The 72,089-nt window shown below is 37.7% G+C and overlaps 1 long non-coding RNA gene across 1 annotated transcript; it reads left to right on the forward strand.

The window, feature by feature from the left end:
* The first annotated feature begins 28,832 nt into the window (after positions 1-28,832).
* LOC138989205 (uncharacterized) lies at positions 28,833-42,849 on the forward strand. The gene is made up of 3 exons (XR_011465458.1): positions 28,833-28,941; positions 29,171-29,277; positions 42,775-42,849. It is a non-coding gene; the product is annotated as an uncharacterized lncRNA (long non-coding RNA).
* The last annotated feature ends 29,240 nt before the right edge of the window (positions 42,850-72,089 follow it).

Below are 72,089 nucleotides of genomic sequence, written 5' to 3' on the forward strand. Positions count from 1 at the left end.
GCCTTAGCATCATTTCATCCAAAGAAATCCCAGGGCTGATCTCCTTCAGAATGGAATGGTTGGATCTCCTTGCAGTCCAAGGGACTCTCAAGAGTCTTCTCCAACACCACAGTTCAAAAGCATCAATTCTTCGGTGCTCAGCCTTCTTCACAGTCCAACTCTCACACCCATACATGACCACAGGAAAAACCATAGCCTTGACTAGACGAACCTTTGTTGGCAAAGTAATGTCTCTGCTTTTCAATATGCTATCTAGGTTGGTCATAACTTTCCTTCCAAGGAGTAAGTGTCTTTTAATTTCATGGCTGCAGTCACCATCTGCAGTGATTTTGGAGCCCAGAAAAATAAAGTCTGACACTGTTTCCACTGTTTCCCCATCTATTTCCCATGAAGTGATGGGACCAGATGCCATGATCTTCGTTTTCTGAATGTTGAATTTTAAGCCAACTGTTTCACTCTCCTCTTTCACCTTCATCAAGAGGCTTTTGAATTCCTCTTCACTTTCTGCCATAAGGCTGGTGTCATCTGTATATCTGAGGTTATTGATATCTCTCCCGGCAATCTTGATTCCAGCTTGTGCTTCTTCCAGTCCAGCGTTTCTCATGATGTACTCTGCATAGAAGTTAAATAAGCAGAGTGACAACATACAGCCTCCTTTTCCTATTTGGAACCAGTCTGTTGTTCCATGTCCAGTTCTAACTGTTGCTTCCTGACCTGCATACAAATTTCTCAAGAGGCAAGTCAGGTGGTCTGGTATTCCCATCTCTTTCAGAATTTTCCACAGTTTATCTACAGGAAATAAAAAGCCAAGAACTTGAAAGAGGTTTATACTTTATCAAGATAGTCATAACCCTGAAACTACAGAGTTTTAAGAAAGAGTTAAAGGTTACATTTTACTCTAATTGACTGAGATTTTCCTCAAAATATTTTTAAATTTTAAAGGAAACTAATACTGTTAAAAACTTATATACATGAAAAACATTTAAAATATGACTTAATGATGGAGCATATTAGAGTGTTCTGGGCTTATTCAGTTTCCTAAAATAATTTAAAATTCATTAACCTGTTTTACTATGGAGATTTTTTAAAATTAAACCTCTATTTTTTGATTTTTATAAAACATATTTTAGAGGTTAATGTTACTATTTAGTGCTTGTAATTATATTTCAACATTGTGAGTTCTGCCTCTTTGTGAGGTCAACAGTAATATTTTATAATTAATCCTGATGAAAAGTTATTTAATTATATTTCATTTGTTTTGTAAACTAGACTTAGCAACTGAACAACAACAAGCGTTTCCTAGTAGTAAGACAATTTTAATTTATTTAAGTATAAGAAGATATATGTTTGCTAGCATAAAACAGAAGGCCAGTCATACAGGATTCATTTTAAAAACAGTGTGCTCATAGAAGCTATAGAAGAATTAAGGCCAACTAAAGTAATTTTCATTAGTTTTCTTGGTTCATCTGTATTTACACAGTAGCCAAACCAACTTTGTTTGAAGCAGTATTTAAAAAAATTTCTATGGCTCACTATGGGACCTGCTCTTTCAAAGTACCTCAGTAATAATGTAGGAGATTACAGGTTATTTGGGATAAACTCATTTAAACTGCTTATCTTGACAAGGCTACTCTCTTTATGCTGAAAAGCATATCTCTCTACCCATGAATGTCTGAAAATCTGCTCTTTGCAGTTCTATCTATAATGCTCAATGTTGAACATATACATATTCAAATATTATCTTCTCACACCCATCAAAATGACGATCAACAAAAAGAACACAAATAACAAATGCTGGTGAGGATGTAGAGAAAAGACAATTCTTGTTCCCTTGTTCCACTCTTGGTGGGAATGTAAATTGATACATCCACCATGGAAAATAGCATGGAAGTTTCTCAGAAAATTAAAAATAGAATTACCATATGACTCAGCAATTCCACTCCTTTGTATATATCCAAAGAAACCCAAAACAGTAATTTGAAAAGATGCATGCACCCCAAAGTTCACAGCAGCATTATTTACAATTGTCAGGATTTGGAAACAACCTAAGCATCCATCAACAGATGAAGAGATAAAGAAGATGTGGTATATAAAACACAATGGAATACTACTCAGTAACATGCATGGACTTGGGGGGATTTATGCTAAATGAAATAAGTCAGACAGAGAAAGACAAATACTGTGTAATATCACTTATATGTGGAATCTAAAAAATACAGCAAACTAGTGAACAAAGCAAAAAACCAGCAGACTCATAGAGAACAAACTAGTGGTTACCAGTCGGGAGGAGGGAAGCGGGGAGAGGCAATATAGAAGTAAGGGATTAAGAGGTACAAACTATTATGTATAAAATAAGCTACAAGGATATACTGTACAATATTGGGCACATTGCCAACATTTTATAATAACTATAAAAGAGCATAACCTTTAAAAATTGTGAATCACTATATTGTACACCTGTAACATATAATATTGTATATAAACTATACTTTGAAAAAAAAAAAAGATTGTAAAGCTTTCTGAACTGAGGAAAGATAAAACTGACCACTTAGAGTGTTCTGGTTCCATTGCTTAAAATGATGTTGCTGCTGCTGCTAAGTCGCTTCAGTCGTGTTCGACTCTGTGCAACCCCATAGACAGCAGCCCATCAGGCTCTGCTGTCCCTGGGATTCTTCTGCCATTCTAAAATTGTTTGGTGCTGAAATATGTTCAACTTCAGTATACACTCGTTGAATTTTTCTTATATTGGGACACTAGATGAAAAAGGTCAAAGATGGCTAAATTGCTCAGCACGTATCTTTAACGAGATTTGAGCATTGAGTATGAAAAACATAAACTGTCATTCTTGGAAACAGAACTAACTGTAGACTCAGATCAAATCAATAATGACAGCAAAATCTTATTTCAAATTTAGTTTTATTTGCCACTACACTTTTAGATTTAATTCTTATTTGATTTCTGTATTGTTTTTTGGTTTTTCCCTAGTTAATTTAATTATTATGCTTCTTTCTTTGTTGCTTCTTGCAGGGGACTTTTATGAATGATCTAGTTCTGATTTTCAGTGCACACTATGTTCTTTTGAAAGATTGGATTAGTATGTGTTATATTTTCTCCCTTTCCATTTCTTGAAGCTTACTATTTTAAAAGCTTTTGAAGCTAGAGAATCTAATGATTAATCACCTTGTTTATGAGTGAGGTTTAACAAATGTTGGCTGGTAGTAATACCCATTAGTTATTAATGATAAAAAGTCGAGAATTTATATACCAATATCATGAATGCTCACTGAATTGAGAATGATACAGTCCTGAGGTTCTTATAGCTATAGTTATTATTGTGTCAAGTAATAAGGATCCCAGACTGAAAAATATGTTACTTAATTCCATAAGAAATACAAGTTGAAGCAATCAATTTTGTATGGCCTAAAACATCTGTCATTAATAGAGACTATAGTAATTTTTAACTAACTATATTAGTTTTTTAGTTAAACAGAGGTTCTAGAGATTAATTAAAATGACAAAAAGAGACTTACATTGCCAGAAAAAGATATCTTAATTAGTGTCTAATGAAAAGCTTTTGTTTTTAAATGCCAAAATATTTGAGCCAAGATTAAGAGATTTTCAGCCAAGATTAGATTATTTTCCAGTCATAAAATGTGTCAAATTGTAACTCATGTTTATTAGTATAGCTTTCATTTTTTTATAAACCCGAATAAAATCTATGTAGAATTGGCAAGTAATTTTAAAAGCTAAATATAACTCTATAAATTGTAATTTGGAATTTCATTTGGATCTTATTTCTTAAAGCCAAATAAACTCATACTTCATAAGTTTTAGAATTTATGAAATACTGGTTTAAAGTTGGACAGCTTTTTGATTCTCTTTGGAATAATCCAGATCTCAAAGTAATCTATGTGTGAGAAAAAATGGACTATTTGAAACATTATGAAAGCTTTACAAGGTTTAATTTTCCCAGAGGAAGTAAGCAAATTTAACCCTGTATATCTAGTTGGCTGGGTGATATTTAAGATAAATCTCCAGCCTCATAAAGATGTATCACATTAAAAAGTCCAACATTTTTGACAATTAGCTTTTTAAACAGAAATTCTGTCAATTCTATTTGTTTCAATGTTTTGCATGCTGATAAACTTAAAGAAAATCGATATTTGAGAGTAAAGTAAGAAATCTGAAACAAAACCCACATTCTATTACCATAGATACTCTAGTAATATATCATATATAATTTTACTGTTTCCTTTGGCTTATTTTGGCTCCTAGCTTGGTCTTCTGTTTTAGCTTCTATAGGTGAAAGTTTAAATATTGATTTGAGACCTATGTTCTTTTTTAATTTAAGCATTTAATGCTAGAAAATACCTTTTAGATGTTGTATTTTTTTACTCAGTGCAAAATACTTTATAACTTTCTTTATGCTTTCTCCATTGGCCCATAGCTTCTTAAAAGTGTTGCTTAAATTATGAATGTTTGGTGAGTTTCCAGGCAACTTTGTAATACTGATTTCTAGCTTAGTTCCATTGTGATCGTAAAACAAATTTTGTATGACTTAGCTTTTAACACTGTTAATGTTTGTTTGTGTCTCAGTATTTTCAGATGCTCCATGGGCCTGAAAAGTCTATATATTCTTCTGCTTTTATAGGAAATGTGTCAATGTGAATGAGTCAAGTTGGTTTATAGTGCTGTTACTGAGGTAGGAGGTACATGCCTGCATGCCCAGCCCCCCAGGGTAAAACAATTGGAAATTCATTCCCTATGGACTGAAACTCCAAGACAAGAATAGCAGGACAAATAAGGGAGGAGGCTGGGCCCTGCCCAGACCACATATTTCTCATTCCCAAAGTCAGGAGATCTCCTTGACCACAAGTACGCAGAAAGGCTCCTTGGAAGTCAAAGGAAGAGTAATGTCAAGGGATACTTTACCCATAAAATTCATCCTGGCTAAGAGATGTGTGCGTACACATGGAAAGATCCTGAGATATACCAAATATGGACTGTGAACCAGGCAAATCAAAATGATTGACCAAAGAACTGGAAGAAATGCCCCATATAAGTGATTTAAATTACCCCGAGAGTGCAACTCAGGGACTCTCCCTCTGAATCTGCTCATGTGTTTATCCACATGTACTATTCTCTTTTTCCTCTTAATAAATACTTATAAATAAATAAATAATAAATACTTCACTACTTTGCATCTTTGTGGAAATTCTTTTCAGCAAAGCCGAAGGGCCAGGGCCCTTGCCCCTGAGCACTGGTCTAGTGGCTAGAACCTGGTGCTCTCACCGCCACTACCTGGTCTCAATCTCTGGCTGGGAACCCAAGCCCGGCTCCAAGTCATTGCAGACCGAGGTATCTCAAGATCATTCTGATTTTTTTCTTTTTTTTTTTTTAACTCATACATTAAATTTTATTTTCATTTTATTGAATGGTAAGTAAAATTTGTCATTCTTGACTTTAATTATTCACTTTTAAAAAAAATTTTATTTTATTTTCAAACTTCACCATATTGTATTAGTTTTGCCAAATATCGAAACGAATGATTTTCTTTTCTTTTTATTTTTTATTTTATTTTTAAACTTTACATGATTGTATTAGTTTTGCCAAATATCAAAATGAATCTGCTACAGGTATACATGTGTACCCCATCCTGAACCCTCCTCCCTCCTCCCTCCCCATACCATCCCTCTGGGTCATCCCAGTGCACTAGCCCCAAGCATCCAGTATCGTGCATCGAACCTGGACTGGCATCTTGTTTCATACATGATATTTTACACGTTTCAATGCCATTCTCCCAAATCGTCCCACCCACTCCCTCTCCCACAGAGTCCATAAGACTGATCTATACATCAGTGTCTCTTTTGCTGTCTTGTACACAGGGTTATTGTTACCATCTTTCTAAATTCCATATATATGCGTTATTATACTGTATCTTTACTGGTATTCTCTCCACTGGTACTAACAATAATTCAAAGAGAATTTGTTGAACTCTCCAGTGATAATTTTATCTTTCTATTTTTAATTTTATCAATTAAAAATTATTAATTTTATTTAGTTTTGGCTGTGCTGGGCCTTTGTTGCTGGGTGAGGGTTTTCTTTAGTTGTGGCGGGTGAGGGCTGCTCTCTAGCTGCAGTGCGTGGGCTTTTCATTGTGGGGGCTTCTCCTGTTGTGGAGCACACATGGGCTCTAGCGTGCGTGGGCTTCAGGAGTTGCTGCACATGGGGTTAGTAGTTGTGGCTGGCTGGCTCCAGAGTGCAGCTCAGTAGTTATGGCTCATGGGCTTAGTTGCCCCACAGCATATGGGATCTTCCTGGACCAGGGATTGAACCCCCGTCTTCTGCATTGCAAGGCAAAGTGGATTCTTAACCACTGGACCACCAGGGAAGCCCCTTCCTTTTATTTCTAATTTATTTGTGTTTTAGTCAAAGGGATTAAAAAAAAATATTTAACAGCTTTACTGAGGTTTACTTGACTTATAAAAGGAAATGTACATATTTATTGTGTACTCTTTGATGAATTTAAAACTATACAAATGCCCATGATACCATCACACAATCAAGTTATCTAGCACCCCCCAGCATTTCCTACGTCCTTTGTTTTTCCCTTGTTGTTTGTTTTTGAGTAAGAACACAATATAAGAGTTATCCTCATAACAAATTTTGAATTGCACAATGTATTGTAACTATAGGCATGATATTATATAGCAGATATCTAGAAATTATTCATCTAGTATAACTGAAACTTTATACCCATGAAAATCAACTCCCTAGTTCCTTTCAACACTTTACCTCTGGTAAGCAGTATTGTATCCTATGCTTCTATGAGCTTGACTATTTTAGATTCCCGAGTAAGTGGAACCAATGTGTATATATTCAATAGAATATTGAGGAGCTATTGCACTCCCGTATTCACCACAACATTTTTCACAACAGTCAAGACACAAAAATAGCCCAAGCATCCACTAACAGATAAATGGCAAAGAAAATGGAATACTATGCAGCACCCCCCAAAGAAACTGCCATTTGTGACAACATGGATGGAACTGGAGGACTTTAATCAGAAAAACACACCAGTCACAGGCATTGTTTAATACAACAAGTTCCTCAGACCTTCTGATAAACATCAAATTGTGAGATCCACTCTACCTAATTGATGCAAATAAGTCTAAAGGGTTTCTTGTAGGAAACACACTGTTGGCTATTTCTTTTTCATCTAACTTGACAATATCTGCCTTTTAATTGTTTAGACTACTTGTATTTATTACTACTTAGTGATAGAATTACTACTTTAGTGATAGAACTGGTATATAATTACCATCTTGTTTTTTATTTTCTATTGTCCTATCAGCTTGTCTCTTTTGTTCTTCTTTCACTGCTCTTTTTTGGACTGATTTGATAATTTTTTTATAATTTTATTTTATCTACTTTATTGACTTATTTGCCCTATCTCTTTTTTAAGTGGGCTTCCCTCATAGCTCAGTTGGTAAAGAATCCAGTGGTTGGTCTAGAATTTGCCATTACTTCTTAATTAACTATAATTTACCTTCAAATATAGTTTATTTCATTTCCTTCATTTCATCTTTTATGCCATCATGGTCATACATTTTACTTCTCCATATTATAAAAATCCCAAAATATATTGTAACTACTTTTGCATTTGGACAGTCTTTTATATTTTTAAAGTGATTAAGGATGAGGAGAAAAGTCTTTGTATTTACTTTCATCTTATCTTTATTATTTCTAGCACTTTGCCTTTCTTTGTATGAATTTAAATTTCCATCTGGCTTCATGCTCCTGATGAATTAAGACATTCCATTAACAGTTCTTGTAGGGTAGGGCTGTTGGCAATGAATTCATCCTATTTTGTTGGTCAGAGAAATATTTTAAATTTTATCTAAAATTTTAAAAGATTTTGTTTCTTTTTGCTGAGTATACAATTCTAGGAGCCATTTTCTCTATTGATATTTTAAAAATGTCATTCCATTATCTTTTGGTTTGTATAGTCTTTGACGAGAAGTCTGCTATAAATTTTTATCTTTATTCCTCTTTGTAATGTAATGTCTTGTAATGTAATGTAATGTCTTCAAATATTACCTCTATTGTTGTTGTTCAGTTGCTAAGTCATGTCCAACTCTTTGCGACCCCGTGGACTGCAATACACCAGGCTTCCCTGTCCTTCACCATCTCCCAGAGATTACTAAAACTCAAACACACAGAGTAGATGATACCATCCAATCATCTCATCTTCTGTTGCCCCTTTTTCTTCCTGCCCTCAGTCTTTCCCAGCATTAAGGTCTTTTCCAATAAGTCGGCTCTTTGCATCAGGTGGCCAAAGTACTGGAGCTTCAGCTTCAGCATCAGTCCTTCCAATGAATATTCAGAGTTGATTTCCTTTAGGACTGACTGGTTTGATCTCTTTGCTGTCCAAGGGACTTTCAAGAGACTTCTATACCACCACAGTTTGAAAGCATCAATTCCTTGGTGCTTAGCCTTCTTTATGGTCCAACTCTCACATCTGTACATGACTACTGGCAAAACCACAGCTTTGACTAGATGGACCTTTGTCAGCAAAGTAATGCCTCTGCTTTTTAATATACTGTCTAGGTCTGCCATAGCTTTTCTTCCAAGGAGCAAGTGTCTTAATTTCATGGCTACAATCACACTCCAAGGTGATTCTGGAGCCCAGGAAAGTAAAATCTGTCACTGTTTCCATTTTCCCCCCATCTATTTGCCATGAAGTGATGGGACCCAACGCCATGATTTTTTTTTTTTTTTGGAATGTTGAGTTTTAAGCCAACCTTTTCACTCTCCTTTTTCACCTTCATCAGAAGGCTCTTTAGTTCTATACAGTTTTAAATTTCTTTGGGGATACAAATTTTATGTGTATTAGTGCACTTAATATTGTCCTCCACCTCTTGGCTATTCTATCTACTTTCTCTTTTCTTTCCATTTTAGCTTGGATAACTTCTGACTTATCTTCAAGATCTTTTTCCTCATAGCTACGTTCTGTATGTTGATAAACATGTCAAGGTAATTTTTCACCTCTGATATTGTGTTTTAAAATTTATGACATTTCTGACTTTTGTTTTACATTTCAAGAACACTGCTTAAAATTCTTATCTTTTATTGTATATAGTTAATTTTTCCTTAGTGCTGGAATATGATGTATAGAAGAACAGTTGAGACTGAAGCGAAAATTATTTCCTCTCAGAAATCAGCCTATCTCTTCTGGGAGGTTGTTAATATGGAGACTTCTCCAAATCTTCTCAGTACTTGAGCTGGGTTTGGATTTAATTGTTGCTGTGCATGTGGTAAGTCACTTCAGTCATGTCTTACTCTGTGCAACCCTATGGGCAGTAGCCTGCCAGGCTCCTCTGTCCATGGGGTTCTCTGTCATGGGTTGCCATGCCCTCTGCCAGGGATCTTCCTGACCCAGGGATTGAACTCATGTCTCTTACATCACCTGCATTGGCAGGCAGGTTCTTTATCACTAGCACCACCTGGGAAGCCTTAAACCTTTATTGAATTACAGGCTTTATATTTTTTAAGTTATTTTATTTATTTAAAAATTAACTTATTTATATTAATTGGAGGATAGTTATTTACAATATTGTGATGGCTTTTGCCATATGAATTGGCCACAGGTATACATGTTTCCCCCTCCCATTCTGAAACCCCTGCTACCTCCTTCCCCACCTTATCTCTTTGGATTGTCACAGAGCACCAGCTTTGTGTGCCCTGCCTCCTGCATCGAACTTGCACTGGTCATCTATTTTATATATGGTAATATATATGTTTCAATGCTATTCTCTCAAGTCATCCCCGCCTCTCCTTCTCCCACTGAGTCCAAAAGTCTGTTCTTTACATCTGTGTCTCCTTTTCTGCCCTGCCTGTAGGATCATCAGGACTGTCTTTCTAAATTTCATATGGAGAAGGTGTGGAGAAAAGGGAAGCTTCTTACACTTTTGGTGGAAAACAAACTGGTACAGTCACTATGGAGAACAGTGTAGAGATTCCTTAAAAAACTGGGAATAGAACTGCCATATGACCCAGCAATCCCACTGCTGGGCATACACCTTGATGAAACCAGAACTGAAAGAGACACATGTACCCCGATGTTCACTGAAGCACTATTTACAACAGCTAGGACATGGAAGCAACCTGGATGTCCATCAGCAGATGATGGATAAGGGAAATATAGTTCATATACACAATGGAATATTAGCTATAAAAAGGAACACATTTGAGTTAGTTCTAATGGGGTGTATGAACCTGGAGCCTATTAAATACAGTGAAGTAAGTCAGAAAGAGAAAGACAAATACTGTATATAAACACATTATAGGCTTTAAATTTCTATAGCAGTGGGTATGGACCTAACAGAAGCAGAAGATATTAAGAAGAGGTAGCAAGAATACACAGAAGAACTATACAAAAAGGATCTTCATGACCTGGATAACCATGATGGTGTGATCACTCACATAGAGCCAGACACCCTGGAATGTGAAGTCAAGTGGGCCTTAGGAAGCATCACTACAAGCAAAGCTAGTGGAGGTGATGGAATTTCAGTTGAGCTATATCAAATCCTAAAAGATGCTGCTGTGAAAGTGCTGCACTCAATATGCCAGCAAATATGGAAAACTCAGCAGTGGCCACAGGGCTGGAAACAGCCAGTTTTCATTTTAATCCCAAAGAAAAGCAATGCCAAAGAATGTTCAAACTACAGCACAATTCACACATTTCACATGCTAGCGAAGTAATGCTCAAAATTCTCCAAGCCAGCCTTCAACAGTATGTGAACCATGAACTTCCAGATGTTCAAGCTGGATTTATAAAAGGCAGAGGAATCAGAGATCAAACTGCAAATATCTGTTGGATCATAGAAAAAGCAAGAGAGTTCCAGAGAAAATCTTCTTCTGCTTTATTGACTATACTAAAGCCTTTGACTGTGTGGATCACAACAAACTATGGAAAATTTTTAAAGAGATGGGAATACCAGACCACCTTACCTGCCTACTGAGAAATCTGTGTGCAGGTCAAGAAGCAACAGTTAGAACTGGACATGGAACAACAGGCTGGTTCCAAATTAGGAAAGGAGATACGTCAAGGCTGTATATTGTCACCCTGCTTATTTAACTTATATGCAGAATACATCATGCAAAATGCCAGGCTGGATGAAGTACAAGCTGGAATCAAGATTTTGGGGAGAAATATCAATAACCTCAGATATGAAGATGACGCCACCTTTATGGCAGAATATAAAGAGGAACTAAAGAGCCTCTTGATGAAAGTGAAAGAGGAGAGTGAAAAAGTTGGCTTAAAACTCAACATTCAAAAAACTAAGATCATGGCATCTGGTCCCATCACTTCATGGCAAAAAGATAAGGAAACAATGGAAACAGTGAGAGACTTTATTTTCTTGGGCTCCAAAATCACTACAGATAGTGACTTCAGCCATGGAATTAAAAGACACTAGCTCCTTGGAAGAAAAGCTATGACCAACCTAGATAGCATATTAAAAAGCAAAGATATTATTTTGGTGACAAAGGTCCGTCTAGTCAAAGCTATGGTTTTCCCAGTAGTCTTGTATGGATGTGAGATTTGGACTATAAAGAAAATTGAGCACTGAAGAATTGATGTTTTTGAATTTTGGTGTTGGTGAAGACTCTTGAGAGTCCCTTGGACTGCACGGAGATGAAACCAGTCAATCCTAAAGGAATCAGTTCTGAATATTCATTGGAAGGACTGATGCTGGTATTGAAACTCCAATACTTTGGCCACCTGATGCGAAGAACTGTTTCATTGGAAAAGATCGTGGTGCTGGGAAAGATTGAATGCAGGAAGAGAAGGGGCTGACAGAGGATAAGGAGGTTGAATGGCATCACCAACTTGATGGACATGAGTTTGAGCAAGCTCTGGGAGTTGGTGAAGGACATGGAAGCCTGGCATGCTGCAGTCCATGGGGTTGCAAAGAGTCAAACACAACTGAGCGACTGAACTGAACAGTGCTAGCAGTGTTGTCTGCAGTGCTGAAGGGCTTTTCTCAGTATTTTTTTTCCACATTCACTTTTCAGCAGTCCTCCATGCTAACACTACAGAGCGCTCTCTCTCCATTTTTTTACCCTTCCCCAGATTGTTATTGATTGCTGCTCATGTTAGGGGAAGAGGGTGCTCTATTATTCTGGTCTGCTTTCCTGGTGGCTTGGATGGTAACGAATCTGCCTGCAATACAGGAGACCTGGGTTCGATCCCTGGGTTGAGAAGATCCCCTGGAGAAGGGAATGGCTACCCACTCCAGTATTCTTGCCTGTAGAATTTCACGGATAGAGGAACCTGGCAGGCTACAGTCCATGGAGTCGCAAAGAGGAGGACATGACTGAGCAACTAAACATGTTTGTAAGCCTCATTTTTAGGTAGGATCTCTGCTGTGGGCCTTGGAGGTGCAGTTTTCATAGACCAGATTTTCTTATTCCTGCCAACCAAACCCCGCCTTATGTATTTCAAACTGCTTGGATAGGAGAGTGTTTTCTGCTTATTCCCCATTGGTAGCAGACCTCTACTTGGTATGAGTGTAGGATATTGAGTCCAAGACGTTTACCTGCTCCTCTTTCACGAGCGGGAAGATCTTCCTCCTTCTCTTTGCTCACTCCCCAGAAACAGTGGACATGTCAATGTTCTATAGACAGGAGGACTTCTTAACCACCCCCAAGAAGCAAATGGGTTATGCCTCTCCCTGCTCCCCTGCTCCCCCAAAACAGGATTTTTGCCTGGATCCTAAGGGCAGTAGTACTTGCTGCCTTTATTCCAGTAACTTAATGCTTTTACATTTTATAAGAGAAGGACCTGAGAAAACACAGTTTTGTATCTGTTCCCCAAGGGTAGCCCTGCATACTGAGGTTACTGAGGGAAGCTCTCTCCACTTTTCTTTCTTGACCTTCAATTTTCACGAAATTGGCTCATTGGAAAATGTTTGCGCATGAGTGTAAAATATCCTTGTTTCTAGGGATTTCAGTTTTTCCAAATTTATATGCTAGTCCATTCTCAGCCTTTAAGAGTCTGTTAAAGTTTAGTGTGATTTATTCCAACTCACTTCTAAGGTGATATCTCATCCTCTAAGGTGAAAATTAGTGTGTACTGTTTCTCCTCAGAGGGCTTGTCACTTGTTGGAATTCAGAGTATTTGCCTGCCTTGCAAACTCAGCTCTCCTACAGAAATGATTTTGTGGATAATTTGATTTTTTTTCTTGTTGTTAGGATGATAGCAGCATTCTTTTGAGGTTTTCTGAATCCTAAGGAGATTCAGAACCTCCATGAATCTCTATAGTTGTTTTAAAGCAGCCAGTTAGTGGAAGAGATGCATTAACTTAACTAATCTTAAAAGAAAAACAATAAAATATGTTGATAGTACAGTAAGTTTGAGACTTAAAGAATACTAAGCATATCTTTAAAATAATTGCAATATTGAAATATGGTCAATAAAATTATAGAGTTGTACATAAGAAAGCCAGATATTGGTACCTGAAATTGTTAACTGGCATATGGTCCCATCACTTCATGGCAAATAGATGGGGAAACAGTGGAAACAGTGGCTGACTTTATTTTTCTGGGCTCAAAAATCACTGCAGATGGTGACTGCAACCATGAAATTAAAAGACGCTTACTCCTTGGAAGGAAAGTTATAATCAACCTAGACAGCACATTAAAAAGCAAAGATGTTACTTTGCCAACAACGGTCCATCTAGTCAAGGCTATGGTTTTTCCTGTGGTCATGTATGGATGTGAGAGTTGGACTATAAAGAAAGCTGAGTGTCGAAGAATTGATGCTTTTGAACTGTGGTGTTGGAGAAGACTCTTGAGAGTCCCTTGGACTGCAAGGAGATCCAACCAGTCCATTCTGAAGGAGATCAGTCCTGGGATTTCTTTGGAAGGACTGATGCTAAAGCTGAAACTCCAGTACTTTGGCCACCTCATGCGAAGAGCTGACTCATTTAAAAAGACCCTGACACTGGGAAAGATTGAAGGCAGGAGGAGAAGGGGACGACAGAGGATGAGATGGTTGGATGGCATCACTGACATGGGTTTGGGTGGACTCCAGGAGTTGGTGATGGACGGGGAGGCCTGGCGTGCTGCGGTTCATGGGGTTGCAAAGAGTCGGACACGACTGAGTGACTGAACTGAACTGATACTGAATTATGTGGCATTTCCTATATTTCTATGGTTATATTCATAACAAAAATATTAGTTTTATTTTATGTTGATCAGTACTTACCTAAGTTTCTTGGAGGAAATAGAATGTAAATTTTAACTTGAAGTGTATGTGACTTGAATTAGCAAGAAAGAGGGATGAGCAATCCAGGCGAGAACAACGGCAAGTTCAAAGGCATGAGAATAGAAAATGAGAAGTGAGATTATGGTATATTAAAAAACCATAGACATACTAGCCTTGTTTTGTTTATCTGCATCAAAAGTGGCAAAGACAACCATGAGCCACATCCAACCTGCAGCCTGTTTTTGTATGACCAGTGAGGTAAGAATGAAGGTCGCCAAACAAAACCAAACCAAACCAAGTTGCAGGAAAAGAAGGATAGGAAGAGATAAAAGAGGCTGAGAAGGAGGAGGTGACTGAGAGTATATGTGACTTGCAAAGACTAAAATATTTGCTATCTGAACTTTCACAAAAGAAGTTTTCCAATCCCTGATCTGTATAGTTTTCTTATTTTTTGCTATTCTATTACAGAGAAATAGAAATCCCCTTCAAATTTTTAAAATCTGTGCTAAATATATGTGCCAAATTATCAAATTCCTCTTTAATTTGCTTTCAATTGATTTATAGAATTAAACTGCTTATAATTATAATTTGAACTTATATTTTTGCACAATACACATTTTTTTGTGGTTCTAATTCTTTAAATGTGAATTTATAATTTAAGAGATCACATATTTCCAAATAGTTTTTACATTGCCCTTTCCTTTGTTTGTTGGTAAGCCAGATACAACCATAATTTCATTTTTCAAATTGCTATAAATCCATGATATACTTAAGGGGCTTAACAGGACCTGTAAGGAAAAGACAGGACCATGAGATGACTGTAATGTACAACAAATTGGTGAAACAATACATTAACACTGGATTTGTCCCATGAAGATAATTTTGACTTTTTGATTTCTTCCTTGTCTTCCTTGTTTTTTCTATTCTTATTTGCCATGTTCTATCAGATGGTTGAGACAACCACATCAATTAGACAGGGCCAATTATCTAAGCCTTTTTTCTTCTCTCTTTCTATTTGATGGTGGTGATGCCTCTTTACACACTCTCAGAAGATGTGTAGTTACAGGAGAAAAACTAAATCTGATATTCTGATTTTTCTTCAGGTACTGATTTTTAAGAATTAGTTAAACAAAGAGACTGTCATTTGGATGATAACTGTGGGATTTGATTAGAGCATTTCATACTTGTCTCTATCTTAATGAACACCTAATAACAGTAATTAAAAATAAATTATGCTTTCATAAATATTGCTTAAAATTTCACTTTTATGTAGTCAGATCTTCAATAGAAATGTGTTCTTAACTGATAAAATGTATCTTACAGTGTCCTTTTAATTGTTTCACCTGCATCTTCAAATACACCATAGAAAGAACTTCTTCATGGGGAACTTCAGTTTGTGATATGAATTTGTTCCGTGCTTGGCATGCAGAGAGTGCAAACACCAGGAACATTACTTTCTGACCTCTGCTGCTCTCAGCAAACAGATACCAAAGCACAACAGGAAAATATCTGTTCTTTGTTTCAGGTATTTTATAAAGCAGCTATCAGTCCTGAAAGTCAAATCTGATAATTTTCAATCCCCAATGTAAAGATCAAAGGATAAAGTAAAATTCAAAGTAAGATTAAGGACAAAAGGAACATGAATTCAGTTTTATTGGTCTTATTAGTTGATTTAACGAAAGAATTTCATAACATGCTTTTTGCCAGTTCATTGCTGACTCTGTGGCTTTGATGATTCCTGGCACTCCCATAAGCCTAATTGACTTCATGGTGAGGAAAACCGACTCTTGTTGTTAAAATAAAATGTCAGGATAAACTTGGTAGGTTTTTTGTTAAGACAGAGATTTTAACCTTGGATTAAAAACACAGGAGAGGAAAAATAATCACATATTTCGACATTCAACTTTCAGATGTGAAGACCTCAAAATTATTTTAACATCAACCTATTAACTAATGGCCATGGTCTCAAATATTTGGTCTGAAAATTTTCTAAAGCCTTCAGGCTTAGAAAATTACTAACATTTTCTTCTTATCCTTGGGCTCAGCAGTAAAACTGCACATTTTCAGCTTTCATCAGTTTCAGTTGAGAGTTTTATTCATTTATTTTTTACTTGGATAAAGAAGTATTAGTAGAAAATAGTATTCTAAAGATCATTTCTAAGAAACAATTGGTTGACATATTTAAATTGTGTTTTTCTGAAATTTATACATTGAAGTCCTGACCCCTCATGTGACTTATCTATAGATAGAGTCTTTTGCAGATAATTAAAGTTAAATGAGTTAATAAAAAGGATGGGGCCCTAGTTTGATCAGACTGTGGCCTTATAAGAAGAGGAAGATTTCTGTGTGTGTCTCCTGCATGTGAGAACACAATAAGGCAGCCATCTGAAAACTAGGAAGAGAGCTCTTACCAGAAACTGAATCCTGCTGGACCTTGATCTTGGATTTCCCAGGCTCATGAGCTGTGACAAAGCAAATTTCAGTTGCTTAAGCCACTCAGTCTATGGTTTTTTGTTATGGCAGCCTAAGTTCACTAAGATAATTAATTTGCATTCAGTGGCTGTCTTAATTTTTTCCAGGATATATGAAAATAAATACTTAAAATACTTTAAAAGTCTGCCCCCAAAGCAAAAAAAACCCAGCAAACAAAATAAAAGCCTAGGGATGTTGATAAATTGATTCTGTAGCTAAATCACCTTTCAGAAACTATTCATAGCGCAAAATGCAACTGCCTTGTATAGTTAAGAATGAGCATAGCATGGCTTTCCTCCTTCTAACAGACCAGAACTTCTTAGAAACATATTTTACTATACAAAGGTGAAGGCTCTCTTTCAACTTGTGCACTGCAGATACTTAGTTTAATAAAGATTCAGTATTATGTCCAGTAAGTCAAAGATTTGTTTGTTGTTGTTTTTTAGTTGCCAAGATGCTTCTGAATCTTTAACAACCCTATGGGCTATAGCCAAGCAGTCTCCTCTGTATGTTAGGATATAGGCCCTTAACTATCTGAAATTTTCTTTCCTCTTTCTCACTGCCTTTCACTCATGCAATACCTTTCTTTGCTTCAAACAAAGTTTCCAATAGTTTATGTGATCTTTGTTATATTTGTATGATTTGACTTTATGATAATAAGTTCAACTAATATTTTGCTTTCTTTTTTGACTCCAAAAAGCCTTACCAAATTACCTGTGAAATAATAGTTACTCTTTAGCCTCAAATTTGTTCATGTGCAGGGAAGAGAACGTTAGAAGAGATGGAATTTAAGGGCATGAAAAGAAAACAGCATGCTGTTGCTTTAGGCATATCAAACCTTCCTCTAACTCAATCCAAGTTTGTAAGTATATCTGCAAATGGTGAAACAACTTTTAGTTTCTAATTATGAATTATGGAATTAGTGAAGATGGTATATAGTTCATGTCTGAAGTATATGATAGAAACTACCAAGTGAAACTTCTCTGTGTAAATGAACATATGGAAGTTTCAGATTATAGTACAACTTGGGAGAAAAGAAATTTGATACTGTTTAATTACTTTATATCCTGGATGGTGACAGGAAGGATGTCTCCCATGCACATGTTTATCACTCATGATCATGTTCTATGTACCAGAGTGGTGCGATGGTGGGAGTGGAGTGATCTGCCTCTCCTTTTGTTTGTTTGCTCAGTTTAATTTCATTGAACTTTGACTGAACTTAAATGCTTTGACTACCAAGAGGAGCCTGGTGGCGAAAATACCAAATACTCTTAAGAAAACTACAAATACAAATACCTTTTCCTTCAAATACCAACAGGATAGAGGAGTTGTCTTTTGAGAATAGCACTGGCAGAACACAGTCTATCTCCTGTGTTCTGGAGTCCTGGACTCCTACCTAGCTGGGAGACATACTTAAATGCTTATATATCTGTCATGGGTACACTAGGGTTTCCCTGGTGGCTCAGATGGTAAGGAATCTGCCCGCAATGCAGGAGACCTGGGTTCAGTCCCTGTGTTGGGAAGATCTCCTGGAGAAGGGAATGACAACCCACTCCAGTATTCTTGCCTGGAGGATTCCGTGGACAGAGGAGCCTGTTAGGCTGTAATCTGTGGAGTCGCAAACAGATGGATATGACTGAGTGACTAACACAGTGGGTGCACTAGAGTTTTTTATGCCTCTGTTTCATTACATTATTGGATTTTTCCCTTTGCGTTGAGTCCTGGGGTTGAATCATGAACCTGTAATCTGAGAAGGGATGTGAGAGGGAAATTTTGGCAAAGAAGGGTAGGGAACTAAGAGTCCACTGATTTAGTGGACTGAGGGGGAGGAGGGGTATAGGTTTAGCAAGATCAGGTGGCAGAGTTCTTTGCCATGTTCCTCTCCCAATCCCAAGCTTCTCACCCTCAAGATCCATTCTCAGGGTGGGGTAGGAGCTTGTAGGAACATCGAGACAGATATATAAGGTCCTAAGAAGACCAGGCAGAGTGAATTTATTTCTCTAAAAAGACTAGGGAAAGCAGCAGTTCCAAAAGGGAACTCCCAAAAACCAAATCACAGTCACCCACACAAGGAGCAGACCAGAGGAGCCTCACCCCAGAGGAGACCAGGCAGGAGTCCCAGTTCTCTTTCTGCTGCACTGACGCTTACCCTAGACTTTTGTGAGGATGGTACATATATTCTCCCCCAGCCAGATGTCTTCTGGACAGAGAAGGATGAGGTGCCCAAACTCTCAAAGACTTGATCATTCCCTAAAACACTAAGCCATTCAAAGATCCATTTAAATGAAGCCAAATACAGTGCTAACAGCGCTAAACTTCAAATAGTCAAAGTACTTGAACTAAAGGAGACTGAGATTTTGTTAATCAACAGTGACAAGGTTCCTTGTTACTGAGAGGGGTCAGAAAGATTATGTTAGCTCTAGAAATTAAGGCAATCCATTTATTTGCCTATCTGAGTACAACGTGAATAAAGTCACAATTCTGATAACGACTGGAAATTAATAACATTGTGAATGTTGTATGATGGGCATAAGCCCCTTTTCTGGGTCATATTTCACTTATCTTTGTTAAACACATGCTTGACCTAAGTTTGTGTATATATTGGTCTTTGAAACTTTCTGAGGTAAACAAATGTTTGGACTGACTCAATACATTTTTTTTTGTATTTTTTTAACCCCAATTTTAATGTACTTAAACATTTGAGGTGATTTTGAAAAATTTATTTTGTCAGATGTTAAGGAATAATATGGTAGAGAGAACACTGGCCAATGAGACAATGAAGGCATATGTGTTTTACCCTTGACTTTGTCACTTACAGCTGTGAGGACCAAGGCAAGCGCACTACGCTCTCTGATTATCACTGCTTTATCTACACTACAGAAGCAACTGTCTTGCGTAGTCCATTTGTGAGATGATTGTAAGAGTAAGCTGTGTAATGTTTGTGAATGTATTTTGAAAATTGAAATTAACTTTGTCAAGGAAATATAAAAGTATTATTTAATGAAAAACTTTTTGACTCTAATTTAGCTATTTAGTATTTTAAAACTTTTTTTGAAATAATTTCAGATCTATATAAATGTTGCAAACATAGTACAAAGAACTCTTAGAAGCTTCCAATTCAAATCTGCCAATTTTTAATATTTTGCCATATCTGCTTTGTTATCTCTCATGTATATATATATATATATATATATATATATATTATCCATGTATATAGTTTTCTGAAAAAATATTCTAAATAAGCTGAAATTACATTTTATTATGCTACTTTGTCTTTTAAAACTTTAAAGTTCATTTCTTTAGACTAGGGATATTTTCTTATATGACCCTAATATAGACAACAAAATCAGAAATTTAACATTAACACATTAATTTAATCTATAGTCCATATTCCAATTTCATAAATTATCCCCAAAACATCTTTGACAGCAGTATTTCCCAGTCTAGAATCCACCTTTTGTCTTTAGCTGTCATGTCTCTTTAGCTTTATTTAGCTAATAAATTGGAGAAGGCAATGGCACCCCACTCCAGTACTCTTGCCTGGAAAATCCCATGGACGGAGGAGCCTGGTGGGCTGCAGTGCATGGGGTCGCTAGAGTCGGACACGACTGAGCGACTTACTTTCACTTTCCACTTTCATGCATTGGAGAAGGAAATGGCAACCCACTCCAGTGTTCTTGCCTGGAGAATCCCAGGGACGGGGAAGCCTGGTGGGCTGCCGTCTATAGGGTCGCACAGAGTCGGACACGACTGAAGCGACTTAGCAGCAGCAGCAACAGCAGCTAATAAATAAATAGGTTCTCAGCCTTTTTTGGGGAGGTTCTTTCATAAGAATATAGGCCAATTATGTTGTGGCATTTTTCTGTTTGGATTTGTCTTATGTGTACTCATTATTAGATTTAGGTTACAGATTTTTGGCTGGAATGTCACAGAAGTGATGACATGTCCTGCTCAGGATACTGTATCCTAAAGCACATGAATGAATGTTTGCTCCTTACAAGAGATGCTAGTTTGAACCACGTGGCCAAAGTGTTTCCATTTTATCCATTGTATAGTTATGATTTTTCATTTTCTAATTAAGTGATTTATGGAGAGATGTTTTGAGACTATGTAAATATCTTCTTCATATAATTCATTTCTCTCCTCCATTGAGTTTAGCATTCATTGCTGATTTTTGCCTGAACAAATATTTACTCTGATGGTTTCAAAATGGTGATTTTTAAATATAATTATTCCTTCTATATTTATTAGTTAACATTTTATATAAGAAAAACTTTTACTCCTCCTTTATCTATTTATCTACCTATAAATTTATTGTCAACATGGATTCATGATTATTTTATTCAATGAGTTAAATTCATTACTGTCTTTATTTGTTGATGCTCAGATACACCTATTTGATATTTTAATAATTTAAGAGATTAAGATTTTTTTTTATCAGCTGTACAGATTTACATTATTTTTCGTTCCATCAGTCTGGAGGCCTCAAAAAGAATATTCCTATCTATACATTTGTGTGATATTAAGTATTTTCTGAAAATTAGTACATAAAAATTCTTTTCTCCATCCATGTTCTAAACCAATTGAAACAGAAACATCATATTTAGAGAGAATGAAACAATAGTTTTCTCCTTTAAAACTGTTGGGGAACTTAATAAATTTGTTAGTTCAGAGGGCTTTCTCAAATTTCATCCCTTATAACAGTTACCTAGTCATCGGTTAGTTGGGCAATGAGAGGCATTCCTCATGAGGGCCTCTTTAAATTTATGGTATAGAAGAGTAGGTGAATGTTTGATTTTAGTTAGCAGGCAGATACCAAAGAGGGAGAAGAATTAAATGGGATTTGAGAATATGCAGTTCTTTCTACCAAATTTACCATGATATCAACTCCCTTCTTGCTGCGGAGAGGAGCATGTAAGGCTGTAGTAAGAGAGGACAAGAGTGTTACTCTATAAGAGATCTCCCTACAAGAAAGCATCTGGATTAGGGAAGAAGTGTTTTCCCGAATGCTTGGATAAATAACTGTACTTCTCTGAGCCTCAATATTTTCATCTGTAAAAAAATTAATTCTGTTAACCTATTTATTATTTGAAATGTACTATTATAAAAGACAAAGTGAAAGTTGCTCAGGCCTGTCCAAAGACCCCATGAACTGTAGCCTGTGAGTCTCCTCTGTCCATGGAATTCTCCAGGCCAGAATACTGGAGTGGGTAGCTGTTCCCTTCTCCAGGGGATCTTCCCAACCCAGGGATTGAACCCATGTCTCCCACACTGCAGGATGATTCTTTACCAACTGAGCCACCAGGGAAGCCCAAGAATTCTGGAGCGGGTAACCTATCCCTTCTCCAGCGATCTTTCCCACCCAGGAATCGAACTGGGGTCTACCTGCATTGAAGGCAGATTTTTTACCAGCTGAACTACTAGGGAAGCCCATAAAAGACAATCCTTTTTGTGGACTTAAAGAAGAAGAGGACTAAGACCTTGTCTTAACTCCAGCATTGAAAGCCTGGCACAAAAGAATGACTCGTTTATGGAGAGTCTTAAAGGCAGAATAAAGGGAGATGGGAGGAAAACCAGGAGCATGCAGTATTGCAAAAGTTAAAGGAAAAGTTTTTCAAAGAGAATGGTGAACTGTTTTGGCCTTTACTGCTGAAGACTTAAATACAATGAAAACGGAAAAGTCGCTTTTGTGTCTAGCAATATGGCGTACACTGATTGCTGTAGTGAACGTCTGATATGAAGAAATATTGGGAAATAGAACTTAGACTATCGAAAAGTAGGAAAGAAGTGAGGAAAGGGAAGTTGTTAACATAAACCCACATTCCTGGGAAATTTTGCTCTGCAGGGAAACAGGATAGTAGCCAAATGGGAATTGTGGGAAGGTTGTAAAGATGAGAGAGATTTGAGACTGTTTATACTGACGGAAAAATGGGGCACAAAAAGTAAAGTATCAGAGAACCAATTCTAGCACACAGGTTAGGTATTGGTCTTTATAAGAGGAGAGGCATCTTCCTTATTTTTATCAGTAGGCCCAGAGAGATGCAGGTTTATAGATTCCCTGTGGGGAGCTGCAGACCCTATCTCATGGTTTGAACTTCCTTTGCTATGTAGGAGGGATGATAATTTGCTGAAAATTAAATGGGAGACTTAGGATAGATTATGGGGGCATTTGGAGATTTAATTAGAATAGAAGAAATTAGAAATGGTTGTGAATAATTAGCTGACTAGAAAAATAACTTGGCAGACCAAGACAGAGGGCCAGTTATGGCTGTTGATTCATGCTTCATGTACAGTTCTGTCTTCCTTACTAGAATGTTAAAGTTTGGGAAGTGAAAAGGTATGGTTTTCTAGACTTGTCTTACTCAGCTACCAAATAAACATTTTATAATTAGCAATATTCTCCTTAGTTAATAAAGTATAACATTTTAGTTATCAAGATCTCTGGTAAACATTTCCAGTCTTAAATTGTAAACTATTGGAACTGTGTCCTGTTTCACATATTGTAGTCAGTTCAGTTCATTTCAGTTCAGTCACTCAGTTGTGTCCGACTCTTTGCAACCCCATGGACTGCAGCACGCCAGTCTTCCCTGTCCATCACCAACTCCTGGAGCTTGCTCAAACTCATGTCCATTGAGTTGATGATGCCATCCAACCATCTCATCCTCTGTTGTCCCCTTCTCCTCCTGCCTTTGATCTTTACCAGCTCAGGGTCTTTTCTAATAGGCTCTTTGCATCAGGTAGCCAGAGTATTGGAGTTTCAGCTTCAGCATCACTCCTTCCAATGAATAGTCAGGGTTGATTTCCTTTAGGATTGACTGGTTTGATCTCCTTGCAGTCCAAGGGACTCTCAAGTCTTTCCCACACCACATTTTGTAGTAAAATGATTTAAATAACAATAGTAAACTCTAAATTTCAATTGATGGGATAGTTTCAAAGTTATCTATAGGAACTTTAAAACTAAATAAGAAACAAAACACCCTGCCAAAATACATTTTAATATTTCTAAGCAAATGAAATGATGCAAATCGTTCACTGTTCTTTAGACTCTACCTTATTTTACACAAATGTTTCAGTTCCTTATATAATTTGCTTAAATTATTGAAGTTTGAACCTTGATTCTTGAACTTTTCTTTGTAAAATGACAAAGCAGTATAATTTTCCATACCTAGACTGGGAGTTAGGTCAATTAGTGGGATAATTTTTGATATTACTGGATGTTTATATATGTTGGTTAAACACTAATGATTTCAATTTTTCCTATAATAACAAAGAATACTTAAGGATAATTAAGATAGGAACTATTTTCAGGATTCTGTCTTTTTTCAGTTATTTCAGATGGATCTTTCTATGTTTTAGTGTCCAAGAAATAGAAATGTTTTTTTCTTTTTTTTTTAGCTTGTAACAGATTTTAAAACACAATTGTAAATGGTAAATGTCTTTTTAGTGGATTTTGGTTTGGCCTGCTAATCCCTTTCTGCTCTACTTCAGTTTTACATTAAAGAAATTCATATCCTCTGGCTTATGTAACCAATTCATTATAAAATCATTAGCTTTCCATCCTTCCCCCTCCCCTTCTGTCCCCACCTCTCTCTCTCACCAGTTTCTAGTATCCTTAAATCATACCCTTAGACTCCTGATACATCAGTGGTTGGCAAGATTTTTATTCACAGTAAGTTAGAATATCCTAATGATTACATTGTTCATACTCAGGTTTGATTTTACATTTTAATATTTTTGCTACTTGATAGAGATCAGCTCAACAGCTGTATCTTAATTTTATTCATCTTTTGAACTTTTCTTTTTGTCTCCTTTGACTTGATTTCTGATAACCATCTGAGAGAATCTGACAATGGTGGCTCTTTTAGAGACGTGCCTGGATTCTAGCTTGGCTGATTGTATTTGAAGTTTCCAAGTGGTTTCTAAAGAATTTGAGGTTCCCTCAAAGCCCAAATATGGCTTGCATGTATTTCTGTTTCTATAAAGACACGTACTGTGAGAGAAATTGGATCTCTTGGAATGTTTACCCTCAAATAATTTAATAAGAACATATTTTGGGTTTTTTTAATTATTTACATTTTCAAAATCTTTCATGTGCTTTAGCTCACAGAATATACAAACTTGTCAAAGTATGCTGTTTGCAGTGGAGCAGAAGATGAATGCTTTTGGGATCAGAGAGCTAATTCTCTTTCTCTTATTCAGTAGTTTTAAACTTTTTTAGAGTAGTTAGCTATTGAGGTTGTTTGTAATGAATCAGTTTCAATAACGCACAGAAAATAAGTGTGTGTGTGAGAGCACTCTAACAGATACCTATTAGATTTCAAACAGTTTTCCTATCCAGGGTCGTATTTTTCAACACCTGCCCAAATACTGGAGGTCCATCTTATTCTTATTCTGTGGTCTTACATTCCTTTGAAAACTGGAGAGTTTAATTCTTTCATCTCTCACTTGCAAATAAAAAAAAATTAAAATTCATCACTCTACAGATTCTCTACTTGAAATGAGCTTATTTTTATTCATGTTTGTTTAAATCCTGCATCCTTTCTAATATGGCTTGAGGATCCAAGAGTTTAGAAAATAGAATTCAGAAAACTAGATGCAGAATATAATTTATTACACTAAATAGAGCCCTTACAGCAATAAAATATTTATTTGATTTTTTTTCTCTTTTTAATCTGATCTGGAAGGGGGCAATAAAAATTCAACAGGCCTGAAGTCATTCAGTGATATTTATATTCTTGTGGAGAAATATAACACTAACTACAGAATCTAGGACAAACAAGGATTGAAAGACACTTCCCATCATCATATAGACTGAGGGTTCAGATATATTCATCTCTTAGGAGAAAAATATGTTTAATAAAATAGATTTACTTTATGAATATGGCATCCCTACTTAAATCTTACTAACTGAACTTAATTTACTCTTTTTTTGTTATATTTTATTATTCTCTGTTTCAGAACTTTTAGTGTCCCTAACTGTTTGGTTAGGTCTCTGAAGGCAGGAAACCTTCTGTATGCATCTTTGTATTTCCTAAAGCATTTTGGAGAAACTAGATAAAAGTTAACATTCAAAACTTGACTGATTTAATGAGAAAATAAAATTGAGAATGAATGACTTTCTATAGTTTTTTTATGTTGCTGTTCAGTTGCTAAGTCGTGTCTGACTCTTTTTGACCCCGTAGATTGTAGCACACCAGGCTTCCCTGTCCTTCACTATCTTCTGGAGTTTGTTTTTCTGTACTAACGGCAAAATTTTGCCTGTGATGTTGTGTGTACTCAGCAGAGCTTAAAACCCTGTTTTGACCTGTATGAAAGGCCAAGAGCTCATCTCTTCTCATGGTTACATCAAGTTTACAACTATTTACAGAACAATCATGGATGAAAAATTAGGATATAAAGAAGGAACCACAGGGAGATGGGTAGGAGGGACAGAACAGTTAAGTTCCATAACCCCAGGTGCTGCTGCTAAGTCACTTTAGTCGTGTCCGACTCTGTGCGACCCCATAGATGTCAGCCCCCAGGCTCCCCTGGCCGTGACCCACAAATGGGAGATAATTACAATTACAGAAATTCTCCCAAAGGCATGAGGGCTCTGACTCTCACATTGGGTGCCCAGCCTGGGGTTCCTGCACCAAGATGTTCAGCCCCCAGAACATGACCATGAAGGCCAGCAGCACTTACTATCTGGAGTCCCAGATCAGATCAGATCAGTCGCTCAGTCGTGTCTGACTCTTTGCGACCCCATGAATCGCAGCATGCCAGGCCTCCCTGTCCATCACCAACTCCCGGAGTTCACTGAGACTCACGTCCATCGAGTTAGTGATGCCATCCAGCCATCTCATCCTCTGTCATCCCCTTCTCCTCCTGCCCCCAATCCCTCCCAGCATCAGAGTCTTTTCCAATGAGTCAACACTTCGCATGAGGTGGCCAAAGTACTGGAGTTTCAGCTTTAGCATCATTCCTTCCAAAGAAATCCCAGGGCTGATCTCCTTCAGAATGGACGAAGGCTGGGGGAAATAGAGTCCATTCTGAAAGGGCACACACAAAACCTTACCTGATGTGAGACCTAGGTCAGAAACAGTAATTTGAAAGGAGACTGCAGATCAGGAGGGTCTCTTACCTCTGAGCACAAAGACACAGCCTCATCCCAGTGCACGGCCTGGAGGCTCCAGGACTGGGACGCCTGTCAGGCATCTACTGGGTGGGGACACTGCCCCCATCAACCAGCAGGTGGGCTGCTTTAAGACTTCTGAACCCATAGGCGCCCCCGATAGGAACCTGTCTAGCAGAGGGCCCAGGATCCCCGACCTTATATCCCAGTCAGTGCACAGGCACAGGACCCAGGACCCCAAGGACTCTGCAGCCAGAGACCCCAGGACCCAGCCCTTGTGGGCTGCAGAGCTGCCATGGTCCTGGGGCTGTGGGCTACCTACTGGTGAGTGGGGTCAGGACTGGGTGATCCTCGGGCTGATTACATACACTGGTGAGTGAGGCGGACGCCTGAAGAGAGTATCAGGTGGGGAGAGCCAGGGCCAGGGGTCACTGAAGTGGTGCTGGCCCTTTGGTGGGCAAAGCAAGGTCCCAAAGTTCTCCCACAGCAGTTCTTTGGGTTTCTGGAATTGGGGTCGTCCTGCGAGTGGGGGATGGCCAGGTCCTTACAACTACTTGATGGGTCCTGGAGTCCTGAGTTTAGTGCCGCTGCATTGGTGGGAAGAGCTGGATCCCAGGCTCTCTCCTGTGCAGGCCGTGTTCCCAGGTGGCCGGTTGCTCAGGGGTCCTCATGCAGGTGGCCTGTCGGGTCAGCGATACCTCCAGAGGATCCCAGTTCCGGTGCCGGCAGGGTGGTAGGCGGGGCCAGGTTCCCGGCCTAATACGCTTCAAGGGAGGGAGGCTCCAAAATGGCCGCTGGCCCTCACCTCACGTTTGTGGTATCAGGAGATCTCCAAAACGGTTATTGCCTGTGCTGCGTCCCCAGGGTGAGCTCCAGTTGCCTCCGGCATCTCCAGGAGACTTTCTTAGACCGAAAGGTGGGTCTGACCCAGAGAACTTTCATGTTACTGCTTCCGACCTGGGTCCAGAGCATTTTCCGTCCTGGGTCTCATGATTTTGGGTGCACCCTGTGACCTACAACCTTCTGGCTCTCCCAAAAGTAAGCACCTTCAAAATCAAGCTTTCTGGGGGCTGGCCTTCCTGGTGCAGGTTGGGGGTGGGGAGCTCAGTGTGGGGCATTGACCCCTCACTTCTCTAGGAGAACCTCCTTAATTGTAATTATCTTCCAGTTATGGGTCACTATCCCTTGGTATGGTTCTTGACTATACCACATCTCTGCCCCTCCTATCTGCCTACTTGTGGTTTCTTCTGTTTTCACTTGTAGAAGATATTTTCCTGCTAGTGTTCAGGCTTTCCTTATCAATGTAAGTAGCTATAATTTTGCTATCCTTTTTCATGGTCATCCTTTTCTACCATCTTGGCTACCAACCTGTCTTGGACTAGCATTCTTTTACCTTGTCAGTTCTTTGATGCTTTTAAGTAGGTTTACATGAGTTCGATCCCTGGGTTGGGAAAATTCCCAGGAGGAGCACACAGCAACCCACTCCAGTATTCTTGCCTGAAGAATCCCATGGGCAGAGGACCCTGGCGGGCTGGAGTCTGTGGGGTCGCACAGAGTGGGACATGTCTGAAGCAATTTAGCAACACACACAAATATTTTACCCAGAATTTTTGCTGATTGATTTATTTGGAAGAATTTTTCTGAATAACCTTGCCTCTATTTACCAGAGATAGAAGGGTGATAGAGGCCAGCAAGATGCTCATTGTGTTAGTTTGTTAGGGCTACAGTAACAACCACAAACTGGGTGATTCAGAGCAATAGAAATGTATTGTTTCATAGTTTTGGAGGCAGAAAGCCTAAAATCAAGTTTCAGCAGGGCTATTCTCCCTTTTAAGGTACTAGAGAATGATCTCTTCCAGATCTCTCCTGGCTTCTAGTTGCCTCTGGCATTTCTTGGCTTGTGGCTAGCTATTTTTTCCCTCTCTCTCTTCCTATGATGTTCTCCAGTGTCCGTGTCTGTCTCTGTGTTCAAATTTGGCCTTATCTGTAAGGACACCAGTCAGATTGGATTAGGGTTCATGCTAATGACCTCATTTGGACTTGATCACCTCTGTAAATGCCTTATTTCCAAATACAATATTCTAAGGTACTAGAGGTTATATATGTCAGGGCACTAACATAAAGCTTTCTGGGGGACAGGATTCAAATCTTAATGCTCACCAACTCCATTTCCTTTTCATGGGCACCCAAAGGCAAGATTTCCTGATCCCTATTGCAGTTAGGTCAGGCCACCTTCTTGGTTCTGGCTCTATGAATGTGGTGGGAGTGATGTGTACTGAGCCTAATCGTAGACCATCTTGGATGTTTTTCTTCAGCTTTGCTCTTCGCTCACTGGCTGCCTGAATGTAGAGGGCACTGAGGAGGCGCTGGAAGATCTCAACAATACAAGATGGAGAAGCCAGATACCAAATCACCAGGGAAGGTGAGTTGCAGTTGGCAAAACCCATTTGGACTGTGATATGAGTGAAAAACATATGCTTGTTGAATGAAGCAATAATCAGTGGTAAGTCTTACTCTTGATTCATAGCCGTTTCTACTCTGCCTCTTACTTCTGAGTTGTTTCTCGATGATCTCAAGGTCAAAATATCTCATTTGAAAAGCCTTTCTCTTTGACCAACATCTTGCTTTGTTGAGTTATAACACAGCAGGTTTTTATAGCAAATAAAACACTTTAGTGAAAAAAATTCACCTCTTTTTTTCCAGGAGTTGATATTATCAAAATAGTTTCACAATAAACATAGTTCCATTTACTTTATACAAATCATAAAAGCAATTTTGTAGTGCAATAATGCTCATGCTTATTCATCAATTAATGCTCCCAGATATAAATTGGATATTGTCTTACAGGATCAGTTTTTTAATATAATTAAATTTTAAAAGTATGTTGCTGTATAATATTATATAAGTTATAGGTATACACTATAGCAAGTCACAATTTTTAAAGGTTATACTCCATTTATAGTTATTATAAAATATTGACTATATTCCCTGTGTTGTATAGTATCCTTGTAGCTTACTTTATACCTAATAGTTTGTATAACTTAATCCCTTACCCCTATATTGCCCCTTTCCTCTTCCCTCTCCCCACTGGTAACCACGAGTTCTTCTCTATATCTGTGAGTCTGCTTCTTTTTTTAAAATTATATTCACTAGTTGTATTTGAATCTATAAGTGAGTCTGCTTCTCTTTCGTGACATTCGCTAGTTTGTTGTATTTGTATCTATATGTAGATTCCACGTATAAGTGATATCATACAGTATGACAGGGTCAATTTCAAAGATAGTGTACCTTATAGAATTTATTACTGGCACTTAACCTTGGAAATAGAACTATAATTTTCTAAGTTTTAGATAAAATAAAGGGTTTACACACAGACACACACACACACATACACCTCTATGTATTACTGGATTTTGTCCTGATACAAAATATCTCAACTTTAAGATTTGCATGTATACAATGTACTGAGTCAATTCTAGAGCACAGAAGTGTGTTCGTTGAGTCTGGTGCCAAATAGTGGAAGATGAATGAAAAATAAGAACAAATAAAATTGAAAAGTATCAGAAAATGATAGCTAATAAAATAATTGAGAATCTGTTTTTTTAAGAAATTTCTAAGTAGGTCACATTTCCTTCCATGTCACACAGCACCAGAAACAGCTACCATTTTAAAACCTGTGATTTTACTTTTAAAGATTATTTTGCTTCATCTTTTCTATTGTAAAGGAGGAAATAATTTCAACTTGGTGTGGTAATGAATTACTATTGCTTTTTGAATAGCTGAAGTCATCTCACTACTCACATATGTAAAATATTACCAGGTTAAGTAGCTACCCTGTTGTGGCGGATATATATTTTTATTTCAAGACATAAAGTCCTATTACACTGTAATAGAAAAAAGTTCAACAAGTAAAATTCTCACTGTGAGAAAAAATTTACATGGGTGTTTTAAGGATTGAATATAGCATTAAAGATTGGAGGAGAATTAATCTTCCAAGAAGAGTAGTAGAAACATATTTCTTTGTAATATTTAAAAACCAGTCAAGGCAGAACATTACCAAATGGGTGTTAGAAGATAATCTGGTACACTCAGGGATATGCAATGTAAAGCCTGAGATACCTATTTCAGCCTTCACCAAGTTTTACTGCATATCATGCTTGTGGAGGAAAGGAGATGAGGAAAAACTACAGCTCTTAAAATATTTTTCAATATAAAAGTTTGCCTCTTACAGTGCAGCTAGGGTATAGAACTACTGTCTCATTGTTCAGGAGTTCATTTCTGATAGTCATTAATGATATTTCCTTATATGACACACCATTTACTGGAACAGATAGGTCATTTTAGACAATAGTTTAAAAAGATACATTCAGTGAAAAATCCTACTAGTGGTTTGTTCTACTTTAAACCCTCAATGAATTGCTATGCTTCAGTACTTAGGGTTTTTTTGAGTCAAATTAAGGCAGGTTGTTCTCCATAAGCTGATCAGGAGGTCAATCAAGCAGTAATATCAAGATCTTCTGTTGTTTCAGAGACCTTGAGTGGTCAGGACAGAATTTTTAATTGAGTGACTGTTTAGGTCTTGGCAGTTGCAGTTGACAGGAATAAATTTTGCATGTTAATTGTTGGTAAATTGAGATAGGTATTAGAACAGTAATCTCAAATAGGTTGCTTAGAGGCAACAACTTGAATTATGGGGTTAAAATGACTATCTGAAATGTGATACTGGAAGGCACAACCTGTGTTGTCAGCCAAGTTCTAGCAGAAGAAAGTTATTGTTTGTGGTCCACACTGTTCAAGTCTTTTGATGATGGCTGACCCAGCCAAATAAGGTGACTATATTGCCCTCACTTTGGACTTAGATACTGAGTGAAATAAAATAATAATGTAAAACTAAGAATATTTGACAGTTTCAAAAACAGATGCAAATACGAGATACTCCATAAATAATTATTAAAAATTAAAACAACCAATTGTTGGACATCTGACTTTTTTTACATTAAAATTTAATGAAAATAGCCAATAACTGAAATGTATGTATATTTCCTAGGCTTTTTCTATACCAATAACTTAAATTATAAGATAGGTAGCCAGAAAACAATATTCAGTGGCACATGAAATGTTTTAGTCACAATATTCCACAACCATACATATATGTGTTAAGATCATAAAATAAGATGTTTGGCTCTAGAATAAAGCTGAGAAGATAATTGAAGCTATGTGCTTGTGTGTGTGTGTGTGTGTGTGTGTATTAGTTGTTTAGTTGCATCTGACTCTGCGATCCCATGGACTATAGCCCTCCAGGCTCCTCTGTCCATGGGTTTTTCCAGGCAAGAATACTGGAGTGGGTTGCCATTCCCTTCTCCAAATTGAGGCCACAGAGTAAAGTTTAAAAAAAAATCTCTGAACAAAACAGGCAGTTGGTTATTTGGTAAAAACCAACTTTTTCACAGACTAGCTTTGTGAACTTGAACCACTTGTGTCTGTGCTTCACTTTTCCTATTCTTTAATAAGAGGAGTAGACTAGATCAGGGAGCCTCAGTGTTTTTGTGGAATAGAGTATTATTTAATTTTACTGGAGCTTGAGATGGTGATAGTCACACTAGAAGGCAAGAGAAATTTATGATTGGTAGAAATCTATGTATCTGGGAACATAGCCAATATTGGGTTTTGTGAAGTGCAATCTTTTTATATTGGACATGAAGGTAGGTAGTTGGGGAAATCTTGTGGATAAATAGAATGGCAGGAGAAGTTTCATAAGATCTACAGCCTAGAGCCATCAGACAACTTTAAAATAAAACTCATTCTAAGCTTGGAGCTAACCAAAATAATTAACATCTAAATTTATTTTATTATTTTAAAATGCATTTGTTGAGCAATTACATTTTGAAATTGAATATGGAACTATTTATGGAAAGTATATCTAAAACACTGTATTATTTACAAAATTACATTTTATAATTGAAAACTAGTAAGAAATATACTGTAATTTTCTTAACCATCTTTTAATGAGTATCAAATAGCACTATAAAATGAAAAATAAGTTTTAAGTAAATTTGAAATAATGAAAATAATTAACTTGATGGTCAATTAAAGTAATTGCAATTTATCATATATATTTGGACAATCTTATTTTATTGCTTTATTGATGGTTACCATTGTTTGTTCAGTCACTAAGCCATGTCTGGACTCTTTGTGACACCATGAACTGCAACACGCCAGGCTTCCCTGTTCTTCACTGTGTCCTTAAGTTTGCTCAGATTCATGTCCATTGAGTCGATGATGCCATCCAACCATCTCATCCTCTGTCATCCCCTTCTCCTCTTGCTTTCAATCTTTCCCAGCATCAAGGTCTTTTCCAGTGAGTCACTTCTTTGCATCTGGTGGCCAAACTGTTGGAGCTTCAGCTTCAGCATCAGTCCTTGCAATGAATATTCAGGGTTGATTTCCTTTAGGATTGACTGGTTTGATCTTGCTGGCAAAGGGAGTCTAAAGAATCTTCTCCAGCACCACAATTCGAAAGTATCAATTCTTCGCTGCTCAACTTGGTACCATCTGAGCTACCAGGGTACTTCCCTGGTAGCTCAAACAGTAAAGAATCTGACTACAATACAGGAGACCCAGGTTGAAGCCCTAGGTTGGGAAGATCCCCTGGAGAAGGGAATGGTTACCCACTGTAGTATTCTTGCCTGAATACTTGTGGGACAGAGGATACTCGGATAGAGGATCCTTGTGGGATATGGTCCATGGGGTCACAAAGAGTCAGACATGACTGAGTGATTAACACTTTCACTTTCACAACCTTCTTTATGGTCCAACTCTTGCATCTGTAAGTGACTACCAGAAAAACCATAGCTTTTACTAGACAGACCTTAGTCAGCAACGTGATGTCTCTGTTTTTTAATATGCTAAGTTTGTCATAGCTTTTCTTCCAAGGAGCAAGCATCTTTTAATTTCATGGCTGCAGTCACTATCTGTAGTGATTTTGGAGCCCAGGAAAATAAAATCTGTCACTACTGTTTCCACTTTTTTCCCATCTATTTGCCATAAAGTGATGGGACCAGATGCCATGATCTTAGTTTTCTGAATATTGAGTTTTAATTTAGCTTTTTTACTCTCCTCTTTCACCTCATCAAGAGGCTCTTTAGTTCTTCTTTGCTTTCTGCCATTAGAGTGGTATCATCTGCATATCTGAGGTTGTTGATATTTCTCCTGGCAATCTTGATTCCAGCTTGGGATTCATCCAGCCTGGCATTTTGCATGTGTACTCTGCATACAAATTAAACAAACAGGGTAACAATAAACAATCTTGACGTACCCTTTTCCCAATTTTGAACCAGTCTGTTTTTCCATGTCTGGTTCTAACTGTTGGTTCTTTACCTGCATACAGGTAAGAGATGGTATCGCCTGTCTCAGGAGACAGGTAAGATGGTATTCCCATCTCTTAAATGACATTTTTTTGTTTTATTTTGCTTAAATTTTGTTATTTCCCTTCAAGTTTATAGGAAAAATGTTTAGTGCTAAGTATCGTTATATCTATTTTATAATGAATAATCTGGGTCTAAGAAAAATTACTTGTCTAAGGTAAATTACTTAAGTAAGAGGCAGAACAAGAATTCATATCCAGGTCTCCTTGACACTGAAATCTGTGCTTTTAATCAGCATGGACTCTACTCCTTACTTATGTATTTATTTCACAAATATTTATTGAGCCCCAGTAATATTTGAAACAACTGTCTGGGCACCAGCTCTGAGGGAATAAATAAAAGCATGAAAAAAACCTTGCCTTCTTAGAACTTGCAAGTGAAGGGTAAAATCACCACCAGCAAATCATTTTCATAGCTTATATGGCAAATGAACTTTCTTCTGTTTAATTTTTCAGCAGTGCTTTATTATAAGACAAAGATTACAGAAAATAATAAGCTGTTTGTAAGCTGAACAGAATGAGAATCATAGAGTAGATTTACAGCAATCTCTTCTGAGGATAGCAAGAAAAGCAGACTGAAATTTCAACTTTGCCTTTAGATTCACAGTCAGGTTGATGGAAACAAATAGCCCCAGGTCATTCACTTTAAAACCTAAATAAACAAACACTGGCCAACCAGAGGTATAGAATTGGTATAGAATTTAAAGGCTCAAGAGACAATTTTCTATGACAGATTTACCTGGGTTATCCTTTAATGCACATTAATGAAGTCTTTATGTACAGTCAGGAAGGTCCCCTGGAGGAGGAAATGGCAACCCACTCCAGTATTATTGCCTAGAGAATCCCATGGACAGAGGAGCCTGGTGGGCTACAGTCCATAGGGTCGCAAAAAGTTGGACACAACTGAGCGACTAACACTTTTCTTTCTTTTTTATCTGAGAATGAATAAAAGACACAAAAAAACCTTGCCTTCTTGGAACTTGTAAGTGAAGAGTGGGAGACAGAAATAAGCTAACTAAATAAATCAGTTATGCAGTATGTTAAATTATAATGATGCCAAAGAGCAATAAACCAAGGGAAGGGAAGAGAGGGTGTTCAGGGGGCAATTGCAATTTTAAATAGCATGTTCAGAGAAGGACACCATGAGAAGATAATATATGAGTCAAAACTGGGAGGAGCTAAAGGAAACTTGTCCTGGGGTTATATACCAAATGAGGATTCCAGGAAAGCAAATAGCAGTTGTGAAGGCCCTGAAGTGGAGGGAATGCCTAACTCAAGGCACATAAAGGAGGCCAGTGTGACTAGAGCACTGTAAATGCATGAGATTGTAGAAGATAAGATCACAGAGACACGGGGAGCCAAGCTACACAGGACCTTGTAGCTGTTGCAATTGCTCTGATTTTCTCTAAGTTTGATAAAGGGCTCCTGGAGAATTTTGAGAATTGTGCATAGTCTGACATATATTTTATCAGTGTTGAGAAAAGTGTAAAGGGGAGAAAGGGTAGAAGCAGAGAAACCCCTGAAGAGGCTATTGGCAGTAATTCAGTGGACTTAGAATAGTGACTAATGTGGGAAATAGTAGGAGGCAGTCGATTCCAGGTATATCTGGAAGGTAGAGCTAATGGTATTTGCTGTGGATGTGATGTGAGTTGTGAGATAAAACTCTGTAAAATGTTTTCTCTGAACAACTATTAATACAAGTGTGAAGTTGCCCTTAATCAGCATGGGGAGAGCACATGTGGATAGAGGTTAGAGGTGAAGAGTTCAGATTTGGATGTGGAAAGCTGAAATATCTCTTAGACATCTATGTGGAAATAGGATGTGTAGTTGGGCCTGGGGTCTAGGGAGACGTTCAGGCTATATTGGGAAATATGAATTGTAACAGAGACCAGATGAAAGGGAATTAGTGAGGACACAAAAGATATGCAAGAATTGAGCCTTTGGGTGTTTCAACATTCAGAGGTTGTTGGAGAGCTGAAGAGGAAACTTCAAAGCAGAATAAAAAGTATGGCCAAAAAGAGGATAACAGGGATTGTAGTGACCTGGGAGCAAAGATACGTTTACAGGCAGAGGAGTGACTAGTTGTATGGACAGCCGCTGAGGGATAAAGTAATAGAAGAACTGAAAAGTGGCCCTTGGTGACCTCAAGAACAACAGTTTAAGTAATGTGGTGGTAGAAAATCTTGAATATTTTGAGAAGTTTTACTTTACAGAGAAGGAAGTGTAAAGAGTATTTATGGGAGGAGGGAAATAAGTAATGATGGTGAGAGATCTTTTTTTTTTTCAACTTTCATACACTGATGGAAGGGGGAAAAAAGCTGATGATGTAGGAGAGAGAAGTGAGAATTGCTAAATCAGTGTTCTTGAGTTGAAGAGAGTAAATGAGATTAGAAAGCAAGTGAAGAGGCTGGCATTTGCTGAGAGCAAAGAATGAACAAAGAGTTCATCCATTTTAACCAGAGGGAAGACAGAGTAGATAGGAGCAGATTCAAGTATCTGAGAGATGAGGTGGTGATGCTTTACGGATGTTTTCTTCTGAAGTTTTCAATTACTGAGATGTTGGCATATAATATTACATTAACATATAATATTCAGATTAGGCAGATAAACCTCAGGTATCTTGAATTGGAGACTTGCTCAACTTAAAATTTACAATTAAAGACTAGAATGTGGCATAAACTGAGAATGAAAGCTTTTGAAAATTGTAGCAGATTCACATTGCATCCATCAGTTACTTTTTTATAGCTATAATAAAAATTTATACTTAATCATGGAAAGAATTATTTTCTTCTAGGTCTTTTTTCTTTGGAAACAGGGAGATGGTAATCATCATTATCAGCCTTATTTTTGAAGATCATGGGCAGCAGTAAATATAATGTTCTTTATGTGAAGGTTATAAAAATCATCAAAGGGTGATGAATAATTTCTGTTTTATGATAGAATAAGTGACCTTTATTCAGAATGAATAAAATTCACATTTGTATATTAAAATTCTAGATTCCAACTATCTGATAACGTTTCTTGTCAAACTATTCTAATAGCTCCTATTACTTTGGGGAATGTTTAAATAAAGCCTTTCACAAAAATAGAGAAAATAAGCTTTTCCCTTTCTCTATACTTTGTGCCAAAAGGACAAAGGTTTATATCGTACCTTTCTGTTAGCAGGTACCAAAAGAATTTATAATGTGGGGTCTATCCAAGAGGAATATTCCCAAAGTTTGCTAAAAAAAAGAAAAAGTAATTTAAAAATAGTCTACATTTAAACTACACTTAGAATGTTCTGCAAGCTTAAAAGGATGTTTAGAGTCAGGTTTTAAAAACAGTGGGATTTAGTGTAATAGGTTTGGCAACAAAATCAGTGCAGTTCATACAACTGATGAATTGATGCAGACCCAGCTGACTAACACATACCATGTGTTTGCTTTGGCAGAGAATTTGGAAAAATAATTTGGAGAAAAAATTATATTATTCAACAGATTTCACTTTTGTTGTTGTTTTGTGGGATTCTTAAAAAATTTTTAATCAGTCTTACAAAGGTAGGTTTTTCAAAGATCTTCCCATTGATTGGAACCGGATTTGGATCTTTCATAAAACAACAAAAAAAGATGAACGAGGATAATTCTACTCATTTCATATGTTTCTTTTAATCACCCACTGCTCAGAAATAGATTTATGACTATTCATTTCTCAATTGGTACCATGTTTATGAATTTATTCTAAAAACAGCGCTATAAAATGCCCCTTATCAACATTTCTGATATAACTATGGCATATAAAATCTATTTAAACTTTGATGGCCAAGAATAGCACTGTGTTTTGCAGTGATGATTAAATGTGCTATTCTAAGACTTTGTTTTTAATTATAGAATTTTGTTGTTCTTCTTCAGGTAAGGTTAAAGCTTGTTTCTTGTGTAAAGTAGGTTATTTAAATATTGCTACAAGTTTTCAAAAGAGTTTTTTGGTTTGTTAGAATATTGGAATTCTCGGTGTTCAGTAAAATCCAGAAATATTAATGATGTGATGAACCCAAGTCTGGAAAGAGCTCTGATTCCATTTTATGGGGTTAAAAGTCGCTTCATAGGCTGTTCTATTATAGGACAGATATGTTGATTACACTCCTAAATTTGCTTCAGGAGCTAGACATACTATTTTCCACTACAGATTAGCCTGACTTTCTGTGCCATGTTGATAAACCATGAAATTCAGGAGATACTGGGATATTTTCCTTAAGGATATATGAATTCCTAAAGCTAGAGGCAGCTCAGTATAGCATATGTTAATGTACAGTGTATTACATGGGAAAGAGCTGCAGACTGATAAAACAGGCAGCTGATACTCTGAAGTAAATACAAACATTGAAGATTATTCCATCTCTAGTGTTTGGTGTCCTTGAACAAGTTGTTAACCACTGTGAAACTCAGGTAGACTTGTATAAAAAATAGAGGTACTGACATCTACTTAATTTCCAAGGTTGCTGTAAAGATAAAAGAAACTCTGTACTGTGTATTGCACTTGGTACATGGAATCCTTCTTTTCCTCCCACTAGTCTGTAACCTTAACAGTAGGACTGTGAGGAGCTCAGTGTAGTAATCATCAACACATCCTCATAGGTGCTCAGAGAACATTCAGGGGAACTAACTGCAAGGCAGTGGAAGAGGTGCCTTTTATCTAATCCATACAACTTTCTGAGATTGGATTATTATCTCTATTTTATTAATAAGAAAACCGAGGATTAGAGAGTTAAACCCAAAGCCATATAGCTAGTAGTATCAGAAGCTGGAATTCACAACAGAATCATCTGCCTTTGAAAGGCGTACCTTCTTAGAGATTTCTCAGAGAAGTGGAAAGGGAGGACTTTTTTTCAAAGTCATAAATATATGCCATATGTTTTCCAGAGGTATGATCTCATTTAATTTTCAGAATAACTCTATAGGAAAAGCATTATCTTTCCCATTTTTTTTTTATCTTTCCCATTTTTCATGAGAAGAAATGCATACCCAGAGGTTAAGTAACTTTCTTAAGGCCATACAACTATTAATTTATCAAGCAGTGATTCAAATCCAGAAAAAATCAGTTCCAATTCAAAAAAAGTCCAAAACCAAAAGTCCAGTTCCAAACTTATACTTTTCCTAAAACAACATAATGCCTGGAGGTGTAGGATAAGCAAGACTTAGAAGTCAACAGTTGGGATAAATATTTGGGAAATGTGATTGGACTGCATGTTGAGGAAGAGGATGGAAGCAGAAATGAGAGTCCAAGATTGAGCTTTTGCTGTGGGGGGGCAGGGACCTCAGTTTATCTTCCCTCTTCTTCCATACCTCCAGACTTCTACTACAGTGCAGAACTTTCTGTTCCCTGTACTCTCCATGCTATTCCATGCTTCTGTAACTCTGAGCATGTATTTTTAAATTTATTTTTTAATTGAAGGATAATTGCTTTACAGAATTTTGTTTTTTTCTTCTCTGAGTAGAATGCCATTTACTCTTCTTTTTCTGGAAAATATCTCTTTAACTTCAAAAACACAGTTCAGAATTTATTTTGCAAATCTTTTGCTGATCCAATCAGTGTTCACTTGGATGCTTTTCTTTTTAGTTCAGCATTGTCTCAGATACTTACCTCAGAAGCATCATTTTTGTGACTCTGGAAGCATGAAATAGAGTTGTTGAGAACTGATTGTCCTGAAGATTTTCCAAACCCGTATCTAAGTGTGGATTGATAATCCTTTCAGATAATTCTAAATGTATAAACTCCTTAGATTTTAGGATAAGAGAGAAAGCTTTACAGACACACACACACACAGGTAAGATCTGAAACCTTACGCAGTGTTCCAGATATTACTGATACCACACCATTTCTACCCTCAACATACCTACTTGATATCTCTCACCATGCTTTGTACATGATAAGCAATATGGAACAATTGAAGTTCAGAGGAATTAGCACGATTATGTAAATTAAGAGAAGTATGATCAAGATTAGAATGAATAGACCCTTGTGGTATGTGAGCCTTTGCTGGGAAACGGTGATTCTGTCACTTTGATTTCCGAGTTCAACATCCTGTTTCCAATGCATATCTATCAACACCTTCACCATTATCTTTTTAAAAAGAATTACTATTGTATTACAAATGTTTTCTTTTGGTTATAAAATTTTGATTCAGCAGTAAAGTTAGATTTACTGACTGGAAGAGCAAGGACTGTTCACTTTTTCCCTGCTTCATGCCAAGTCTATAGTGTGTGGTTGAGTAGGACAGTAGATATTCATTGTTTTTCAAATACCATTATTTTTTCCAGTCAAACATTCATTGAGAGTCATGAGCTTTACAAGTGAATTTATGACTACTACAAATATAGTGATAAATTCATTAACACTTACTTTATCTGCTACATTCACTGAATGTCCCATATGTACAATCAGGGTCTATTAAATAGAGGGGAAAAAAAAGAAGAAGAAAGACTTAATAGGGACAGTGGGGAAATGCAGAGCTAGCAACCAACTGGTAAATCTGGAATATTCAGGCAACAATAAATAGCTTATTTGGCTTGGTTTATGGCCCCTTACTTTACTTTGGGCTATAGTGATCAAGGAAAAAAGTGAAGCAGAGATCTATGACTTGATTTAATCATGGAAAATAAAAATGTTTGTCTTTGAAATATAACTTGGGTCATGGTCTCATAGTTTTGTGGACTGGTGCTAACGCTGAAAATTCGACTATTGCTTTTGTGATTCTTGGTCAACAGTCAATGCGTGGCTTGGGCTCTAAAGTCTTAAAAAATGGACTCATTATGTAATGAATATCTCCAAGCTGGATGAGCAGAAGAATTTCAAAATGGGTCTTTGGTCTGGCATTTCTGCATTATTTGTTAAGCCCACAAAATGTAGATTTTTATCTCTAACTTCTGTTCACTCACTTGTGGCTACTTTAGGAAGTAATTTTTCTTTACTTCCTCAGGGAGAACTGCAAGATTTTTGTTGGTACAATTTGGCCACTGCTTAACAGAAGCAGCTTGCTTATATTACTTCCTGTATTTTTTTTTTAAGACCAACATTTATTATCCCTTAAAAATTCCTTAACAACTTTCTTTCTTAGGGATTTTTTTCCCCCCTGAAGGAACAAGGGACTTAATTAGGCTAATAATTTCTTACCCATGAGGACATAATGAATTTATTCTCCATTTAATAGCCTTTGAAGGAAATTACCTATCAGTATTTAGAAAGGGGGGAAATCAGGCTATAAGAAATCTTTTCTAGGAGGCTACATTTCTCAGTTTCTTGCCTTAAAGTATCCATTTCGATACTTTAAAATTATACTTTATGTGATAAATTGAGACTCTCTACTTAAATCTACCTTCTCTTTTAGGAATGAGAGGTATTAAAAATTCTATTTTGGCTGAGTAAAGAAATGTTAATGACCTGTCTGGCAGTTGTATTTAAACATGCTAGCTTGTTACTATATTGCCAAAACAAATGAAAATTCACTGCCTGCTATTGGAACCAATTTAGTTAGGTAACACTTTGTTTTTTGGGGTATCATCAGGGGAGTGAGTTATTCCACTTAACTGAATTTTCCACATAAATGCTTCAGAGTTATCTTTTTAAAACAGAAATCAAGGCATATTGATTTCCCGTTGAAGTCTTTCAGTGACTTCCTGTTGTCTAAAGAATAATGCATTGCTTTATAATTTACCATTCCAGTTTCATCTCCCTTCAATTTCCCTACCACCTATTTGATGTTGTACAGTCGCTCAGTCATGTCTGACTCTTTGCGACTCCATGGACTGCAGCATGCCAGGCTTGCCTGTCCTTCATCATTGATAATCCATCTACCACTTTAATTTGCTCACCATTCTCTGGACCTATCATACTCTTACTTCTTTGATTTCCAGATGCTGCTCCATGTGGTCATGACCTCATCAGTTTATTGTATCTCTTCTATTTCCAGAACCACAATACATGTTTCCAATATGGAAGCCATCTGTATGATGACTCTTTAATTTCTATGTTAGCTTTCATCACTAAATGGGGAGCTAATAGTGGTCAGGAACATGACCCTCTCCACTTTTTTTTTTTCAATTTTCATGTCTTTAGAGACTCATTTAGTGCCTGAAAGCCAGTGATACTATATTCATTTCCTGTGGGAGCTGTAACAAATTGCCAAAACCTGAGGGACTTAAAATGAAATTTATTCTCTCATAGTTTTAGTTTCCAGAAATGGGGAATTCAGGTGTCAGCAGGGCCACGCTCCCTCCTCCAGAGACTCCGGGGAGAGTCTGTTCCATGCCTCTTCTAGCTTCTGGTGCCTCTCAGCAATCCTTGGCATTCCTTACTTTGTAATCATATCACTTAATCTTTGCCACCATCTTTACATCATCTTCTCTTGTGTGCATCTCACAGGAGTTTCAAAACTGCACCTACCTCTCTCTTTTGATTTATTTATTTTACTTTTTTTTTTTTTTTACCTTTCTCTTATAAGGAAATATATGTGTTTGCATTTAGGGCTTACCTCGGTAATACAGGAGAAGTTCCTCCTCTCAAGATCCTTAACTGAATCACATCTTTTGCCATATAAGGTAATGTCCAGAAGTTTTATGCATTAGAACACGGAAAAATCTTTGTGAGCCATTATCAGTCTATTGCAGATACTTAATGTATTTTAAACTGAATTACTCATTCAAATGCTATAACTTTCAAAATATAAAAGCATATTTGAAAAAGTATTACTAAAGCATATCTCATGCTTAATTGCTTCCTAAGTTAGAACATGGTATTCAGACCATATTTTCATATTTTTTTGATATGAGTGTTCTCTGATTTTTAAAATAAACTGTATTTTCAGTCATGGGCCAATCTTATGCTTCTAGAGTATTTAGGAAAGCACTTTCACTGCTTTCCAGATATATTCAGACTGCAGTAGTTATTGAGTATCTATCTAATGTGGAGCTGTACATAGAAATAAGATTCAGTTCCTTCTTCAAAGAAGTTACTGATTAATGTGGAAAATAGACATAGAAGCAGAACCATATTAATAAAATCTGAAACTGTTTTGTGACTAAAGGGTTAACAGAACCTTTTAGCTTTATGTATGAGCAGTTGATATTTGGTTAACTGTTTTTCTTTGTTACCCTGGAAGCCTGATAAAAGTAATGTATCAACTGTAACATTACTTTCTGATAACATTGGTTATGGTAAAATTTGATTGATTAGCGTATTGCATTTAAACTTGGAACAAGTATGAATTAGCCATATTAAGAATACATAAAGTATATGTCCATTGACAGATGAATGAATAAAGAAGTTGTGGTACATATACACAATGGAATATTACTCAGCCATAAAAAGGAACACATTTGAGTCAGTTCTGATGAGGTGGATGAACCTAGAACCTATTATACAGAGAGAAGTAAGTTAGAAAGAGAAAAATAAATATCATATTCTAGCACATATGAAAGTCCCATGGACGGAGGAGCCTGGTAGGCTGCAGTCCATGGGGTGACGAAGAGTCGGACACAACTGAGAGACTTCACTTTCACTCTTCACTTTCATGCATTGGAGAAGGAAATGGCAACCCACTCTGGTGTTCTGGCCTGGAGAATCCCATGGATGGGGAAGCCTGGTGGGCTGCTGTCTGTGGGGTCACACAGAGTCGGACACGACTGAAGCGACTTAGCAGCAGCAGCAGCACATATATACAGAATCTAGAAAAATGGTACTGAAGAATTTATTTACAGAGCAGCAGTGGAGAAACAGACATAGAGAACAGACTTATGGACGCGGGGAGAGGGGAGGAGAGGGTGAGATGTATGGGAAAGAGTAACATGGAAACTTACATTACCATATGTAAAACAGATAGCCAACGGGAATTTCCTGTATGGCTCAGGAAACTCAAACAGGGGCTCTGTATCAATCTAGAGGGATGGGATGGGCTGGGAGATGGGAGGGAGGCTTTAAAGGGAGGGGATATATGGATATATGTGTACCTATGGCTGGTTCATGTTGAGGTTTGACAGAAAACAACAAAAATCTGTAAAGCAATTATCCTTCAATAAAAAAATTAATTAATTAAAAAAAAGAATACATGAACTATAAATAACTGAAGAGGACATTGTAACAGGATTGCCAGGAAGTGCTAAGGGCCTAGTTGGGGTTGGAGATGAGAGTTCATGATTAATCCAAGCCATACAGTTATGTCATTTTTCTTCAGCAAAGCATGGTCATCCAAGTATAGAAACAAGCAAGGTGAGTTTGTAGTATTCTTCAAGGTTAGAGTTTTGCCTGGTTAGTTTCAGCAGAGTGATTTGGGAACTAGGGACTTAGAGATACTAGCTAGGGAAGTTCTGGTGATGAACCATGGGCTTCAGGGAATGAAAATCAGAAAAGAATTGATAAATCTGAAGGAAACAGAGGCCTCAAGGGTCTTTGCCCTTCTTAGTAGTAAAAGAGATGTTGTCAGCAAGGGCATGAGAATCTGAAAGGAAGAGAAAGAGTGATGGAGGAAGAGTCCTTTGAAAGAGACCAAACAGGGAACCCTGTGGTGACAAGGATGTGCGTTGGGAGGGAGTGACTGAAGCAGAGAGCAGGTTGAAGGTAGCTGAAGCTTAGACGTTCAAAAATTATAATGCTATTGTGTAGTTGGATAATATGACTAGATATTAAGATGACTCAAGATAAAAAAGCACTTGGAGTAGAGACAAGCTATACGGAGAGGGTGATGGCACCCCACTCCAGTACTCTTGCCTGGAAAATCCCTTGGATGGAGAAGCCTGGTAGGCTGCAGTCCACGGGGTCGTGAAGAGTCGGACATGACTGAGAGAGTTCACTTTCACTTTTCACTTTCATGCATTGGAGAAGGAAGTGTCAGCCCACTCCAGTGTTCTTGCCTGGAGAATCCCAGGGACAGGGAAGCCTAGTGGGCTGCCGTCTATGGGGTCGCAAAGAGTCAGACACGACTGAAGCGACTTAGCAGCAGCAGCAGCAGCAGCAGTATAGGTCAAATAGAAAATTTCCAAAGAATTGAAGGAATTACTCAGAGGTCAGCAGATGATAGCAGCCAAGAGAAAGAAAGGACTCAGAAAACAAGGAGCTAGTACGTAGAGTCAGAAGAAAATTGAAAAACTAGGAGAGAAGCAATGCTCTTTCCAGGATCTGAGGTGGCTGATAGGTAGAAGAGACACGTTGTACTAGAGACAGTGATGTGGGAGAGGATTTGTTCATAATAGTGAAGTAGAAAAAGCACTTTCAGAAGGGAGTGGTGAGTGTTTACAATGGACCAAGATTCCAGAAAACCCTGTGACATGAATTTGAGTTTCAAGAAAACAGTAGGAAGAGAGGCAATTAATTGTGCAGAAGTTGTAAAGAAAGTATGAGGTAGTTAGGTGATGAGCCATTTTTTCAAAAGACTATGTTCAGGAAAAGTCAGTGACCAAAATTAAAAAAGGAAAGATGCATGGTTGGAGTTGATGGACTGAAATATCCCAACTTTGAAGTCACTTCTTTGGGTTTAGGGTCCTCAGAGGTAACAGCAGAGCAGTTGAGAAATATCACAAGGTGGTGAAGGACCAGCTTCAGTTCCAGGTAGGTGTTGAAGATCTGATACAGGAGTCACCTTTTACTGCTATCAGGGGTAATAGCTATTTTCTTAAAAATCTACTGCTTTTTAATCTATTTTGAAAATGGAATTGTTATTGAAAGTCATGAGTGGGTCTAGCTGCTCACTGCTCAAAAGCCAATAAACAGGTCAGGTTGGTGGAAAGGAAAATTTGCTTTATTTCAGATGGCAGCAACTGAAGGGGGAGGGGTGACACACATCTGTCCAAAGGCTGACTCCCCCTCAGGGCATCAGTGGGGCAAGAGCTTTTATAGACAGAAGCCAGGTGGCGGGCGTGGCAGCTACATGCAGTAACAGCTCATTCATCTCTGACAGTCATCTTCAGATTGGTCCTTGGTGGTCTGACCAGCATCATGTTGATTGTTTTGGGTGCAGTTAATCCTCAGTTGCAGGGTCCATTTGTCCCATTTTCTCTGAGATCGCTTCTCGGAATTGTGCCAGTTTATGTGCTGGGTACAGTCTGGTCATCATGTAGTTACTTCTCCACCTGGTTTTTGATATCTATAAGACAACTCACAGGATATTTCTCAGAATATTATCTGTAGACCTTGAGAAAGAGCAAAAGACCTTGAATATGCTTAATGACTATATCATTATTATTTAGTCTCCTTTGACTCCTGTACAATGTTATGAACCACCACTGTCCATAGTTCTTCAGGCACTCTTATCAGATCTGATCCTTGAATCTATTTCTCACTTCTACTCTATAATCGTAGGGATTTGACTTAGGTCATACCTGAATGGTCTAGTGGTTTTCCCTACTTTCTTCAATTTAAGTCTGAATTTTGCAATAAGGAATTCATGACCTGAGCCTCAATCAGAACCTGGTCTTCTTTTTGCTGACTGTATAGAGCTTCTTCATCTTCAGCTGCAAAGAATATAATCAATCTGATTTTGGTATTGACTATCTGGTGATGTCCATGTGTTGTTGGAAGAGGGTGTTTGCTATGACCAGTGTGTTCTCTTGGCAAAACTCTGTTAGCCTTTGACCTGGTTCATTTATCACTCCAAGGCCAAATTTGCCTGTTATTCCAAGTATCTCTTGACTTCTTACTTTTGCATTCCAGTTCCCTATGAGGAAAAGGACATCTTTTTTTGGTATTAGTTCTAGAAGGTCTTATAGGTCTTCATAGAACCATTCAACTTCAGCTTCTTCCTTATTAGTGGTTGGGGCATAGACTTGCATGACCATGATATTGAATGGTTTGTTTTGGAAATGAACAGAGATCATTCTGTCATTTTTGAGACTGCACCTATAGGTTGACTATGATGGCTACTCCATTTCTTCTAAGGGATTCTTGCCCACAGTCAAAAATGTATTGGTCATCTGAATTAAATTTGCCCATTTTGGTCCATTTTAGTCCACTAATTCCTAAAATATTGATGTTCACTCTTGCCATCTCCTGTTTGACCACTTCCAATCTACCTTGATTTATGGACCTAACATTCCAGGTTCCTATGCAATATTGTTCTTTACAGCATTGGGCTTTTCTTCCAGCACCAGTCACATCCACAACTGGATGTTGTTTTTGCTTTGGTTCAGCCTCTTCCTTCTTACTTGAACTATTTCTCTACTCTTCTCCAATAGCATATTGGGCACCTTCTGAGCTGGGGAGTTCATCTTTCAGTGTCATATGTTTTTGCCTTTTCATACTGTTCCTGGGATTCTCAAGGCAAGAATACTGAAGTGGTTTGTCCTTCCCTTCTCCAGTGGACCACATTTTGTCAGAACTGTCCACCATTACCTGTCCATCTTGAGTGGCCCTGCACAGCATGGCTCATAGGTTCATTGAGTTAGACAAGGTTGTGATCCATGTCTGTCTGAATGAATAGTGTGGTCCATTCTATCTGAATGAAAATCACAATCACAGAAACAACCAGATCTGGAACAATGGACTGGTTCAAAATTAGAAAAGGAGTATGTCAAGGCTGTATATTGTCACCCAGCTTATTTATTATATGCAGAGTACATCATGCGAAATTCAAGGATGGATGAAGCACAAGCTGGAATCAAGATTTCCAGGAGAAATGATGATAACCTCAGATATGCAGATGACACTAAAGAGCCTCTTGATGAAAGTGAAAGAGGAGAGTGAAAAAGTTGGCTTAAAACTCAACATTAAAAAAAACTGAGATCATGGCATCTGGTCCCATCACTCCATGGCAAATAGATGGGGAAACAGTGGCTGACTTTATTTCTCTGGGCTCCAAAATCACTGCAGATGGTGACTGCAGCCATGAAATTAAAAGATGTTTGCTCCTCAGAAGAAAAGCTATGACCAACCTAGACAGCATATTAAGAAGCAGAGACATTACTTTGCCAGCAAAAGTCTGTCTAGTCAAAGCTATGGTTTTCCCAGTAGTCTTGTATGAATGTGAGAGCTGGATTATAAAGAAAGCTGAGTGCTGAAGATTTATGCTTTTGAAATGTGGTGTTGGAGAAGACTCTTGAGAGTCCCTTGGACTGCAAGGAGATCAAACCAGTCAATCCTAAAGGAAATCAGCCTTGAATGTTCATTGGAAGGACTGATGCTGAAGCTTAAACTCCAGTACTTTGGCCACCTGATGCAAAGAACTGACTTATTGGAAAAGACCCTGATGCTGGGAAAGATCGAAGGCAGGAGGAAAAGGACATGACAGAGGATGAGATGGTTGGATGGCATCAGCGACTCAATAGACATGAGTTTGAGTAAGCTCCGGAAGTTGGTGATGGACAGGGAAGCCTGGCATGCTGCAGTCCATGGGATCGCAAAGAGTTGGACAGGACTGAGAGACTGAACTGAACTGATGGCATTCTACTTCCGTTTTTTTTTTTTTTTTAATGAATCTCCACACTGTTATCCATAGTGGCTGTACTAGTTTGCATTCCCACCAACAGTGTAAAAGGTTTTCCTTCTCTCCACACCCTCTCCAGGATTTATTGTTTGTAGACTGTTTGATGGCAGCCATTCTGACCAGCATCAGACGGTACCTCATTGTGGTTTTGATATTAATTTCTCTAATAATGTGTGATGTCGAGCATCTTTTCATGTGTTTGTTAGCCATCTTTATGTCTTCTTTGGAGAAATGTCTGTTTAGTTCTTTGGCCCATTTTTTGATTGGGTTGTTTATTTTTCTGATATTGAGCTGCTTGTGTATTTGGAGATTAATTCTTCGTCAGTTGTTTCGTTTGCTTTTATATTCTCCCATTTTGAAGGCTGCCTTTTTACCTTGCTTGTAGTTTCCTTCATTGTGCAAAAACTTTTAAGTTTAACTAGGTCCCATTTGTTTATATTTGTTTTTATTTCCATTACTTTGGATGGTGGGTCATAGAGGATCTTGCTGTAATTTATTTCAGAGGGTGTTCTGCCTATATTTTCCTCTAAGAGTTTTATAGTTTCTGATCTTACATTTAGATCTTTAATCCATTTTGAATTTTGTATGGTATTAGAAAGTGTTCTAGTTTCGTTCTTTAACAGGTGGTTGACCAGTTAAACACTTTAACACTTAAAGAGATTGTCTTTTTCCCATTGTATAGTATTGCCTCCTTTGTCAAAGATACAGTGTCCACAGGTGTGTGGATTTATCTCTGGGCTTTCTATTTTGTTCCAGTGATCTATATTTCTGTCTTTGTGCCAGTACCATATTGTCTTTTTTTTTTTTTTTTTTTTTTTTTTAAATGCTTCAATATTTTTATTGTGAAATAATCATAAACTCACAAGGAGTTAAAAATTAGTATAGAAATTCCTATATGTACATTATTCAACTTTTGTCAATGGTAGCATCTTCAATGTATAGATTGCTTTGGCTATTTGAGTTTTTTTGTGTGTTTCCAAACAAGTTGTGAAATTATTTGGTCTAGTTCTGTGAAAAATACTGTTGGTAGCTTGATGGGGATTGCATTGAATCTATAGATTGCTTTGGGTAGTATACTCATTTGCACTATATTGATTCTTCCAATCCACAAACATGGTATATTTCTCCATCTATTTGTGTCATCTTTGATTTCTGTCATCAGTCTTTCATAGTTTTCTATATATAGGTCTTTTGTTTCTTTAGGTAAATTTATTCCTAAGTATGTTATTCTTTTTATTGCAATGGTGAATGGGATTGTTTCCTTAATTTCTCTTTCTGTTTTCTCATTATTAGTGTATAGGAATGCAGGGGATTTCTGTGTATTAATTTTATATCTTGTAACTTTACTATATTCATTGATTAGCTCTAGTAATTTTCTGGTGGTGTCTAAATTTAGTTTTCTATGTAGAGGATCATGTCATCTGAAAACAGTGAGAGTTTACTTCTCTTTTCCAATCTGGATTCTTTTTGTTTCTTCTCTGATTTGCAGACGGATTCTTTACCATTTGAGTCACAAGCGAAGCCCATACATTATGGGATGATTCTAAAATCAATATAATTAACATATTCATCATTTCATGTAGTTAACTAATTTTTGTGATGAGAATGCTTAAGATCTATCATCAGCAACTTTCAATAATGCAATATTATTATCTATATTTTTATAGGTAATATATTATCTAGTAACTTTGATATTATTAACTGTACTCACCAGCAGATTATATATTAGATTCTCAGAACTTATTCTTAGAATTGAAAGTTTATATCCTTGACTTACATTTCCCTATTTCCCCTTGCTTCTAGTTCCTGGCAATCAGCATTATGTTTCTATGAAATTTTCTTTGTTTTTAAGATTCCACATACAAGTAATACCATATGGTATTTGTCTTTTTCCTGACTTATTTTATTTAGCATAATGCCTTCCAGTTTCATCCATGTTGTCATAAATGGCAGGATTTCATTCGTTTTTATGACTGAGTAATACTCCATTGTGTTTGTAATGTATGTGTGTGTGTGTGTGCGTGTGTATAAAAACTTCCCAAGTGGCTCAGATGGTAAAAATCTGCTTGCAAAGCAAGAGACCCAGGTTCAATCCCTGGGTCGGGCAGATCCCCTGGAGAAGGAAATGGCAACTCATTCCAGTAAGCTTGCCTGGAGAACTCCATGGACAGAGGAATCATGTGGGCTATAGTCTATGGGATCTCAAAGACTTGGACACCACTGAGTGAATAACACTTTCACTTTCATATATGTGTGTATAGATATATATATCAGATCAGATCAGTCGCTCAATCGTGTCCGACTCTTTGCGACCCCATGAATCGCAGCACGCCAGGCCTCCCTGTCCATCATCAACCCCCGGAGTTCACTGAGACTCACGTCCATCGAGTCAGTGATGCCATCCAGCCATCTCATCCTCTGTGGTCCCCTTCTCCTCCTGCCCCCAATCCCTCCCAGCATCAGAGTCTTTTCCAATGAGTCAACTCTTTGCATGAGGTGGCCAAAGTACTGGAGTTTCAGCTTTAGCATCATTTCTTCCAAAGAAATCCCAGGGCTGATCTCCTTCAGAATGGACTGGTTGGATCTCCTTGCAATCCAAGGGACTCTGAAGAGTCTTCTCCAACACCACAGTTCAAAAGCATCAATTCTTTGGCGCTCAGCCTTCTTCATAGTCCAACTCTCACATCCATACATGACCACAGGAAAAACCATAGCCTTGACTAGACAGACCTTTGTTGGCAAAGTAATGTCTCTGCTTTTGAATATGCTATCTAGGTTGGTCATAACTTAAGGGGTGGCAAGAATACACAGAAGAACTGTACAAAAAAGATCTTCACAACCCAGATAATCATAATGGTGTGATCACTGACCTAGAGCCAGACATCCTGGAATGTGAAGTCAAGTGGGCCTTAGGAAGCATCACTACGAACAAAGCTAGTGGAGATGATGGAATTCCAGTTGAGCTATTCCAAATCCTGAAAGATGATGCTGTCAAAGTGCTGCACTCAGTATGCCAGCAAATTTGGAAAACTCAGCAGTGGCCACAGGACTGGAAAAGGTCAATTTTCATTCCAATCCCAAAGAAAGGCAATGCCAAAGAATGCTCAAACTACCGCACAATTGCACTCATCTCACATGCTAGTAAAGTAATGCTCAAAATTCTCCAAGCTAGGCTTCAGCAATACGTGAACTGTGAACTTCCAGATGTTCAAGCTGGTTTTAGAAAAGGCAGAGGAACCAGAGATCAAATTGCCAACATCCGTTGGATCATGGAAAAAGCAAGAGTTCCAGAGAAACATCTCTTTCTGCTTTATTGACTATGCCAAAGCCTTTGACTGTGTGGATCACAATAAACTGTGGAAAATTCTGAAAGAGATGGGAATACCAGACCACCTGACCTGCCTCTTGAGAAATTTGTATGCAGGTCAGGAAGCAACAGTTAGAACTGGACATGGAACAACAGACTGGTTCCAAATACGAAAAGGAGTACGTCAAGGCTGTATATTGTCACCCTGCTTATTTAACTTATATGCAGAGTATATCATGAGGAACGCTGGACTGGAAGAAGCACAAGCTGGAATCAAGATTGCCAGGAGAAATACCAATAACCTCAGATATGCAGATGACACCACCCTTATGGCAGAAAGTGAAGAGGAACTAAAAAGCCTGTTGATGAAAGTGAAAGAGGAGAGTGAAAAAGTTGGCTTAAAGCTCAGCATTCAGAAAATGAAGATCATGGCATCTGGTCCCATCACTTCATGGGAAATAGATGGGAAAACAATGGAAACCATGTCAGACTTTATTTTTTGGGGCTCCAAAATCACTGCAGATGGTGACTGCAGCCATGAAACTGCCATACTACTGTTTTACATAATCAGGTCAGGTGAGTTGCTTTTGCGTGTCTGACTTTGTGACCTAATGGACTGCAGCTTGCCAGGCTTCCCTGTCCATCACCAACTCCCAGCACTTTCTCAAACTCATGTTCATTGAGTCCATGATGCCATCCAACCATCTCATCCTCTTTCATCCCCTTCTCCTCCCACCTTCATTCTTTCCTAGCATCAGGGTCTTTTCCAATGAGTCAGTTCATTACATCAGGTGGCCAAAGTACTGGAGTTTCAGCTTCAGCATCAGTCCTTCCAAAGAAATCCCAGGACTGATTTTCTTTAGGATGGACTGGTTGGATCTCCTTGCAGTCCAAGGGACTCTCAACAGTCTTCTCCAACACCACAGTTCAAAAGCGTCAATTCTTCAGTGCTCAGCTTTCTTTATAGTCCAACTCTCACATCCATACGTGACTACTGGAAAAACCATAGCTTTGCTTAGATGGACCTTTGTCGGCAAAGTAATGTCTCTGCTTTTCAATATGCTGTCTAGGTTGTTCATAACTTTTCTTCCAAGGCGTAAGCGTCTTTTAATTTCTTGGCTGCAGTCCCCATCTGCAGTGATTTTGAAGCCCCAAAAATAAAGTTTGACACTGTTTCCCCATCTATTTCCCATGAAGTGATGGGACCAGATGCCATGATCTTCGTTTTCTGAATGTTGACTGGGTCCAAATCAGGAAAGGAGTGCATCAAGGCTGCATGTTGTCACTCTGCTTATTAAACTTATATGCAGAGTACATCATGAGAAACGCTGGGCTGGAAGAAACACAAGTTGAATCAAGATTGCTGGGAGAAATATCAATAACCTCAGATATGCAGATGACACCACCCTTATGGCAGAAAGCGGAGAACTAAAGAGCCTCTTGATGAACGTGAAAGAAGACACTTAAAAAGTTTTCTTAAAACTCAACATTCAGAAAACTAAGATCATGGCATCTGGTCCCATCACTTCATGGCAAATAGATGGGGAAGCAAAGGAAACAGTGAGAGACTTTATTTTGGAGGGGAGGGGCTCCAAAATCACTACAGATGGCACATGAGTCTGAGTGAGCTCCAGGAGTTGGTGATGGACAGGGAGGCCCTGCGTGCTATGATTCATGGGGTGGCAAAGAGTCAGACACGACTGAGCAACTGAACTGAACTGAACTGACTGAACTGTTGTTCCATGTCCAATTCTGACTGTTGCTTCTTGACCTGCACACAGATTTCTCAGGAGGCAGGTAAGGTGGTCTGGTATTGCCATCTCTTTAAGAATTTTCCAGAGGTTGTTGTGATCCACATGAAGGCTTTGCCATAGTCTATAAAGCAGAAGTAAATGTTTTTTTTTTGAACTCTCTTGCTTTTTCAGTGATCCAACGGATGTTGGCAATTTGATCTATCTTGTGCCAATTTATATTCTGACAAAAATGTATGGGTTCCCTGTTTTCCACATTCTTGCCAACATTTATTCATGTATATGAATAGAGGTTCTCTCAACATTTAAGATGGTGGAGTAGATGGATGTGAATTCATCTTCTCCTGCAAGAACTCCAAAATTACAACCTGCTGCTGAAGAACCATTGACAGGAGAATATTGGATCCCACCAAAAAAATATACCTCACGACCAAGGGCAAAGGAGAAGCCACAGCAAGATGGTAGGAGGGCCGAAGTTACACTTAGAATCAAACCCCATACCCACCAGAGACACTTGAAGGGCTCTAACAAAACCTTGTGTGCACCAGGACACTCCACAGAGACTGAGCCAGACCTGCACTTGAGTGTTTGAGTGTCTCCTGTGGAGGTACGGGTCAGAAGTGGCCTGCTGCAGGGGTAGCGGCTCTGGTTGCAGCAGACCTGGGTATGGCATAAGCCCTCTTGAAGGAGGTTGCCATTAACCCACCATAGAGCCACCAGAAATTACACAGGACTGGGGAATCAGACTCTTGGAGGGCACAAACAAAACCTTGTGTGCACCTGGACCCAGGAGAAAGGAGCAGTGACCCCACAAGAGACTGACCCAGACTTGCCGTGAGTGTCCAGGAGTCTTCGGCAGAGGCCTGGGTCGGCAGTGGTGCAGCCTTGGGGGCACTAAATGTGGCAGTGCGTGCGTGGGACCTTTTGAAGGAGGTCGCTATTATCTTCATTAACTCCACCAAAGTTGGATCTCAGATCAAACAACAGGGAGGGAACACAGCCTGGCCCATCTATAGAAAATTGGATTAAAGATTTACTGAGCATGGCCCTGCAAATCAGAACAAGACCTAGGTTCCCCCTCAAGTAGTCTCTCTCATGAGGAAGCTTCCATAAGCCTCTTATCCTTATCCATCAGAGGGAAGACAGAATGAAAACCACGAAGAGGAAAATTAATCAAACTGATCACAAGGACCACAGCCTTGTCTCATGCAGTGAAACTATGAGCCATGCTGTGTAGGGCCACTCAAGATGGACGGGTCATGGTACAGAGTTCTGACAAAATGTGGTCTTCTGGAGAAGGGAATGGCAAACAACTTCTGTATTTTTGCCTTGAGAACTTCATGAACAGTATGAAAAGGCAAAAAGATAGGACACAGAAAGATGAACTACCTAGGTCAGTAGGTGCCCAATATGCTACTGGAGAACAGTGGAGAAATAACTCCAGAAAGAATGAAGATGCTGAGCCAAAGTAAAAACAATACCCAGTTGTGGATGTGACTGCTGATGCAAGTAAAGTCCAATGCTGTAAAGAGCGATATTGCATACGAACCTGGAATGTTAGGTCCATGAATCAAGGCAAATTGGAAGTGGTCAAACAGGAGATGACAAGAGTGAACATAGACATTTTAGAAATCAGAAAACTAAAATGGACTGGAATGGGTGAATTTAATTCAGATGACCATTATATCTACTATTGTTGGCAAGAATCCCTTAGAAGAAATGGAGTAGCCATCATAGTCAACAAAAGGGTATGAAATACAGAACTTGGATGCAATCTCAAAGTGACAGAATGATCTCTGTTCGTTTCCAAGGCAAACCATTCAATATCATGGTAATCCAAGTCTATGGCCCGATCAGTAATGCTGATTGGAGCTGATGTTGAACATTTCTATGAAGACCTACAAGATCTTCTAGAACTAACACCCAAAAAGTTGTCCTTTTCATTATAGGGAACTGGAATGCAAAAGTAGGAAGTCAAGAAATACCTGGAGTAACAGGCAAATTTGGCCTTGGAGCATAGAACGAAGCAGGGCAAAGGCTAACAGAGTTTTGTCTAGAGAATGCACTGATCGTAGCAAACACCCTCTTCCAGCAACACAAGAGGAGTCTACACATGGACATCACCAAATGGTCAACACTGAGATCAGATTGATTATATTCTTTGCAGCTAAAGATGGAGAAGCTCTATACAGTCAGCAAAAGCAAGACTGTGAACTGACTGTGGCTCAGATCATGAAACCCTTATTGGCAAAATCAGACTTAAATTGAATAAAGTAGGGAAAACAACTAGACAATTCATGTATGACCTAAATCAAACCCCTTACAATCATACAGTGGAAGTGAGAAATAGATTCAAGGGATTAGATTTGATAGACAGAGTGCCTGAAGAACTATGGATGGAGGTTCATCACATTGTACAGGAGGCAGTGATCAAGACCATCCCCAAGAAAAAGAAACTCCAAAAAGGCAAAATAGTTGTCTGAGGAGGACTTACAAATAGCTATGAAAGTAGAGAAGTGAAAGGCAAAGGAGAAAAGGAAAGCTATACACATTTGAGGAGAAGGCAATGGCACCCCACTCCAGTGCTCTTGCCTGGAAAATCCCATGGGCGGAGGAGCCTGGTAGGCTGCAGTCCATGGGGTCGCTGAGGGTTGGACATGACTGAGCGACTTCACTTTCACTTTTCACTTTCCTGCATTGGAGAAGGAAATGGCAACCCACTCCAGTGTTCTTGCCTGGAGAACCCCAGGGATGGGGGAGCCTGGTGGGCTGCCGTCTATGGGGTCGCACAGAGTCGGACACGACTGAAGTGACAGCAGCAGCAGCATACCCATTTGAATGCAAAGTTCCAAAGAGTAGCAAGGAGAGATAAGAAAGCCTTCCTCAGCGATCAATGCAAAGAAATAGAGGAAAACAATAGAATGGGAAAGACTAGAGATCTCTTCAAAAAAATTAGAGATACCAAGGGAACTTTTCATGCAAAGATGGGCACAATAAAGCACAGAAATGGTAGGGTAGAAGGTATTAAGAAGAGGTGGCAGGAATACTCAGAAGAAGTATACAAAAAGGATCTTCATGACCCAGATAACCATGATGGTGTGATCATTCACCTAGAGCCAGACATCCTGGAATGCAAAGTCAAGTGGGCCTTAGGAAGCATCACTACAAACAAAGCTGGTGGAAGTGATGGAATTCCAGTTGAGCTATTTCAAATCCTAAAATATGATGCTGTGAAAGTGCTATATTCAATATGCCAACAAATCTGGAAAAATCAGCAGTGTCCACAGGACTGGAAAAGGTCAGTTTTCATTCCAATCACAAAGAAAGGCAATGCCAGAGAATGTTCACACTACTGCACATTTGCACTCATCTCACACGCTAGGAAAGTAATGCTCAAAATCCTCCAAGCCACACATCAACAGTTTGTGAACCATGAAATTCCAGATGTTCAAGCTGGATTTCGAAAAGACAGAGGAACCAGAGATTAAATTACCAACATCCGTTGAATCATCGAAAAAGCAAGAGAGTTCCGAAAAACATCTACTTCTGCTTTATTGACTACACCAAAGTCTTTGACAGGGTGGATCACAACAAACTATGGAAAATTCTTAAAAAGATGGGAATACCAGACCACTTTACCTGCCTCCTGTGAAATCTGTATGCAAGTCAAGAAGCAACAGTTAGAACTGGACATGGAACAACAGACTTGTTCCAAATAGGGAAAAGAGTAAATCAAGGCTGTATATTGTCACTCTGCTTATTAAACTTATATGCAGAGTACATCATGTGAAATGCCAGGTTGGATGAAGCACAAGGTGGAATCAAGATTTCTTGGAGAAATATCAATAACCTCAGATATGCAGATGACCCCACCCTTATGGCAAAAGCAAAGAGGAACTAAAGAGCCTCTTGATGAAAGTGAAAGAGGAGAGTAAAGAAGTTGGCTTAAAACTCAACATTAAAAAAGCTAAGATCATGGTATCTGGTCCCGTCACTTCATGGCAAATAGATGGGGAAACAATGGAAACAGTGAGATACTTTCTTTTTGGGGGCTCCAAAATCACTGCAGATGGTGACTGCAGCCATGAAATTAAAAGACTCTTGCTCCTTGGTAGATAAGCTATGACCAACCTAGACAGTATATTAAAAAGCAGAGACAGTACTTTGCCAACAAAAGTCCATCTAGTCAAAGCTATGGTTTTCCCAGTAGTCATGTATGGATGTGAGAGTCAGACTATAAAGAAAGCTGAGTGCCAAAGAATTGATGCTTTAGAACTGTGATGTTGGAGAAGACTGTTGAGAGTCCCTTGGACTGCAAGGAGATCAAACCAGTCAATCCTAAAGGAAATCAGTCCTGAATATTCATTGGAAGGACTGATGCTGAAGCTGAAACTCCAGTACTTTGGCCACCTGATGCGAAGAACTGACTCACTGGAAAAGACCCTGATGCTGGGAAAGATTGCAGGAGAGAGGGAAGGGAATGACAGAGGATGAGATGGTTGATGGCATCACTGTCTCGATGGACATGAGTTTAAGTAAGCTCCAGGAGTTGGTGATGGACAGGGAAGCTTGGTGAGCTGCAGTTCATTTGGTCAAAAAGAGTCAGAGACTACTGAATGACTGTACTGAGAAACTCTATATAGAGGCTTCCCTGGTGGCTCAGACGGTAAAGAATCTGCCTGTAATGTGGGAGATATGAGAGACTAAGTTTTTATCCCTGGGTTGGAAAGATCCCCTGGAGAAGGGCATGGTAACCACTCCAGTATTCTTGCCTGGAGAATTTCCATGGACAGAGGAGCCTGGTGGGGTACAGTCCATGGGGTCACAAAGAGTCAAACACAACTGAGTGACTAAACACACACACACACATACACAGACACTGAAACAATCCTAAAGAAGTAATTAAAGCTTGTCATTTCTTTGTACTTATAGATGTAGTGGAAAAAAACCAGCAAAGTTTGACAATAGTCTTTGAATATCTTATAGAAATAATTTTCCATATATGATAAGTTTTCAAATAAAATGTTTAATTTGTGATTTTTTAAGCAGGCTAGTATATGAAATCTCTTTAATTCTACTAAAAGTCTAGAAACGAAATATATTTAATTTTTAAATCCTTTTCCAAGCCATATTAGTGTATTTAATGAAAGGAATTTCAATTTATGTTAGGCAACAAATCATAGCTGTGGAAATGAACTGCATTCCTCTTCATTTTTATACTCTTATAAATGTTTTTTCTATGCAAGCATGATTATTAAACATGAAAAAGTTAGTTACTTGAATGAAAAATCTTTTCTCACTTGTTATGTCAATTTTATGAAGTTAAAATGAGAATTATTCTTTATTCCATACAATGTTTGAAGATAAGCCATTATTGCTTTTGCTCCCTCAGACCTAGAAAAGTTTATTATGATCAAAACTTTAAATTAAAGTGAGAGAATACAATGACTCATAAGTAGATAAAAATGATGTTCCTTAGCTTATTCTTAAAGTTATTCTTAGAAATTTATTGGAATTATATATATATACATATATATCACATAAATATATATATGTGTATAATAACATATATACACATACATGTATAATTCTACACACATTTATTTTAATTAGTGATGTTATCATTATTAGCTATAACTTTTATTATGGAAATGACTGATAAAATATGTCAGATGATATTACCTTTTTATAAGAAATGATCGCAGAATTTGAATATAACAGACTCTAAGAAGACTTACCAGTGTGAAAATGCATAAAAATGATATTCTTCCAAATAAAACAGTTCCTTAAAGCAGCATTCCTGAGACTCTGCAAGTATTTAGCTATTTTGTGACTAGGGATTTAACAAGAAAAGGATACTATCTTGGATTTCAAACTGGTTTGGATCTAATTAAACTGAGTTGTTTAATAACATTTTCTTTTAAATAACTGGGAGGGGACATTTTCTTTGCAAATTCTAATTCTTTGGCTCTGTTATCATGTAGGATCTGATATTAAACTGGCTTGACATTTCACTTCTAATTCCTGGGCAAAGATTGCAGTAGGTTAGCTTGTGCAGAAAGGCTCATGTTTTTTCACTGCTGACATTTCACTTGGTCATTTTCTTTGTCTTTGAAAGAGTGACCTCTCAACTTTGCTCTTTATCTCTTCTCTGTCAATTTCTTCCTCCCTCAGTCTCTATTCCCTGGAAATGCTTTCATCAACAAGCATAGCCCTGCCAACTAGCGAGCTAATTTTAATCTGAGCAAGAAGTGCATTAAAGCTTATAAATCCACCAAACCTGGAATTATTCCTGCTATTATCTGGGGCTGCAAACTAAACAGCACAATCTTTGCCCCAGAGGGAGACATTATCTTTATTATTCTGGTCAGGAAACAAATCTGCCCCTGCCCCGGAGACACTAACTTCCTGAGTGCTCAGTAAATTGAATGGAGCTTGTCCTTGCAGATGGACTTAATTCATACAACTGATTTTCTGCTTAGATTTTCCTGTCTAGGAAGGATTTCTGCCCGAAGCATAGTCTCCTTCACTGGAACCCTTACATTTTACCTAATTTTTCTAATCTCTTTCACAAAGATGCTATTCTTTTCCTTACCCCGTATCATCTCTGCCTTATGTCTTGTCCTTTCGCTAATGGGCTGATGACATGGACCCTAGAGGCTGAAGACCTACATTTAAATCCAATTTAGATATGAATATATGCAAACATGCACCAAACACTGATTCATCACACCTCTTTGGGCTTTTGTCAGACTGTCCAGCAAACCTCAGGATCTATTATATTTCGACTTTTCCCTTAGTTGGGGGGTGGTGGTGGTAATTCTGCATGACATTTCTATATGACTGTGACAGCTTTTCTCCAAGATATCTCTTAAAAGATGTTTATATAGCAAGCAGTCTTAGAAGATAGAGATAGAGTCTTTATATACCCTGTAAAGGTAGAGGGCAAATTTGTTTCCTGAACAGGATAGTAAAATATTATCTTCCTCCTGGTGGCTGAGATGGTAAAGAATCTGCATGCAATACAGGAGACCCAGGTTTGATCCCTGGGTCAGGAAGATCCTCTGCAGAAGGAAATGGCAGCCCACTCCAGTATTCTTGCCTGGAGAATCCCATGGATAGAGGAGCCTGGCAGGCTACAGTCCACAGGTCTACACAGAGTTGGACACGACTGAGTGACTAATACTTTCTTTTCTTTCTTGGACAAAGAATGACATTGTTATCTGTCATCACTCTGTAAGACTGAAGATCTTCCTGAACTCAAGGTTCATAAGCTATAACCAAACCCAACTGTGTGCCCAGCATTCACCTAGGCCTCTCTACATTGACCTATGGTGTTTGGGGGTTGGGGGAGAACTGACTGAAACGTGAAGCTCATGTTGCTTGCTGTGCTATGAAGCCCTTTTGCCTCTGACCTAGGAGTCTTATGTCTTCTGCTGGCATGTGTGAAATTGAGAAAGGGTAAAATTTCAGACCCTTCACAGGTTTTGCAATTACTCCCCTCTTTTTCTGTGGAGTGGGAAAAAATACAGGCTTTAAACTGTAACAAAATTTAAATTCAGTCACTTCTCTGCTTTGTGATCTCATGCAATTCATTAAGCCCTGTTTCAGTTTCCTCATTCATAACATGAGCTAACATTGTTGAGGATTAGAAAATGCATGCATATAGAAATGTATATGTGTATACAGCTTTGTGTATTTCATGGATCATAGACATAAGGACTGAAGCCAGAGCATCTGGTTCCTACAGCCGTGTTCTTTCCACTGTAGCACATGGATCTGATAGGAAATACCATTTAATATATTGACTCTTTTCTTTCTTCTGTTTTGTTAATTTCAGACATACTTATTAAAAAAAACTTCAATGTATATAATTAATTTTTCACCAGATATTTTCAGAGAACAGGAGGTATTTATATTAATTTGGAAGTATTGGTTGAATTGAGAATTATGCTTCCTGAAAAATGACATTTTGCATACATTATACATTTGTATAATACATAATTTTCTACTTAAAATTTAAAGAACTATACTCCTTTAAAAAACTTTGCCTCTTCTGTTGTATTACAGATGATATCCAAACAGATTTTGCGTTTAACTTTTACTGGTTGAAATTCTCAAATTTCAAAGCAACTAACACAACACAACAACAACAGGCTTTATCTATAGATATAGTCATGGTGGAAGGCTAAGGCTGCAACGTGAATTTTGGAGGGACACAAACTTTCAGTACCTAACAACTATGGTAGTATTTCATAGGATAATTTCTTACAAAATCCTTAAGTACAGGCCAATGGCAGTATCCCAAGTACATTAGGGTAAACGCACTATTGATGTCCATTTCAAAAATAGCTATATCTGTATTTGGAAACAATGTAAATATGTACTAGCAGGATATTAAGTAAATAAATTTTGATATTTTCATATAATGCTGCTGCTGCTGCTAAGTCACTTCAGTTGTGTCCGACTCTGTGCGACCCCATGGACTGCAGCCTACCAGGCTCCTCCATCCATGGGATTTTCCAGGCAACAGTACTGGAGTGGGGTGCCATTGCCTTCTCCCTTTCATACAGTAAATGTATGTAAATATTAAAACTCTGTTTTCAGAGAATCCTTAATTAGTCAGATAATCATAAAATAAATGTTAGTGAAAGAGTGAGGGCACAATCTATTTCTGTCTTTTGTATCCCAATTGTAGTAATGTGTGTGTAGAGGAAATGCAAGAACAAAGGATTAACAATGATTAACTCTGGGCAGAGAAATTTGAAGTGATTTTATTTTCTTCTCTATATTTTAAAAAAGTTCCCACTTACACTGATTACACAGAATGTTTATGTTATCAGTGGTGGAAAACAGTAGATGTTTAAAAAAAAAATCATCTGACTGTGACCATGACAGAAATCCAACTACTGGCATAACATTTAAGGCTCCAAGACCTATTTCTAGTCCTTCTCTCTGGCTTTCCTTTCTCTTCATAGATCCCATTCCCTGGCCAAACTGAACTTCTTGCTGTTAGATCAATAAGTATTCATCCTTTTTTTTTTTTTTAACCTCTGTGCTCATGTGGTTAGCTCTGCTTCCACCATAACACTTCCCCTCACCTCTGTTAAATTCTACCCAGTGATACACTCCTTACTCTTTACCCACTTAATGAAATTGTCTTTACATCCCTAAATGCCCCTTGAACAATCTTCCAAGTTACTTTTGACTTCTTATGGCAGTAATCAACTTACAAGTAATCATGTTCATTTACTCAATCAGTATTATGGAGCATATATTATAATATGAACATTATTTTAATTACTGGGATTATAGCAAAGAAAAAAAAGGGGGAAAACCAAACAGACAAAACTCCCTGCTCACTCTGAATTTTTAGCAGAAAAGAAAGAAAATAAAAAGTAAATATATTAGAAGATGATCAGTACTATGAGTGAGGTGAGTACGTCATAATGTTCCCATTGCCTGTTTGTCCCCACGTAAATAGTAATAGCATCCTTGCCCATCTCAAAGTGTTTTAATTTGGATAAAAATTTATTTGGACATTCTAACTATGGTAAAAAAAAAAAATGAAGCCGAGAAAGGCATAGGGAATGTAAGTGTTGGGGTCTACATTTATAAATAAGATGATCAATAAAAATGTCATGAGGAAAGGACAGATGAGTAAAGATCTAAGAGGTAGGGAAGTGTGAATGTATTTATATGCTTCAGCCCAGTGAAAATTTGAAATTTGTATACAAAAAAGAAAAAATTTTGTTGTACTTTCTAGATTTACAGGCTTTTGCTTCTTCTAAGTTAGTGTGTGTGTGTGTTTACTCAGTCATGCCCAATTCTTTGTAACCCCATGGGTTGTGGCCTGTCAGGCTCCTTTGTCCATGGGATTTTCCAGGCAAAAATACTGGACCAGGTTGTCATTTCCTTCTCCAGGGGCTCTTCCCAACCCAGGGGTCGAACCTACATCTCTTGTGTCTGCTACATTGCAGGCACATGGTTTACCACTGTGCCACCTGGGAAGCCCCTATGTTAGCATCCTGTGCAGCTAATTTGATTAATCCAAGATACTCAAGTCCCCTTATTCTTGTTTCTGGAAATAGAATTTGCATGTTACATAAAACTTATGTTGGTATTAAAATAGCTTCTGAGATAAATTTAGTTTAGGCACATGCTTACTTACCAAAAAGGAAAAAAAATAGGACCAAAGCAGCTATTTCTAAGAGCCATTTGCAGATTTTGCAGCATATGCTATTTGGAGAAAATTATGAAATATTAAAGTTATTCACCAGGGGGTGCTATAGTTATCTGAAATAAAGTATAGCAGCACAGCCCAATCTCAGGTATGCCCAAGAGTTTAGACTTATGCTTTGGGAAACATACTTTTTAAAATGTTCTCCTTTTTTCATTTTTCTTTCCTTCTTTTCCATTATCCTTGTGTTACCTCCAACAAATCCACAAAATGTATTACCCTAGGCAATGGCTCCCCACTCCAGTACTCTTGCCTGGACAATACCATGGGCAGAGGAGCCTGGTATGCTGCAGTCCATGGGGTTGTGAAGAGTCGGACACGACTGAGCAACTTGCCTTTCACTTTTCACTTTCCTGCATTGGAGAAGGAAATGGCAACCCACTCCAGTGTTCTTGCCTGGAGAATCCCAGGGACGGGGGGAGCCCGGTGGGCTGCCATCTATGGGGTTGCACAGAGTCGGACACAACTGAAGTGACTTAGCAGCAGCAGCAATGATGCTTTATGTCAGCTAATATTAAAATTAGTTGAGCTTGCTTGAACCATAACTACTGATAACAATCATGAATCATAAACATACAGATAATTCACAAAATGATGCAGGTATAGCTAAGCAAGTTTGATATGCTGAAATACATTTCCTGCCTAAAAGTTACATTACATTTTTACCATGGAAATCACTAACATGTGGTTATCACATAATTTCTTCTCAATGAATCAACACATAATTATATAAATAATTAACAGATTTATGATGATGATAGTGAGCCTCTTTCCATGGGGCTCAAAGTTTATATTCAGGAGAATGAGAATATCTTTGCACCATAACTTACGATAAGTTATGAACCAATATGTTGCTTTTCCCCATAAGCCAGGATGAGCTGGTTTTACTGCCCATAAATGTAAATAATAGTACTTATCTCAAGAGGTTGTTTTGTAAATTATAGAGATAATCCACATGAGACCTCTAACACAGTGCCCAGCACATAGTAAATCCTTATTACTGTTGTTTTTTGCAGATCTAGAGTTGGACTATCTGGGTTCAGATCCCGCTGTACTACTTGGTGTCTGAGTAACATTGGCTAGGTCATTTAATCCTTATGTGCCTCTTTTTTTTAAAAAAAAAAAATACTGATAATTGTAGCATTTGTCTCAGGTTCATTAAAATATTTAAATGAAACAGTACATATAAAGCATTTATCACAGGGACTTTCTCAATAAACGCTCCATGATTATTATTACCAAATGACTATACCATTTGATCAACTACAACATCTGTATTTTCCAGATTTTTCTGTTCCTTTAAAATACCCATCCATGTTCTACTGTTCTATTTGATTTCTCTGACGCTGACTTTTCTTTCCTGGGTCTAAATTGTCTTTCTTTGCTTACTCACTTTTGAGTTTCCTCTCCAGCCAGGCACACTATCTCCCACTCGATCTGCTGACACAAATGTTGCCCAAGTGTCCTTGGACAGCTTCAATGGTCCTTTCATGGAGGTATCGAAATGTATTTCAGTTCTTTACTGTTATTTTTCCTAGTAATCAAAATAATAATTTCCATTAAAATATGATTTGGAAAGCTCACAGATGCGCAGTTGAGGAGAAAAAAAAGGCAATCATTATATTAAGAGCTTGGTGAATTTGGCTCTGTCACTTGATCACTATAGGGTTTTGGACCACATGCTCTTTTGAAAGATCAGGACCCTTCCCAAGTGTCAAGGTCACTTCAGGCTCCAGTTTACCACCTTTAGCAAATTCTCATTTGCATTTCTTCTTTATATTTATAAATATAGATATATTTTTACCTGCTATGTAGCTATAGTTATATAGTCATATGTAACTATCCAAGCATTGACCCATAGGGGAAATCAGTATCTGTCTTTGAGTTTCTCCCAAATATCCTTCTCTTACAAGAGCTCTGCTTGTGTGAGACTCTAAGTGAAGGTCTTAGAGGACCAAACAAAGGTTATTTTGACAAAGCAATTCTAAAATTGAATATTAGAAATTCTTATTCTTTAGAATTCCTGGGTGGTTTGCTCATATAATTTGACTCTTTCTCCTACTACATTTTTTCTCTTTTCAATCTTATTTCTCTCATCAGAGAAAGCAAACAAGTGTAAACACTTTATTTGGCAGAATAACTTGGATTTCAACAAATACATTGATTTTTCTTTCACATTACTTTTCCTGTTTATCTCATGAATATTTTGCCATATAAATAGAAACTTTGTGGACAATATGTTAATGGCTACATATTGTATTGAATACTTCATTTTCTTAATCAACAATGGTTTGGGCATTAAAACATTTGATTTTTTTACTCTTATAAAGTAACCTGAAGTTAACACTTCTTTGTGAGTTCGTTTTTTCTCACATCTCATATTGCTTCAAGAATACTTAGTTTTGCACTTACTCAATAAAAGCTTGACAAAAATAAACTTTTTCCTGAAGAAATAGTCTTTAGTCATATAAAATACAATTATTGAAAACTTGGAAAATATCAGAACATTTTATTGTTTTTTCCTTCCCTTTCATTTGAAAAGCAGTTCCCACCCACCTGTGTTGATATTTCCTGAAAAAATTGGTTCATTTTATATCTTACCTGTGGAAGTTTATACTACCTGTGGTGGTCATAAAATAGCAGGTACTGTTAGCATATACAGAACACTGTATTTGTATTATTTTCCTATCCTCCAATCTTCTACATATTATTATCCTACCTCTTTTGGAATAAAACATGTTTCAACCCACAACTCATTGAGTACCCAACTTGAGCATTCCCCATCCCCCACAGAATTATCTGTGTGTTTATGATTCATGATTGTTATCAGTAGTTACCATTCAAGCGAACCTGTGCTCTGTCTTTGGGCACAAAAAAGCCTTTCTCAGTGTCCTCACCAAGGGCTGCAACAGCAGCGGACTTACTGAACAGGATGCCTCCCTTTCCTCTTCCACAGCAGCATAAGGAAGGCTGTCTACATTTGGTAGTAGTATTGGTGCATCACTGCGTGGCTGAAGCAGGCTGTGAGTGGAGGATGTGGAGGGCTTCTTACTGGCAACACTGCATTCCTGTTAGTGTTCAAAAGGAATGGGGATAGTGGCAGAATTCTACTTGAAGTGACTGCGGCTGGAAAGTTACGTGTGCTAGTTTGAAAGAGTTAGTAGAGTTGAACGATCTTGCATTGTTTTGGGGGAATAATTTCCTCTGACTGACTGATGTCTAGAAGATGATTCTTTCCTACTGTTACAGAGTAGGGTAAAAATGGCAGTGAAATGGCAAAAGGTAAATTATATATACACTAATAATTAAGGTGTGACACAAGTGAAGTTATTTCTGTTGTCAAATCACTTGCTTCACTTCTATTGCCCTTTATTTCCATTCTATGTACTATATTCAAAGAAATAAGAAGACAATAGAAAAGAATTCTAATTTCCAATCCAAGTGTAGTACCAGCTTGCTTCTGGTTCAAGATGGCAGAGTAGAAGGACGTGCAGTCTTCTTCTGTGAGAGCACCAAAATCACCACTAGCTGTTGAACAACCATTGACAGGAGGATGCTGGAACACACCAAAAAAAGATACCCCATGTCCAAAGATAAAGAAGAAGCCACAGCGAGACGGTAGGAAGGGCACTATAATGATAAAATCAAATTCCATACCCACCAGGTGGGTGACCCACAAACTGGAGAACAATAATACCAAAGAAGTTCTCCCACTGTTGTGAAGGTCTGAACCCCACATCAGGCTTCCTGGCCTGAGGATACAACAAAGGGACTGGGAATCCTCAGGGAATCTGACCTTGAAACCCAGCAGGATTTGATTATAGGACTTCCACAGGACTAGGGGAAACAGACTCCAGTCTTGGAGAACACAAATAAAACCTTGCATGCCCCAAGACTCAGAGGAAAGGAGCAGTGACTCCACAGGAAACTGAACCAAAACCACCTGCTAGTGTTGGAGGGTCTCCTGTGGAGGTGTGGGTCAGCAGGGGCTCACCACAGGGATGGGGGAACTGGAAGCATCTGCCTGGAAGTAAGCCCTCATGGAAGTTGCCCTTGACCAGAATATAGACCCCAAGGCTGGGTCACCTCAGGATCAGCAGATAATTGGATTAAAGCTTTACTGAGCAAGGCCCTGCCCATCAGAGCAAGACCTAGTTTTTCCCACCACCAGTCCTTTCCATCAGGCAGCTTACACAAACCTCTTAGCTTCCTCCATCAGAGGGCAGACAGGAGAAGCAAGAAGAACCACAATCCCACAGCAAGTAAAACAAAACCATGTTACAGAAAGTTAATCAGCTTGATTAAGCAAAAAGTTATGTCCCAGATGAAAGAACAAGATAAAACCTCAGAAAAACAACTAAATGAAGTGGAGATAGGCAACTTTCCAGAAAAATAATTTGGAATAATGATAGTGAATATGATTCAGGATCTTGGAAAAAGAATGGAGGCAAAGATTGAGAAATGTTTACCAAAGACCTACAAGTACTAAAGAGCAAACATACAGAAATGAACGATACACTAGAAGGAATCAATAGCAAAATAACTGAGGCAGAAGCATGGATAAATGACCTGGAGGACAGAATGGTGGAAATTACTGCCACAAAGCAGAATATAGAAATAAGAATGAAAAGAAATGAAGACATGCTAAGAAACCCTCTGGGACAACATCAAATGCACCAACATTCACATTGTAGAGGTCCCATAAAGAGAAGAGAGAGAGAAAGGACCTGAGAAAATATATGAACAGATAATAGCTGAAAACTTCCCTAACATGGGAAAGGAAATAATCAACCAAGTCCAGGAAGCACAGAGAGTCCTGGGATGGATAAACCCAAGGAGGAACACATTGAGCCATATAGTAATCAAAGTGACAAAAATTAGAGACAAAGGTAAAATATTAAAAGCAAGAAGGAAAAATGAAAATACAAGGGAACTGCCTTCAGGCTATCAGCTGATTTCTCAACAGAAACTCCACAAACCAGAAGGGAATGGCATGACATATTTAAAGTGATGAAAGGGAAGAACTACAACCAAGATCACTCTACCCAGTAAGACTCTCCTTCAGATTTGATAGAGAAGTCAAAAGTTTTCCAGATAAGCAAAAGTTAAGAGAATTCACCACCACCAAACCAGCTTTACAACAAATGCTAGAGGAACTTTTCTAGGAAGAAAACAAGGAAAAACCCTACCTAAAGAAAATAAATCCCAAACAATTAAGAAAATGGTAATAGGTAATCAGATCATACATATCGATAATTACCTTAAATGTAAATGAATTAAATGCACCACCAAAAGACATAGACTGTCTGAGCAGATGAAAACATGTGCATGTATGCACTTCCACTTACAAATCACACTGCTTGGTCCCCCAAATTGCTTGTAATTATTTTATATTGTTGGGTTAATCATATTCCCATTATGGCTGTGAATTGTAATTATCTTTTATTTTTTGTCTGACTATTGATTGTGAAAACTGATAAACATTTTTTACTATTGTGATTATGTAATGATTACTCACTTAATACCATTGTATCATGATTGGTCAACAGAAAAATTATAGAGTTCTATTTTTACCAAAACTACCATTTAATAGAAAAACCTGCAATCACTTTTTAAAATCCATATGCATATCAGAATTATCTTGAAATTTTTTGAAAAATACAAATGCCCAGGTATTGCTTTTTACCCCCAGAGCTCCAGATATGTTTCTAATGAGCATCCATGTTTAAAAACAACTGTACTATATGAGCATCTTTTACTTTTATCTAGTTTGTTTCACTTTTTCTATTTCATATACAGTGCTCCCATTTCATTTAGTTAATGTTTTCCAGTCTCTCCATCTCTTTTTTTTTAATGTTCTTTCTCAAGCCTTTATCAAGCATAGTAGAAAATTTTTGTATACATATATATATATATATTTTAGAAGACTTATAAATTTTTGCCTAATTAAAACATTTATGACATTTTGACTCCACTTGTTTGACTTAGTATGAATAGAATGCTAAATTTCTAATAAAGAAATAGATATGAAACTGGGATCAAAGTTTACTATGTAGCACAGGGAGCTATAGTCAATTTCTTGTAATAACCTATAATGGAAAATAGTTTCAAAAATAACTTATGTGTGTATGTATAACTGAATCCCACATACAAAACAGAGTTCTATTTTTGAAATTTACTAATGTTTATCTTTTTGCCAGCTTTTTCTAAATGTCCTATGGACATCTGATAACACTGTATGAGACACAAAATTGTAAATCTATTTGTGTAGGAAATGATTAATATAAAGTAATTAAATCTATTATATTTAAATTGTTAATGATATCATTCAAGATGCTGCTGTCCTTATTTTTTTCTGCCCTTGATAAAATATTCTCAGAAAATGTTAATATGTCTCACTATGACTATATATTTTTTCTTTTTCTTTATATTTCTTCTGATTTTTGCTTTATGTATCTTTGTTTCTTTGTTATCAAGTTATCTAATGGTTTATGATGTCTATCTTCTTTGTGAAATTGTACCTTTTTTCATTAAAAATATTCATCTTTTTTTCATTTAAAATTTAAAAAAGAACAAATGTAGTACAATGTGAAGGTTGCTTTGAATACATGTTTTTTGCATTATCCTTATACACACACAAGTCATTCTTCCTCATACTCTATTTTGTCTAGATGGTACATAGAATGTTTAAAAAGCTGAGGATTCAGATCCCCAAAGACTTCTACGTTAAATTAAATGTGTACACTGAAATGGGCAAGTGGGAAACTAGCATGAATTTTCAGATCTTTCACAGTGTATGTGTAGATGAATGGTGTTTAATTTAATAGGCAATACTGTTAACTTCTCAACAACTCCCCCAAGGATCTCTTCTGTGTTGGCCTTTCTCATCTATCAGAATCAGTGTGTTGCCAGACAAAGAACCCTGGTTCATTTAGGGTATGCGGGTCACTTGTTATACTGGCAATGAAGACTCTGGTTAGAAAGTTTATTAGATTTAGAGACTGACGATTGAGGGCTGGAGTCTGAGTTTTATGAAAGCTTTGTAGCTTTCAGCTTTAATGACTAACTAGGGAAGTATTCCTTAGGCTCCTGCTGTTAGATGACACAGGCATCAAAAAGAGACTCCTAATTAAAATGAACCAAAACCATTTTGCTCTGCGTTCTGGGGATTGGTTCAAACAGTTTGGGAATGAACAGACTTTTTGCTTGAATTGAATCCAGTAATTTTATTTAGATTTGGAAGAGCTCTTGGAATTTCTCTTCCAATATTTAGTGGGCACGTTAGAAACATTAGTAACATTTGTCAGGGGGAGACTTTTCCACCAGCAGAAGTTTGGGCTAGTGTTGGGAGCCAAGATTCAGCAACCACAGGGACTTTCTGGTGAAGATCAGTGGTTGCTTGTACCCCTGGCAATGTCTGGTATTGCTGTCTGCTAAACCAGAATTATGTCTCCAGAATAATTCACTTGTCTGAAGGCTTCCTAAGGACTATCCCATTTTAAGAATAAGAGTAATGAGACTCTAGAACAATGAACACCTATTCTGTACCAGGAAATGCTCAGTTCTTTAAATATATAATCTTACTTTAAACATGCCATAAGGTAACTAATAGTATTTTTTTCTTTCTTTCTTTTTTTTTTTTTTAAACTGGAGAAACAGATTTAGAGAGGTTTAAAACTATATCCTGTTACTTAATAAGAGACAAGGTGAGGATGCCATCCAAGTTTTTTATCCAAAGCCTGTGCTTTTAGCTCCTGTGTTATATTAAGTTTACCTAATTGGTTGTATGATGAACTCTAATAATTGAAAGACTGAAGTGCCTAATACTTTGTATTAGTTATTGATTTAAGTGTTTGCCTCCATGTGAATTTTCAAAACCTCCAGAGCATTTACCTGAATGTGCCAGCCTGTCTTGTTTCCACGTTTCAGTGTTCCAAATATGAGCAGAGGGAAATAGCTGAAGGTCAGTGTGACGCTCAAACGAGATAAACCTGCTGTGTTGGCCTCTGGCTGAAGGCTTGAGAGAAAACAGCACTGACAATTTTTGTTTTATGATGAGTATAATTATATTTT

The sequence above is a fragment of the Bos mutus genome, chromosome 9 (genome assembly GCF_027580195.1).
Source record: "Bos mutus isolate GX-2022 chromosome 9, NWIPB_WYAK_1.1, whole genome shotgun sequence".
Classification (NCBI taxonomy): domain Eukaryota; kingdom Metazoa; phylum Chordata; class Mammalia; order Artiodactyla; family Bovidae; genus Bos; species Bos mutus.